The following is a 72,089-nucleotide window of genomic DNA, read 5'->3' as shown; positions in this document are numbered from 1 at the left end:
ATCCACAGGCGAGATTGTTCTCGAAGGAATCAGAAAGAAAAATATGTATGCTGTAGACTGGAGCACAACCAAAGACTCTGTGTGTCTTGTAGCAAACAACTCAAGCAATGTGGGTTGGGAATGGCACAAAAAGTTGAGTCATCTCAATTTCAAAACCATTAACCAGCTCGTGACGAGAAATCTAGTCAAAGGACTACCCAACATCACCTACAGAAAGGATCAGATTTGCGATGCATGTCAAAAGGGAAAACAAGTCAAATCATCCTTCAAGACAAAAACACACGAATCAAGTCAAAGACCTCTTAGTCTACTACATATGGATCTATTTGGTCCTGCGGAGCCAGTAAGTATGAGTGGTAAGAAATATACTCCTGTTGTTGTTGATGATTTTTCCAGGTACACATGGACGATATTTCTCCACAAGAAAAATGAAGTAGAAAAGAAGCTACCAGAACTTCTCAAACAACTTCAAAATGAAAAGGAAGTCAACATTGTCAAAATTTGTACCGATAGAGGAACAGAGTTTGTGAATAGCGCAATTCAAAATTACTGCAATACTCAAGGAATTTTGCATCAACTCTCAGCCGCAAGAACTCCACAACAAAACGGAGTTGCCGAAAGGAGAAATCGAACGCTTAAAGAAGCCGCACGAGTAATGATAGCTGCAGCCGAGCTACCTAAACGCTTTTGGGCCGAAGCAATCAATACTGCTTGCTATACCCAAAATAGAAGTCTAATCTACAAGCTGCACGACAAGACACCTTATGAATTGTGGAAAGGGAGAAAACCTAACCTTAGTTATTTTCATTCATTTGGTTGCAAATGTTTTGTTCTTAATAATGGCAAAATCTATCTAAGAACATTTGATCAACGTGCAGATGAAGCAATATTCTTAGGATATTCTTCCACCAGCAAAGCATTCAGAGTACTAAATAAGTCAACAATGGTGGTTGAAGAATCCATTCATGTCGTGTTTGATGAACTCTCGAAAAGCAAGGAATCACCAACAGTTGGTATCAATGATGAAAATAATACTAATAAAATTTCTGAAGATATTTTGCAGGGAAATAGCAATCTAAACTGCTCCGGAACAGAAACCGATATGGAAGATGATATAAAGGAAGAAGTAAGGGAATGTGTTAGGGTTGGAGTTGGAACTAATAGTGAAGATCAACAAATGGATCAAACCGCAAATCCAAATCCTTCACACGAACCCTCTACTTCTCAAAGCAACTTTCAACCGGATTTGAAGTGGCTAAGAAATCATCCACAAGATCAAATCATTGGAGATATTCATGATGGCGTGAGAACTAGATCCGCATTACAAGAAACCCTATTTTCATGTTTTCTTTCTCAGGTTGAACCGAAGGACATAGATGAAGCTTTAAAAGATCCTAGTTGGATTGAAGCAATGCAAGAAGAGCTAAATCAGTTTGAACGCAATGATGTGTGGGAGCTTATTTCGAGACCATCTAATCACAACGTGATTGGAACAAAATGGGTCTTTAGAAATAAAGCAAATGAAAATGGAATCGTTGTTAGGAATAAAGCAAGGCTAGTCGCAAAGGGCTACTCACAAGAAGAAGGAATAGATTTTGATGAGACATTTGCCCCGGTTGCAAGATTGGAAGCAATAAGAATTTTTCTAGCCTTTGCAGCTTACAAGAATTTTACAGTCTATCAAATAGACGTAAAAAGTGCATTCTTAAATGGCCTACTCGAAGAAGAAGTATATGTAGAGCAACCCCTAGGTTTCGAGGTAAAAGGTAATGTCGATAAGGTCTATAAACTAAAGAAGGCATTATATGGGTTAAAACAAGCACCGAGAGCTTGGTATGACACCCTATCAATGTTTTTAATTAGTTGTGGGTTTACCAAAGGCCTTGTTGACAAAACCTTATTTAAAATTCAAGAAAATGATCATATATTATTAGTACAAATTTATGTTGATGATATTATCTTTGGAAGTACTAATAAATTGTTATGTGAGAAATTTTCTAAGCTCATGCAGAACAAGTTTGAAATGAGCATGATGGGAGAGCTAAACTACTTCCTTGGACTACAAGTAAAACAACTGAAGGAAGGAATACTCATAAATCAGGCCAAATACACCAAAGATCTCATTAAGAGATTCGGTAAAGAAGGAAAGAGTTCAATGAAAATTCCAATGAGCACATTAGTCAAATTAGACAAACACGATGAAGGCAAAGATGTTGACGAGACACAATATCGAGGAATGATTGGATCTTTATTATATCTCACTGCAAGTAGACCCGATATATCTTACTCAGTGGGTGTATGTGCAAGATTCCAATCTAAGCCAAAAGAAAGTCATCTACTTGCCGTCAAGAAGATTATCCGATACCTTAAAGGAACCATTAATGTTGGATTATGGTATCCTAAAGAAGGAAAATTTTGAACTAACCGGTTTTTCAGATGCAGATTTTGCAGGTTGCAAAATTGATAGAAAAAGTACCTCAGGAACGTGCCAGTTCTTAGGGGGGGAGGTTAGTTTCATGGTTTAGCAAGAAGCAAAACTCCATTGCAACAAGCACAGCCGAAGCCGAATATATCGCTGCAGGGAGTTGTTGCGCACAGATTCTATGGATGAAGCAACAATTAAAAGATTATGGAGTCAATTGCAATGAAGTTAGTATTTTCTGTGATAATACTAGTGCAATAGCAATTTCTCAAAACCCAGTACTTCATTCAAGAACAAAGCACATTGATGTCCGACACCATTTTATACGAGATCACGTTGAGAAGAAAGACATCAAAATCGATCACGTACCAACAGAAAATCAACTAGCAGATATTTTGACAAAAGCCTTTGTGCGAATCACGATTTATCACTCTAAGGCATGAGTTGGGCCTGATCGAAATGAGCTAAGTATCACGTTCTCTATCCTTAAGCTCAATTTGTTTAATTTAATTTTGGTTATTGTGTTTATTTTATTTGTCACGTACCTATATGTGTTAATTGCATATTTATTTGCGTTAATTGTGTTTTTGCATGCTATGTGATTTTGTGTTAATTAAAATGCATTTTTTTAAAGTTTTTTTTTTTTTTAAATTAAAAAAAAAAATTCGTATCTTATGACTTAATTCTTAAGGTTATCTTGTGCATAATTTTTTTTAATCAAGCTTGTACGTGTCTAATGTGTGTGAATTTATAAAATTTTTACCCAACTCACTAGCATAGCCATCTGTAAGTCATAGAGTTTTTACCTGGCACATATAAATTTTACCTTGGAAAATGATTTGTCTTGTTTGCATAACACATGGATTTTGTGTCAGTGAATGAAATTTATTGTGCATCTACCCCATTGAATTTGGTTGATCTAATGATTATCTCTGTTTGACAAAATATTTTTGCATGTATCTTTTATGCATGTATCTAATTCATCTGGGATATCTTGAGCTGAACACATTTCTATACCCAATTTTGACCAAATTACCCTCAATTTTTAAGACCCACTAAGCCTATCATTAAGGGTATTTTCGTCCATCTAGTCCTAAAAAGTCTTACTCGCCTCTTCCCCTTCCCAAACACACCCAATTTCAAAACTTTTCTCTTCTCCTCTCTCTTTTACGAGACAACCATAGCCGAACCACCCAAAAACCTCTCATTCTCACTTTACTTTGATACCCACTCCAAAATAACTCCAAAAATGGCTTCCTCAAGTAGAAGAGCATCCAAGAGCACACCACCCACTGCCTCAATCGAGAAAGTCAACACCGGGCACCTACTCGACCCAGCCGATTTCAAGGAAGTTTGCACAAATCCAGTTCTTGCTCAAGAGATTCTGGATGGATTGGAGAAATGTGGTCTACAAAAGGTTTGCATGTTTCGTTTTATGGGTATTTTTGATGATGAAGCATTTGATTTTTTTCAAGCATGCTAAAATGAGAAATAATGTGATTAAATCTTCTGTGAATGGTGTGAGAGTATCTGTTGATCAGAATGATATTAGGGAGTTGTTTGATTTCTCTAAGCATGATATTACTCTGGATAATTATTATTTTGATCAGTTTGAGTTTTGGACAAAGGTTCGAGTTAAGGACAGTTTAGTTGTTCCCAAATATTCTGGAAGGAAGTCCGATTTGTTCAAGTGGGAATTTTGTAAACTGGTTGAAGTACTTGCCAAGTGTGTTTTGTGTAAATTAGGTGGATTTGATAAGTCTACTTTGCAAATAGCCAGTATGATGCATGCTGTGGTACATGGAAAGAAATTGGATTGGAGTAAAGTAATATTCAACCGATTGGTCACAATGGTGGACAAAGAAGACAAGCCAAGTTACGGTCTCATGATTGGTGAACTTTTGAGAAGAAAAGACATCAAAATGAAGGATAGAAAGTCAATTCTTTCTAGCAAGTACCTATTTCGGGTTAATGTTAAAAGAGAAAGGGTAGAAGAAGATGTTCATGAAGAAGATGATGATGTTCCACTAAGCCGTGTCTTTAGAAGGAAAAGAACACCAAGAATTGAGATTAGAGATGAGGATGTGGCTGCTGATGTTGAGACAGTTGTTGTTGAGGAACAAAATGAAGTCTTGGACACTGCCAACACCATCCGGGCAGATGAAAATGAAGAAATTCAAGAAGAAGAAGCAGGGGATGATGCAGGGGATGACCAGGGAGATGACACTGGGGATGACCATATGGCAGATTTGGATTCTCATTTTGTGGCAGAATTGAACACTGACTTTATGGTGGATGATGAACCAGTGTTACCAGCTGACTTAGGGGCAGATCCAGAGGCCAAGGAAGGAGAACAACAAGAAGATGTTGAGATGGAAGAACAAGCAAATGAGGATGAAGTTCAAAAGAATGATGATGAACATGTTGGTGTTGATATTTTGGATGATCATTCGAATGAAAATGAAAGGATCAACAAAAATGATGAAGCTAAAAGTTCTAATGTTGAAGTGATCAAGGCCTTGAAGGAGCTAAAAGAGGCCATTGGAGCACGTGATTCTAACACAACAATTGTTGAATTTTTGAATTCATTTGTTGACAGGTTAACGGTTGCCCTTGAAGAGGAAAGAAGTGCTCAAGCCAACCTTTTAGAGTCTCACCAAGCCGACAATAATATACACAAGATTAGGCATGAAAAGTTGCTTTTCAAAGTGTGCGTGGAAGTTGAGGATCTCCGAAGAACAATTGAAAGGATTGACACTCATGGAGATAAAATCCGAATGATCAAGAAGGAGTTATCCACAATTAAGGATTTTCTCCAAGAAATGGCTAGCACAACTTTGCGTACCGACTCGGTGGTTAAGGAGATAGTGTCCTTATCCAAGAAGGGCACTGACATGGTTAAGTCAATTTTTGATGACACCAAAAAGGGGGAAAGAGAACAACCCTCTCATTTTGGTGGTGGATTTGGACATGGTGGACAAAGCTCGAGCAGTTCGGGCCATGCATACCTTCAGGGGGAAGGAAGTTCACCGAATGAAGATGTCATTGCATCATTTGCCGCACTCGTACCGGATGTGGACGAACTAAAGGAAGGAAGAAGCATTTTCGAATGTGCCAAGTGGTACACAAGAAATGTTTTTCCAACAAGCAAGGGAGATGTACGTGGAGCTTTTTCATGCTATATCAAAGGGCAAGTGAAGCAATTATATTATCATGCTAATTGCAAATGTAACTTCATTAAGCTAAGAGCTAGAGTCAATAGCATGATTGGACCGTGAAAATGTTGATATTTAAATATATTTTGCTAAGTATGTAATATGGCTTGTTGAACTTTGATGCAATTAATCTATCTATTATCTAGTCATATTTTATTTAGCTTTATGTTTTTTAATTTTTAGACACATGTTTAGCTTTGTAAAATGCAATTTGAGGGAAGAAAACAAGTTGACAAAAAGAAATTAAAATCAAACCTCAAAAATTGCAACCTCTTTTACGTGTCTAAAAGTAAAAAGTCCTTAGGTCCAAAAATTGTCAAACTCGTCAATTTGGCTATTCAAAATAAAATAAAAGAAAGAAAAATAAAAGATTATTGTTTTTAACTGGACTAAGCCAAAATGTTCGGGTATAGGTTTTGGCATCATAAAAAAGGGGGAATTTGTTAGGAATAAAATGTAATAGTTTTGATGAGCCAAATTTGTATTTTTAGAAACCCCATATTTTATTTTGAGTCTAGTTGTCTATTAGCCTAAGTCCCAAGTCAAGCCATAAAAGTCTACGAATTCTTAGCAAAATATACTTATCCAGAATGTTACTATTTGAGATTTATTTACCTTGGAAGACACCAAAAGATGAAGTAGTGAAGTGGATAAGGAACAAGGTGACTAAAGTCAGAGGTGATGGGTTCAAGACTCAATTTTTACATTTTTATGTAAGATATAAAGAAGGGGACGACGAAGGGGCTGATGGGGACGACCAAGAGGCAGACTCGGATTATTCTACGAATTAATGTGAAATTCTACTAAAGCCATTCTGGGAATAAAGATTAAATCCAGAAATATTAACCAATGAGTTAATATGGCGTAGTGGTACAAGTTTAGAAGACAAATCTAATTGGGCTCGTGATCAAATCCCATTGGAAGCATATTTTATAAGTATGACACTTGTTGAGTGCATGCTACAATGTGGACACATGTCATACTAAATTGACTACAAGTTTGGAAGCTTGTGGACATGATAAGGAAGATGCACGTGAATTCTTCTACACATCTTCTTTCTCATTTAAATCTCTTGCTATGAATCTCATATCACTTCAGAAGAAGAAATGGACGAAGATATAATTTTTACTCAAACAAGAATCAGCAGAAAATCTTTTGGAAGATTTCATCATTTTGAATCCGTCAAGATAAGGTAATTATTTTTCGGAGAAGTTTTAGCTGATGAGCCGATATGTATGACTTTTGAAGATTTGTCAGGTGAGGATTTTCAAACTCACTGTGGAAGCCCATCTCTTGCATTAAATCACCGCAATGCAAGTTGGCAATAAGTGCAGCTGATCAAGATTAATTGAAGCTACAACGGTAATATAGCTTCTTCAGCTATATATACCAAGAAGACTTGAAGACATGAAGCAGAGAGTGCAATACACGAAAAAGAGAAGGCAAGGCAATACAAAGAAGCAAAAATTCGAAAATATCCAATTTGAGCTTACACGAGAGATTCTTCAAGTCATTAGAAGATAAATTTGTTTTCTCTTAAACTTACCTCTACTGTGTGTAGAAAGAGGGTTGAGTGTAGCTTTGTGCAAGACACTACCCTATTGAGTGTAGCTTTGTGCGAGACACTCGTGAGTGTAGCTTTGTGCGAGACACTCGTGGTGCCAAGTGTAGCTGGGTGCAAAACACTTTGTTGGTGTAGGAGTATAGCTTTGTGCAATATACTCGGGAGTATAGCTTTGTGCGAGATACTCGGGATTGAGTGTAGCTGTGTGCAAAACACTCGGGAAGTGCCTGTGTGCACTTGATTCACTATTTGTATCTGGGTGAACGAGATAGTGAATTTCCTCCTTGGAGTGAAAGGAGAAGAGTGGACTAGGAGGATTACACCACCTCTGAACCACTATAAATTGCCTCTCTCTCATTTACTTACTGCTTTTTTTATTATTGCATGCATACTAACCCATTTACTATTCGTCTTATTCATTTATCTTATTGATTGGGTTATGTGACCTTACAAGTGCATGCAGACACAATTCTATTTGGATTCACTCTTTGATTCACACGTGACATCACACACATATTGAGTGCACCATCTCTTTAAATATTTATTTTGTTGTCTTGCATGTTGAATATTTGACTGACCCATCTTATACTGTGCGAAAATATTCATCTGGGTTTAGTAGTTTTCACGTATGCATGTGAGCATAAATTTGCATACTTATTATTTGAGCCATACCAAGCATATCCATCATATTGCATGTGATATATCTCTTTGATTTTACGTAACACTTGGTTGTTTAAATTATTCCGCTGTGCATCTAAGTTTCATATCTTGTTACTTAGCGTTGAAATTACCAAAGTGTTATTAATTGTGAAAAAAAGTTTAAAAAGTCTATTCACCCCCCCCCCCTCAAGACTTTTTACCACCCTATCGGGACCAACAGTTCTTGATGATCTTGATGATAAGAGGTTCTTAAGGATTATATGGTATTCTTGATGTTCTTGATAATTATATGTTGTTCTTGGTATTCGTATGATGATCTTGAGGTTTACGTGATATACCTACCGAATCTTGATATTAAAAGATGAATTGTGTTCTTGTTGATTTAAAAGGAATTAGAACCCTAGGTTGCACTGTGAAACTCGTGTGGTATTATTCTTGGTGTATTGGGTGGGAACTCACATGTTTGGGTGTTAATTATGTTTAGAAAAGCATGATAGGATATGTGCCGCATGTTTCTTGTTTGTGATCCGTTAATTGTCTATGTATTGTTGTCAATTGCGTTTGAAAGTGTCTAAGCATGGTTTCGGGTTCCACAAAGGTTCCCGGAGCGTTTTTGGTGAAAAAGAGTCAGTGGGGGGTATGTGGGGGTAGGGGACCCGCCACCTACCCGCGGCCAAGATGGGCAGTTTCGGCAGCGGGCAGCTGCCCGCCGGGAACCCACTGCCCGGAATAGTTAACGCCGGCGGGCAGCCGGCGGGTGAACCTTCACCCACCGGCTACCCGCTGGAAACCACCCCAACCCGGGATTTTGGCTTCCCCGTTTGATGTTCCCCCGACCCCCGTGGTGTCCTAACGGACCCCTCCCATCGTGCCTATGTCTAGTTTGATGTTCGGATACCATTCGTAGGTTGAAAGTGTCTTGTATATTGCATGCTAGTTGAATTGGTATCCCGTTGGCGTAGGTATAAGAAGTATGAACCCCTTAGGACTATTCTTAGTTGTGGATGACCACGCATAGGTTTCTTTATACGATTTCTCCCCCTTCCCAATGTGTTAATGGGGGTTGCATGTGCTTGCTATGTGTTATGTGTGCATGATACCCCAATTTGGTTGCGATCAAATTGGCTATACGGGCAGTTGGATGGGTTGAGAACCATACTAACTGTTAACCAGGCCGGTTGCGATCGGTCAGGTATATAAATATTATATAGGGCTGCGGTCCACCGTTTGGTTGCAATCAAACGTTCTACATGAGCTGCGGTTCATTTTCCTGGCTGCGGTCAGATGACATACTCTTGGGCTGCGGTCCACTGTTTGGTTGCGATCAAACTATGATGAGCTGCGGTTCATCGGTCCGTTGCGATCGACCCCTCCGTGTTGCGATACGGGGCAGGGTGCTGCGGGGCCGTGTCAGGGCTATATGCGCTGACCCTCATGTATGGGCATGCGATTGGTCCTGTGGCGCCAACAAAGTGTGCTATGTGATGAGATGAGAAGGATTGAAGTTATGGTAGTTATGGAAACGTGACCATAGGACTCTTGCTAGTAAACTATGCATGCCTAACTGTGATTATTGGTTGTGCTTATCTATAACTGTGCCCTATGTTGAGAATTATATATGCTTGATTATGACTATTGATTGTGTGTACCCTTATTTGTCGAGTCGGTTCCCTGATTTGAAAGCTAGAGTCTCTTAGGATATATCTTCATGCTTCGAAATGACTTTTCGTATATCTATGTATATATCTATATGTATTGTATTTCAACGCGTTGGAGTGGGTTACTAGCATCTCTCGCTGAACAGATATATTTGGCTTTCAGGCACAGAAGAGTAGACACGGGAGCGCGCTAGAATCGTGGAGCATAGAAATAGATAGTTTCCTTTTTGACATGCGTGCCATGATATGCATTCTCTTTATTAAGGATATTAGCTAGTTAGCCTGTGCACCTGAGTTCTCCAGCTCAGGTGTGGGATAGCACCCCGTACTCTTTGTATCGTAATTTGGGATTTAATGAGATTCTACCTTTATTATATAAGTTTTAAAAGTCTTGAAAATTTGGGGTGTTACAAAGAGATCAATCAAAGAGTTTGGAATGCATTTAAGAATTTTCAGCAGCCTCGTACCCCCTTGCGTACGCCCATCCGTCAGCCCATCCAAGATCTCAAAAAAGAAGCAGGTGGCGTACGCCCTGCCGTACGCCCGTACGTATGCCCGTACGCCCTTTCCAGTGAACCAAGATTAAATCGTACTGCCTCAGGGATGGCCATCCCTAAGGCAGTACCTCTGTGCTCTGTAAAATATTTATGCGATTTTCTTGGGTTTTTGAAGGAAGTTATAACCCTAGATAGCTAGAACTCATTTCTCTTCATTTCCTTAGACTTCCTTAGCCTAGACTAGTCTAGTATTACATCTCTAACTCATCTAGCAAGCTTGAAAACGCGGATTGGAGTGGGATTCAACCACAATTTCTTCATCTTCAATAGAGAAGCTTCTTACTCTTCTTTTAAAGCTTTTGTGCAATGTTTATGATATTTTCTTGTGCTTTGTTGTTATTTATGCTTATGGAGTGTGAGTAGTCCGTTTTTGGGCTCGGATTAGGGTGATATTGCCAACCTAGATGCTAAATAGGTGATTATTGCATAAGGGGGAAGATATCTAACCTAGGGTTCATTTGTTTGTGAAGGATTTATGTTGAATCTTGTTAATATTTGGTACGTAACTCTTATTAACTTGCTTTTGGATAGCTTTTCTCCACAATGAAAGTTGGGGGAAGAATTTAAGCCTCTCCTTTCTCTAAACCCATTTTCTTTCTATGAAAATAGGGAAGAATTGGGAGCCTAAAAGCTTATGTGTTTTAAGAGCTAGGATTTGATACACCATGAAAGTGGGGCAATCCTTGCTCTAATCCTTGTTTATTAGCTTATGAAAATGGCTTTAAGCTAGGATTTTTATGTGCTTTGCCCTTGTGTTCCCTTGGTTGATGTTCTCCCCTAATCCCTAAGTTGTTAAAGCATCTAGAAGGCAGCATCCCCTAATTTGAGCCCATCTTTTATCATTGCGTTTACTTGTGTTTAAATTGCATTGTCTTAACTAGATTTTTAGCCTTTAATTATTAACTTTACCCAACCATGAATTTGAATTTGCTTGGATTCTTGTGGGTTCCAATACTTTGGTGCCTAGAATTTTAGTTGTCACTCAAGTACGTGCCATAGTCCCAATCCCTTGCGGAACGACAATTTACACCCGTTACTCACCATCTCTTTCCCGTACATCACTTGTGGGGGCCTGCTCAGAGACTCGAATGGGGACTGGTGCCGCGGTTTTACTCTTAACCTTGGTCGATGCCAAGCCAAGGAAGCAGAAGCTTGGGGGACTCTACAAGGGCTGTGTATGGCAGGGGAATATAATGTCACAAGATTTGTCGTGGAATGTGACTCCAGGAGGATAATAGACTCTACAAGGGCCGTGTATGGCAGGGGAATATAATGTCACAAAAAAAAAAAACAAAAAAAAAAAACAAAAAACACTAGCTAAATATTAAAAAAATAATTTATAAATATTATTTACTCTCTTCATTGATCTCTATGGGCTATGGCTGCAGGAGTGGTCTCGTGTCATGTAAGAAAGGACACAGGGAGTCTTCATTGAAACAGGTCCTACAAACCGTTAACATTCACCTTTCCACACGGTTATAAATTAAGAATATGATAGATATTGCCAATATTCTTTGAAAATGCATGTCCATCCTACTAAATACCACATACAATGTAATGCTGTAGTTTTCATTTATGGACAGGAAATGTGATGAAAAATAAACACGTACGTTGAAATGTCACTTATATAAGATGGTGTGTATGCATATGGTATCATATCCTATCCTATTTATACAAGTGGCGCATAAGCATTATTAGTAGTCATAGTCATCAAAGTAGAGTAACCATTGAGTTTAAAAACCAACGTGTTTCTTGTACATCACATGGTCGGTCCATAAATGAAAACCACAAGTATTGTATATGGTATTTAATCGGTCTGACATGGATCTTCAAAGAATATTAGCAATATTTATCATGTTTTTATAGCCCTGTGGAATGGCGAATATTAATGCCGTGAATGACTCAACTTATTCACAACAAAAATATGTATTGGATGTAACTTACGTAACCCACTACTCCACCTAATAAAATGATTATGCTCATTTGTTGCTTGGCCCACAACTAATAATGCCAATGTCACTTATATAAAGAGGATAGGATATGATATATTATACATACATACCACCCAACAAAAAACAAAAGATCTGATGGCCACTTCTCAAATATTGATGTGTTTTGTTATTCTTTTATTTTCACTTTGTGTGGATACAACATCAGAAAGAACAGAGGGAAGAGCCCTTCTCAAGTGGAAGAACACCTTATCCAATATCCATGTTCTTCATTCATGGTCTATTGTTAATCTTGACAACATTTGCTGGAATTGGACTGGCATCAGCTGCAACAATGTCGGAGATGTTTATAAGATAAAGTTGGTTAACTTCAGCCTCTCAGGTACCCTTGAAAGCTTTGATTTCATTTCATTTCCAAACCTCACCCATTTTAGCCTCCATAATAACAGTTTCACTGGATCAATTCCATATGCCATTGCTAACCTTTCCCAGTTAAATTTCTTGGACCTCAGTTTGAACCGTTTTGTGAATTTTATACCACCAGAGATAGGAAGATTAAGAAATCTTCAGTTCTTGAGCCTTGGATTTAACAATCTTGATGGTATTATTCCTTTCCAAATAAGCCACCTTCGAAACCTTACTTCCCTTTCCTTATCTTTCAATTCTTTGACTGGTGAAATTCCAGAATCAATATTCTCTAGTATCACCAACCTTCAAACTTTTGATTGTAGAGGAAATCTTTTCCATGGCCCAGTTCCAACAAGTTTTATCAAGCTGTCCAAGCTTAAAATACTTGACCTACGTGCAAACAATTTCTATGGCTCAATACCTCCTACATTTGGAAATTTAAGCTCACTAACCAATCTTCATCTCAGCTCCAACATGTTGCAAGGAAATATTCCCGAAGCACTATGCAATCTTCACTCCCTTACCACTCTTTATTTATTTAACAATAATTTTAGTGGCCCGATACCTCAGTGCCTGGGAAATATAACCTCTTTAAGACGTCTTTCTCTCGATTCCAATGAGATGCATGGGAATCTATATAGAACACTGTGCAATTTTCACTCCCTTGAAACTCTTTATATATATAACAGTTGTTTGGGTAATCTAGTTTCACATTGCTTGGGGAATCTAACCTCATTAAGACGTCTTTCTCTCCATTCCAACACGAATCAAGTTAGTATTCCCGACACACTTTGCAATCTTCACTCCCTTGAAACTCTATATTTGTCTTTCAACAGTTTGACAGATCCATTTCCACAGTGTTTGGGGAATATAACTTCATTAAGATATCTTTCTCTCAGTTCTAACAGTGTGCAAGGAAATATTCCAGTAACACTTTGCAATCTTCGCTCCCTTGAGAGTTTACTTTTGTCCTTCAATAATTTGGGAGGGTCAGTTCCACAATGCCTAGGAAACATAAGCTCACTTAGCTCTCTTACTCTAGGCTACAATGCGCTGCAAGGAAAAATTCCCGAAACACTTTGCACTCTTCATTCCCTTGATGTTCTTGATTTATATCTCAATAGTTTGGGTGGTCCAATTCCACAATGCTTGGGAAATATAACCTCACTAAAGTATCTTTCTCTTAGTTCCAACATGCTCCAAAGAAGTATTCCCGATGCCCTATGCAATCTTCATTCCCTTGAGGTTCTCGATTTAACAAACAACAGTTTGGATGGTTCAATTCCACAATGCTTTGGAAAATTGAGAAGTTTGAAAACTTTACTTGTTTCTAAAAATCAGCTTGGAGGAATGCTACTTCCAACTCCAACACTTCCTAGTTTGATTTCTGGGATAGATACAGGGTTGTGTAGTTTGAGTTCCCTACAATTTCTTGATCTGTCAGACAACAATTTGAACGGTCCACTACCTCTATGTTTAGAGAGCTTCAGTAGGGAACTTAAGGTTATAAATTTAGCTAGAAATCAATTTCAAGGAACTATTCCAATAGTATGTAACACAAAGGGAAACAACTTGGAGTATTTCAATTTAAATGACAATCAATTGGAAGGGCCATTGCCTAGAGGCTTGACAAATTGCAGCCATCTTAAACTTCTAGATTTTGGAAACAACAAGTTACAGGATTCATTCCCTTATTGGTTGGATACTCTTCCAGATTTGCGTGTTCTTGTGTTGAGATCTAATCAATTTTATGGTGAAATATGTACTTCTAACAACACACTTCCATTCCCAAAGCTGCATATTTTTGATATCTCACATAATGAGTTTAGTGGTCCTTTGCCAAGATATTATATGGAGAACTTTGAAGCCATGAAGCAAGCAAATGATGATGAAATTTTGTCAACTTATGAAGCCTCAATAAGCCTAGTGTGGAAAGGGGTGGAGCTTCAAGTGGTGCACTATAATATCTGGATAGCCCTTGATTTATCCAATAACAACTTCCACAGCCAGATTCCCAATTCTTTAGGAATGCTACACCTCATCCAGTATCTCAATCTATCCCACAACCAACTTATTGGCTATATTCCATCATCACTAGAAAACCTAACCGTTCTTGAGTCACTTGATTTGTCATCAAACAAACTAGTGGGTGAGATTCCAAGACAACTTCCAAGATCATTGACATTTCTAGCCGTACTGAATGTGTCTTCTAATAATCTTTCTGGACCTATACCCCGAGGCTTGCAGTTTGACACATTTAGCAATGACTCCTATTTGGAAAACAAAGCTCTTTGTGGATTACCACTAATGTTACAATGCCATGGCAAGGGTGAAGAGGAAGCACCGGATGTGAAGGATTCAGAAGAGTTTTGGATTGAATTTGGCTGGCAAAGTGTTGTTGTGGGCTATTGTTGTGGCCTACCCTTTGGTATTGCTATTGGATATGTCATGTTTAAGTATGGAAAACCTCGATGGCTCATAAGGTTACTACTTGGGGAAGATAAAATGGAAGTGTAATAATCAAGAAGCACTGGTCAGTCGAAGCGATTCATCAATCTTGAAGCACTGTAGTTTCTCTTATTATATAGTTGTGATTTTAGTTGATTTTTTTTTTCCTACTGTTTTTATTGTTGTCTTTGCTGTGTGATTGTAGCGTTTTGATTTTTGGATTTTTTTTTCTTCTAATCATGATGGAATTTAATGGTTGTGTGGTTTGTAATTTTCTCAATCTGAATGAAATGCAACAAATCACAAGTAAGAAGCCTGCTTACAAGTTTAGAAATATACTTTTGGATTTGAGTTTAAGAATATAAATAAAAATAGAGGAAATTCTCAAAATGATCATTCGACTATAACCCTTTCTCAAATTGGTCCTATGACTTTTAATTGAACTCAAACTGGTCCTCAAACCATTAGATTTTAAGTCAAGTCGATCTTTCGTTAGTAGGGCGTGAACTTGATATCAAATTAGATGACAAAATAGGAAATTTACATTGTATAATGTTTAGACTACCCACGCCTTTGATTTTTCTTCCAAATTAGCGAACAAATTGTTGAAGCGGTATTTAGGTCTTCAATATAAATATGAATTTTTTTTTTCAAAAAAATATAAAGTAAAATATAGCGAGTCAACTCACTTTCTAAAAAAAATCAAAGTGTCCTTGTATTTAATGACATTTCAACGAATTTTTTGACAAAGGATAAAAAATGATCATGCCACAATAATACTAGGACCAAATGAGAATGTTCTAAAAAAAGACTTAAAGTGGACTATCACATATAGATCTAGGACCAAAAATGGAATTAACTCTTAAAATACACATTAATATGATATTTAAATGGTAAAAACTTATGTGAGACTGTCTTACGAATCCTTATTCGTAAAACGAATCAAGTTAAGATGAAAATGTAATATTTATATTGGAAAATGTAATAGTAATCGTGAATAAAATATTTTTACTTATAAGAGAATGTGTAATATTTTTTAATTTTGATTTAAAAGTATTGTATTTTCTTCGAAATTAAAGTATTACACTTTCTCTTATATATAATAAGTAACAAATTAAACACTTTATTCTTGATTAGTATTACATTTTTCAGTATAAATATTACATATCCATCTTATTTCGATCCGTCTCACAGATAAGGATTCGTGAGACGACCTCACAAGATATTCATTCTATTTAAAAATATCACTCTGATCTAAATTAATTAATATGAAATAAAATATATTTTTTAATGAAATGTATAGCCATGTCGATGTATAAACAAGTCAATCCTTCGTGTTATTTTCTTAACCATTAATTACTCAATTTTGTGATTTTTGTCCAATTCCTGATATTGATATCTTCAATATACTTTGGCTCTGTTTGGCAAACCTAGCTGAAAAGCTATGAGCTAGGAGCTGAAAGCTGAAAAGGAGTTGAAAACTGAAAAGCTATAAGCTCAGAGCTGAAAACTGAAGAGCTATTAAGCTGTTATGATTGAAAGTGTTTGGTAAAATTAGCTTTTTGACAAGCTGATAAATGTAAAAAGACTAAAAATGACATCTTCATAAAATTTAAATTAGTTTGTTTACATATTAAAATTTAACATTTTGTCTTTAAAAAAAATTAATGTTTTGAAATAAAAATATTAGCATAATCATGATCTAGTATCTCATAATAATAATAATAATAATAATAATAATAATAATAATAATAATAATAATAATAATAATAATAATAATAATAATAATAATAATAATAATAATATTTGCGGTGAAAGTTGCGAATAAATTAAAGAAGAAGAGAAAAAGGTTTTAATTGAGAAGGGTAAATTATGTCATTTCTTTAAAATAATAAGGATAAAGATGGAAAAAAAGTTAGGAAGCTAGGAGCTTATTTTGAAACGCTACCTAAAGTAGCGTTCCAAAATAAGCTCTTATTTTAAGCTAGGAGCTTATTTTAGGAACATTACCAAACAGAGCTGATAGCTTATTAGTAGCTTAAAATAAGGTATAAGCTCCTAAATAAGCTCTGCCAAACAGAGCCTTTATATTATTCTTTTTCTTCCCCTGAGTTCATCAACTTTATTCTTCTTTTTTTTTTTTTTTTTTCTTTTTGGGTATTAAAAATATTTTTTGATCAAGAGAAAAGAAATCTGCAAAAATGAACTTTGTTAGTTGGTAATAAAACTTAATTGACTAATTCATATTCTATTGATCTTTTGATTACCCCAAAGTTCATAAATTTTCATTGCTTATTGAATTTACTAATATTTTATATGCACAAAAATATATGCCCAATATTAATATCAAATGTTAATATTTTTTTAAATAATATTATATAATTTTTTTTATTTATAGTCGTAAAATTCATATTATATTAAATAAAATATAGTTGATAATTTGAGTAATAATTATGGTATGAAAACTAAATATAATTATGGTAAAATTTAATTAAAATTAGTGAAATCATACTTATTTCTTATAAGAGCATGTCTACATACATTATTACTGATGGATATATTATACCCACGACCCGACCCGGGGTAGCAACACGGACCCGGAACACCACGTTGGAGCCCAAAAGCACCCGACCCACGGTAGCAACACCGACCCGGAACGTCACGTTGGAGCCCAAAAGCACCCGGCCCACGGCACCATGGAGGTGCCCCGACCCGACCCGAGCTACGTGGGGCTCGGGTCGGATGGCACGATCCTACCCGAGCTCGGCCCATAGCGGGCTCGGGTAGGGTAGCTCGGGACCCGAACCGACCCGGTCCACCCGGGCCCGGTCAAAGTAGTGATCTAACTGCCCACGATTTGGGGGGAGGCGGTTGGGGGGTTTAGCTTGTATAAAAGCCCCCCTCCTTGTCCTAACAAGACACATTCTATCTATTCACTATTTTATACACTTGGTCTTACCAAATCGTTGTAATAGCTAATTCTACGACATTTAATATAATATACGGTCTCACGGCCTTTTACGACATCGTTCTATATTATTTATTTATTATTTATATTACGTTCTTATCCGTATTTATTGATTCGGGTCCACCCCGGGTTAATTAAATCCATAATTGGTGCTCTTGTTGAGAGCTGTTGTACCAGCTCAAGCGTGTTCTATATCCAGTGGTCTACCGCGACCAGCTACTATTGCAAGATCGAGATCCAAATCGCACCACACCAACGGTTTTCGCGGCACCCAGCTCGTCGCAACCGGGAACGGCCCTAACGGGGTACCCAGCCTTCAACCGGCCACCTCTGCCAGGTCGGGGGGAGACATGAGGGATCGCCTCACCAACCACCGCAGCAACGGCGCGCCACCTCCCGCCGCCCACATTCCGCCCCTAAGCCTTGTCCGCGAAGGGGTGGAAGTCTTTGAGCAGGCCTCCACGGCGCTAGCCCGGGTCACGCGGGGCCTCCGAGCAAGTGTGCCTGCCGACCCAGGCGTCAACCAAGGGCTGCCGACACTTACTCCACCTCCTCCCACCCGGGGGCACAGCGGTCCAAGAACCCGGCCACCCCAGGCACCCATCACCCAGGGGGAGGTCAATTCGCCCCGCCAGACGAACACATGGGAAGAGGGGACTCACGGCGTGACCGACGTTATGAGGACGAGGGGAGGAGGTCAAACCAAACCAGGCCCGCCATGGAGAGGTTGGGCAGCCGGGTGCCATCCCGAGAGAGGTTGGGCCCAAGGCCTGCCGCCGACAAGCCTGCACCAGCAGAATCATGCTCCCGCAGGCAAGCACGACGACAATCAGTCACCCGGAGGTCGCCAAGCCACGGACCTCGAACCCAGCCGCGACGAGATGCGGGCTCGCAGAGGTCACCAGGTCGGGAGACCCGAGCCCCACCTCGACGTGAACAGGCCTCCCGGGTCGAACGATCAGGTGAAACGAATGGTATAGCTCCAAGGTCCCATCGGGAAGAGGTCGAGCAGCTGCGGAGGAGGATGGACGAGCTCCAGAAGAAGATCGACGAGAGGGACGGGTCTCCAGAGCCCTAGGATGTGTTGTTCTCCCCGTTTGCAAACACCATCATGGAGGAGCCCTTACCTTGAGATTTTCGCTTTCCCACCATTAAGGCGTACTAGGGGACCACGGACCCACGGGCGCACCTCACCCGGTACCGAGCCGCCATGATGATCACCGGGGCCACCGACGTTATACTGTGCAGGGGTTCTTCGCCACCCTGGATGGGCAGGCGCATGACTAGTTCGGATCACTCCCGGAGGGGTCCATCTTCACCATTGCCGAGCTCACCAGGCAATTCTTGTCCCATTTCGCCACTAGCATGCAGCGAAAGAAGCAAACCGCCGACCTGTGCGATCTGAAGGAGGGGAGCTCGGAGTCATTAGCCGAGTACCTCAACAAGTGGAAGAAGGGGGCCATGGGGGTCGCCAACTTTGATGGAAAGTCGGGCATGCCAATCTTCTGAAACAACTTGAGGTCGGGCGCTTTCCTCCAGGACCTTATCAGGTACCCCCCATGAGCTATACTGACCTGATGGACAGGGCAGCCAGGTACGCTGATGCCGAGGCCGCCGAGAAGAGGAAGAAGGAGCAGGAGGAAGGGAGAGGTCGAAAAGACAAGGCACCCCAGGAGGAGCGCAAGGCGCCACGGCCACATCACTGGATATTGATATGATTGATATTGGGTAGTCTTGTGACCTTAGGATTCGTGCTAGAATCTTTATGTGTATGATAATTATATTGAACGTATCTGTCATTGCTTGATTGAGTCGGTCCTCGGTTTTAAATTAGAGTTTCATAAGTATATATGTATTCCGGCTTCAAAATGATTTTCCTTATATCTACCTATATTGTACTTAACGCGTTGGAGTGGGTTTCCAGCATTATTCGCTGAACAGATATTATTTGGCTTTCAGGCACAGATGAATAGCTCCGAAGCGCGCTAGTTGGACCCATGGACCTAGTTAGATTAGTTCTATTATCGGCCTACGTGCCTTGAAGTTGTATTAGATATTGATTTGAGGATTTCTTATGTTTGGATAGTTTAGCATGTACATCTGAGTTCTCCAGCTCAGATATGGCATAGCACCCCGACTATTATGCTTAGTTTATGCTCTGTTTGGGAATTGATAATAGACTTACCTTTATTCCATAAGCTTTAAAAGTTTTAAAATTTGGGGTGTTACAGTTGGTATCAGAGCCTAAGTTCGACCCTAGGATAAGACTCTTAAGATAAGACTTTAGAACATTAAGCTTGAACTCTAGGTATTTAAGTACATAGGACTCAGGAAACTTAGGATGCGCGGTGAGGCTGTGAGTTATCTATCATTATATGCCTAACTCCCCCTCGCTCTATTATGTGCTTAATTTAAAAATCCCCTACACTTATCGCATCAAGGTAAGGATGCAACCCACTAACTTACAATTACGATCAATATTGGCCCTGTAGACCATCAGAATGGCGCCAATAAGAAGTCAGTCAAGGACCCCTGAACCCTCCGCTCACGAATCCCTAGCCCAGAACCTACAGCAACTGACTCGGGTCGCCCAAACGCTGAGCGACGCTGTCCTCCATAACAATAACCGACCACCACCACCACCAAACGGAAATTCAGATGTTGCTCGCCAAGTCTCGAACCATCGCCCGCCCACCTTCTCAGGAGAAGAGGACCCCACGATCCTCGAAGAATGGATCTGAACCTTCGACAAGATCTTCGGAGTAGTAGAATGCCCAGAGGGACGCCGTGTAGAAATAGCCTCATTCTACTTCGGACACGAAGCCGATCATTGGTGGATCCACGAAGGACCTACTTATAGGCAAGAACCAGGGTTCAACTGGGAGTGCCTAAAAATACGGCTACGGGAACGGTTCTACCCTGCACACATAAGGGCAGCCATGTACGAAGAATTTCTCCACCTAAAATAAGGGATGGCCACGGTCATGGAATATAACAAACGGTTCCTCGAGCTGCTTCGTTTCGCGCCCGAATTAGTTCATACAGAAACGACCAAGATAGAGAAATTTGTGACATGCCTCAACTTCGAAGCCCGAAAGACCCTAATCGTAAGCAAACCCCGAACCCTTAACGAAGCCTACACCAGCGCCACCGACCTCTATCCAGTCCAACTTCTACAACGGGGAGTTCAGGAACAGATCTGTAAGAGGAATGCGGGAATCGGGGCGCCACCTATAAAAAGGGAAAGGAATGACTCTAACATAAGGACGGTTAACCCAACTAACCAAGGATCGTCTGTAAGAAATAACGAAGCCAACACGAGACCGCTCCTCTGTCGAAGATGCAACAAAGATCATAGGGCCAAGGATTGCGTGGGGAACCCCTTGCGGTGCTTCAACTGCGGAGGAGAAGGACACAAGTCCTTCCAGTGCACTCGACTCCCGAGCACAAACCCTACGGTCATAGGCCAACAAGGGAGCACGAATAACCGAGGGAATTACGGGACCCCCGGAAAAGTATTCATCATTAGCCGCACCCAAGCCGACCTTGAAATTGACGCCAACCTCGACGCAGGAAATGTAGCCCTAGGGGACGAAGATCCCGCGAATCAATCGGAGTAAATTCCAGAAGAGAAATTCTGCCTAGGATAAAACTGCGAAGCCCTGTAAACGACCTTTTTTGTAGAATCGCTTATTTAGCTCGGTTATTTAGAAGTTCTCGTACCTTGAATAAAAGACAAAATTAGTTAATTCAATCAGTTTAAATTCCCCCCCCCCCCTCGGCTACCGCCCCTCGGGATAAGTGGAGGACTAAGATCCACACCTCCTATAATCCACGAGTCTTAAACCCAACACACGGTGAAAGCAAAAGTCCGACAAGGGGTTTCGGTCAAGCCACTTACCACATCAAAAGAAAGATAGGAAGCCTAGGCATGGAAGGGATGCACTAAAAAAACTAATGCAATTAGTGAGAATACAACCTTGAACCTTTCACTTACAAGATTAAAGCCTTAACCACTAGGCCATGAGTGTTTCTTGAAACTTTAAGGGAACACTCCCTTCTTAAACCCCTCCAAATCCCTAAAACCCACAAAATCCCCAAATCAAAAACCCTTCTCCTTCTTCTCCCTCTCACATTCTCTCTCTCAACAAAAACCACCGCCGACACCACCCCAAAGACCACAACCTTTGCCGCCGCATCACCACAACCGCCTGGTGACCGCCCGTCCCATACCCGTTGGAGACCTGCTGCCACCGCTCTCCGCCATCAACGAGGCGAGGCAACACTGCCGCCTCGGCCCCCGATGGAACACCGCCCCCCACCGTAACCGGACTGCACGCCAGCACCGACCGGCGCGACCTCCACACCCCGCCGTCGACACCCTGCTGCGCCATTCCCGTCGCCTAGCTCGCCAGGGAGTCCCTCCAAACCAGAATCAACCCCGAGCGATGCCGAAGAAACCCGTCGGTACCTGAGTCCCGGAATGGAACGACGCCAACTACATGGTGATCGGAGGTAAAGAGCTCGAAACCGACCAATTCTCTGGAGTTGGTTGAAATGCTTAAATACCAAGGCCTCTTGGATACCTATCTTGCGATTAAAGGGGATACGTACCCCGAATTGGTGAAGGAGTTTTATTGCCATTTGGTAGCCACCAAACGGGGAGACAAGTTGGAGATCACCTCCAAGGTTCGGGGCAAGGAGATAGTCCTCTCTGAGGGCCGCTTAGTGTGGTTTATTGCCATTTAGTGTGGTTTGTTATGAGTTATGTTAGGATAAGTGTTGTAACACCCCAGATTTTCGAGAACTTTTTAAACTTATATAATAAAGGAAATCTCTTATGAATTCCCAAAACAGAGCATACTAAACATAAGTGTTTGGGGTGTTATGCCACATCTGAGCTGGAGAACTCAGATGCACAGGCTAAACTATCTAATTATCCTCAAATCAATGTCATTACATCATCGTGGCACGCATGCCGAAAGGGAAGTTAACTATCTAAGCCTTGGGTTCTCTAGGGCCCTCTGGAGATACTCATCTGTGCCTGAAAGCCAAATATATCTGTTCAGCGAATGATGATGGTAACCCACTCTAGCGCATTAAAATACAATATAGGTATATATATATATATATATATATATATATATATATATATATATATATATATATATATATATATAGAGAGAGAGAGAGAGAGAGAGAGAGAGAGAGAGGAAAAACCATTTTGAAGCAAGAAGATAAATACTTAGGAGACTCTAGCTTTAAAACCAGGATTAGACTGGACAGATAGGGATAAGCACATTCAACAATGATAATCAATTATATAGAGACAACATCATATATACATGTACCTAAGGTTACATATTACTTTCATGTCATTCACATCATCATCCAATCAAAATCTTTATCACACAAGCACACTTTGGTGGTGCTACGGGACCAATCGCATGCCCATACATGAGGGTTAGTGCATATAGCGCTAACACTGCCCTGCAGCACCTACGTCATACCGCAGCATGAAGGAATTGACCGCAACCAATTTGTATAGACCGTCGATGGATTCAACGGCGGACCACAGTCCTACACACCGCTGACGCGTTCAGTCGGTGGACTGTGATCCTCTTTTGAGGACTACGATCCTACACACCGCTGACGAGCTCAGCTGGTGGATCGTAGCCTATCATAGCCCTACACACCGCTGATGTGCTCAATCGGTGGACTATGATCTTCTTTTGGGGACTACGATCCTACACACCGCTGGCAAGTTCAGTCAGTGGATCGTAGCCGACCATAGCCCTACACACCGCTGATAAGCTCAGTCGGTGGACCATGGCCTTCCTCGTGGCCTGTAGCCCTACACACCGCTGACGCGTTCAGTCGGTGGGATGAGAGTGGAAGCGATTGATTATTGAATAACTGAATCAGGAATACATATATACTCTCAAGAGAGAGACCTAACTAATTGGCTAAAGACTAGGACATTTATTCTTTGCTACACATTATACATCAGAACATATAATTAAATAACATATTCTAACACTCCCCCTCAAGCACAAGGGTGGTGGCATACCACATTGGGCTTGCTACGTAGAGTTCCAAACCGTGCTGCCGGAAGCGGTTTGGTGAAGATGTCCGCAAGCTGGTCTTTAGTTGAGACAAAATGAACCCGAAACTCGCCGGAGGAAACCTTATTCGGACAAAATGATAGTCCACCTCAACATGCTTGATACGAGCGTGGAAGACAGGGTTCGCGGAGAGATACGTGGCTCCAAGATTGTCACACCACAGTGCTGGTGGCGTGGTAGAACACAAACGAAGCTCCCGTAACAAGGAAACTATCCAGGTGACCTCGGCGCAGACATTTGCCAGCCCTTTGTATTCGGCTTCGGTGGACGAACGGGCTACTGTTCGCTGTTTCCTGGAGACCCATGAGACCAGATTTGACCCCAAAAACACAGCATACCCACTGGTAGACTTCCGGTCAACCGGACAACCGGCCCAATCTGAATCCGAGTAAGCATGGATATCAGATGATATAGAAGGCGAGACGCGGAGACCGTAGTCAAGGGTACATTTAATATAGCAAAGCACACGTTTTAGCAGCCCCCAATGTTCGTCTGTGGGTGTATGCATGAACTGGCATAAGCGGTTTACCGCATAGGACATATCCGGCCGAGTGATTGTGAGGTACTGTAGGGCCCCAGCGAGACGACGATACTGAGTCGGATTGTGGAAAGGATCAGTAGACTGACTAACCGGCTGCGTCACCGCGGCTGGAGTGGCTAGAGGCTTGCACTCGGACATGCCAGCTCGCTGCAGAATGTCACGCATGTACCGCCGCTGTGTAAGAAGCATGCCATCCGGAGTGGTAATAGTCTCTATGCCAAGGAAGAAGGCAGGCTTTCCCAGGTCCCTGATTTTGAAAGTCGTTGACAGCTGGTGTAGAAGAGAGTCAATTAAGGCAGTATTATCACCCATCATGATAATGTCGTCGACATAGACGAGTAAGAAAACTCGTGAATCCCCAGACGAGTAGTGAATTAGGGACACATCTGTTTTGGAAGCAATAAACCCTGTCACAAGTAAAAAATCATGTAAACGATTGAACCAGGCCCGCGGCGCCTGTTTCAACCCATAGAGCGAGCGCTGTAAGTGGCAGACATGGTCAGGATGATCCGGATCTTCATAACCTGGAGGCTGTCTCATGTAGACAATCTCTTATAGACGCCCATTTAGGAAGGCGTTGTGGACGTCCAGTTGACGGAGGGTCCACCCGCGTGACACGGCGAAAGAGAGTAACAGCCGTACTGTGGTCGGTTTAACCACCGGACTAAAAGTCTCTAAGAAATCCTCGCCAGCGACCTGGTTAAAGCCCTTGGCTACTAACCTGGCCTTGTAGCGTTCTACTGTCCCATCGGCCTTGCGCTTAGTGCGAAAGACCCACTTACATCCCACAACATTCATATTCGGTGTAGCTGGAACTAGCTGCCAAGTGTTATTATGAAGCAAGGCGTTGAACTCTTGATCCATAGCATCCCACCATTGCGGATGCCCAATAGCCTGCGAGTAGCAGGTCGGATCATCAGTGGTTGCAGTGAGAGCGTGAAACTGCTCTCCGGTGCCTTGTGCCATACGCCGAAGTCGCATAACATGTTCCCGATCACCAGGTTGAGCCCGTTGCCTCCGTTTCCTGGGTGCACGAGCTGGTGCTTGAGGAGGAACGGGAGGCGCTGGGGCGGGGACGTCACAATTGTTGTTAGACAATAAGACAGGACTTGATCCCCAGGGTGGTGCATGTACTTCAGGTACCGGGACATTTTTCTTTAAAAGACCTGTTGCAAAGGGAAAAGTAGTTTTGCCAAAACGGACATGACGACAGATATAGGTTTTCCCGGTGTTGCACATGCAGCGGTAACCCCTAAAAGACGACGGGTAACCTAAGAATACACACGGACTTGACAGGTACTCAATTTTGTGTCGGTTATATGGACGTAAGTGGGGAAAACAAAGACATCCAAACACACGGAGATAAGTGTACGTGAGTGGAGTCTTATATAGGCGGAAAAAGGGTGTATCAAACTTGAGTGAGGCTGACGGAAGGCGATTTATAAGATAAGTCACCGTTTCAAAGGCATGATCCCAATAGCGTTGCGGAACAGACGCTTGGTCCATTAACGCCAAGCCAGTTTCGACTATATGGCGATTTCGACGCTCCACACGGCCATTTTGCTCGTGTGTGTAGGCACACGACTGCCGGTGTACAATACCCAGGGTAGAAAAAACTTTATGTAACTTTGGGTACTCCTCCCCCAAGTCAGACTGGATGGACTTGATAGAACGTGAAAACGTCTGTTCTACCATCGCCCGGAAAAGATCAAAAATTTTATATATGTCTGTTTTCAAACGTAGAGGATAGTACCAACAATAGCGAGTACAATCTTCTACGAAGAGTACAAAGTAGCGGGACCCATCTGCTGAAATGACAGGTGCAAGACCCCATATATCAGTAAAAATAAGGTCGAGTACATTTGAACTTGATGTAACTACCCTATCTAAAGGAAAATGTGCCGATTTTCCAAGTTGGCACGGAGTACATAATTTTGGTGTTACATTTTTATTTGACTCGACTGGACACTCTTTAAGACACGACGCAGAGCTTGGCTGTGAGGGTGACCGAGACGCTGGTGCCAGACCGAAGAAGAGGCACGAGCAGAGACGAACGCATAGTGATTATTCGGTAGCGACAATGAATAGAGACCTCCCGAACTTGGACCTTTAAGGAGCACCGCCTGAGTGATTGAGTCCTTCACAACAAAATAAGAGGGGTGAAATTCGAAATAACAATTGTTGTCCCGGGTAAAACGATTAACAGACAGTAAAGACACTGATAATTCAGGAACGTGTAAAAGATTAGATATTTTTAAGGACTTTTTGACCGTAGGAATTACTGCATGACCCACACGCGAGATCACCAAACCTGTGCCGTTGCCCACTCTTAGAACATCATCGCCGTGGTAGTCCTCAGGATTGATGATTACGCTTGAATCGGGTGTGGCGTGGGTTGACGCCCCGGTGTCCGGCAGCCAATACAGGTAATTCCGGTGTGTCAACTTAAGCGACACGAAGTGATGCGCACTCGTGAGTGTGTTCGGACCGGTGTTGGCAGAGGAAATAGTGATGGCCGTGGGGGTGCGCTCAGAACTTCCGGTCAACATGATCGACGTGAAGAGAGAGAAGGGTGAGAGGGGGATTGTGACTGGCTAACTGATACCAGATGAGAGTGGAAGTGATTGATTATTGAATAACTGAATCAGGAATACAAATATACTCTCAAGAGAGAGACCTAACTAATAGGCTAAAGATTAGGATATTTATTCTATGCTACACATTATACATCAGAACATATAATTAAATAACATATTCTAACAGGTCGACTATAGCACATGAGGCCCACTTGGTGGACTGCAGCCTTACACACCGCTGACGAGCTCAATCGGTGGACTGCAGCATATGTAAACCAACTTGACCGCAGCCAAGAGTCATGCACATATATCACGTAGCAAGCACATGCAATTCACATTAACATATTGGGGAAGGGGAGAAAACGTATAAAGAAACCTATGTGTGGTCATCCACGTACTAGGAAATATCTTAAGGGTTCATGCATCTTTCACCTAGGCCAACGGGGTACCAATTCAACTAGCATGCAATACACAAGACTCTTTTATCCTACGAACGGTACCTGAAACATCAAACTAGACTTAGGCACGATAAACGGAGTCTGTTGGGACACCACGAGGGTCGGGGAACATCAAACGGGGAAGCAGAAATCCCAAGGTGGGAAAAATCCAGCGGGTGGAAGGCCATCCGCCGGCGACGAGTCTCTGGGCAGCGGGTGCCTGGCGGGCAGTCGTCTGCCCGCTGTAGGCGACGTCAATTCGGGTAGCGGGTAGGTGGAGGGTCCCCCTACCCCCCACTGACTCTTTTTCCATACTTGGGTCCCGGGATCTTTTGTGGAACCCGAAACCATGTTTAGACACTTTTAAACGCAAACGACGACACCACGTAGTCAAATAACGGATCAAAACCAAGAATCACATTGAACATATCCTAACATGACTTCTAAACATAATCAACACCCGAACATGCAAATTCCCACCCAAATATATCAAGAATATCACAATACGAATTTCACGATTCGACCTAGGGCTCTAATCATAATTAATCACAAAAATCATACTTTATCTTTAAAATCAAGAACATCAAGATTTATCAAGGATCAACACACAATTATCAAGATCCTTTTATAATCATCAAGATTATCAAGATCAACACATAATATCATCTCATCAACATCAAGATCATATCATAATCATCATAAAAGATTTATCAAGACACAAGCATAAAATAAGGAGCCAAAGAAGAAGATTATAGCAAGGAAAATAGGTTTTGTTGAGACATGGGTTACCTCTTAGCCTTAATCAGAATCTTGGCTACTAAGGTTCTTCTCTAAGATTTTTATCCGATTGATCTCTCTAGGCTTGGTGGTGGGGAATCTCCCGGGAATATTTTCGTGTAATATAACTATGGGTGGTGTGGGTTCTAAATGCTTTCTAATCCTCTATTTATAGAATCAGGAATCTTAATCATAATCTGAATAGTAAAGGCCTACTTTCTTTATTCCCAATAGATTATAGGTCTAGGATTCCTAATTAGAGTCTGACTAGTAAAAGGTTTACTCTCTTTATTCCTAATAGGCTTAAGACTCTAGTTTAGGCAAGGGTCCACAATCCATGGTATACCACATTAATTAATCAAAGGGAACCTAATCAAATTAAGTCCTTTTTAATTATTATTAACAGAATTAATTAAATAAATAATTCGGGATTAAAGGCCGTAACACGTGGTGTTACACCCTCCTCCCCCCCCCCCCCCCCTTACAAGAAGCTTCGTCCCCGAAGCTTAGAAATTATTTTGGGGTAAAGAGCCCGAATTAGTATAATGGTACATAAGGAAAGTATTATACGGGAGATATACACATATATAATTTACTGGGTTTAAGCCTAACTATTGTGCTAGCAAAATGCACCAAATAACAAGGTTACAGATATGCAACTCACATTATGTTAATTTTACGGATGACTGATAACATAACATAGACGGCATGCTCATTGCTTAATTATTTTATAATGATTTAACATATAAGATCATAAGTTGCACCGAACATATAATTATTTATGTACCTAAATGAGAGACAAATGTCATGCGGGTGCAAATTCGGATAGCCACATAGTTATTATAAAGCACATATGCACATATATCAACACAGGCGAACCTTATTTACAAATGGATGCAAATATTTAATATGTAGTGTAGTATACCGTGAGCCAAAATGCCATATATGTAGGATCTATGCCTAATCATTGTGCTAGGTGAACTATACCAAATACTCATAGTTACGAAATAACAAGTCTAACACGTATGATAATTAACTATTATGTTATATGCGAAACCTGCAAGTCGTCATGCCTATATGTATACAGTCGTAGTCATGCTAAATATGCAATTTCTTAGGTCTATAGGGATAGAGTATGAGGGCATGTGAATCTATTTTGAGTCTTAAATACTAACTAGTCCTATGAAATCATAAAGCACATATACGCATTATTTCACATGTTAAATTACTGCATGATGTACTCAACATCGTGGTATAACTAAACATTTGTCATATAAATTCGGGAAGGTCATAAATCATATAACAATTATTCAAATAGAGAAAATCAAATTTTGAGGAAAAGATTGTAAGTAATTAGGAGGAAGGTTCTTGCTTCTTATGGGGTAAATAAATTCTGGGGAGATAATAGGATTAGGATCTTTATTTTGCATATCATGGATAATGGTGGGTGATCACATAACAAGTATTGGCAGTCATATGCAGGTTGCTTGTAATTAATACTATTGTATATATACATAGTGGGATGCCTTATAACATATAGTTTTGCCTATCATGCTTTGTATATATAAATGAATGCGTGTAAGTGTGTGTTTGGATATAAACATGCGAGCTATGCGCATTACATATGAAAATATAAATTTCCACCTATAATTGGAACATGCAATTCGTATACAAATATTCTTTAATAATTACGAGTAAAATGGCATAGGTTCTCAAATACTAAAAGGTTTATCTTGAGAAATCTTGACAGAATTTGATCACACAAGTACTTAGGAAAATTAGTTTTATCTCGGTGGTAAATATATTTTAGGTAGGCAGAAATCTTACCTCTAGAAGCCCAGAATACCTAAACAATTTAGAATTGAAGACCCTTGATTGCTAATTCCTAAATCAATTGATGACCTGATGATGAGGCTAAAGTTTTTAATTATTTAGGGAAGGTAGGAGTGGTAACAGGGAGGTCATGCGAGGGGGAAAAGTAGAATTAGGGCTATCTCAGGATATGTGTATGTATATATATAAGAGTGGTGTAATTTGTACGGAATGATATTATAGGGTTAGGATATGCTAAGTGCAAACTCATGGATGCATATAAGATTATCATAGTTAGGGTACATGTGTATGGTTTGGGGCTAGGGATATTATTGTATATAATATGACGGTAACAATTTATATGAATACGTATGAATAAGGGAGGATGTTCTATAGGCTCACAAGTTATATATATATATATATATATATATATATATATATATATATATATATATATATATATATATATAAGCATATAGGGACGTACCGTATACGATGCAACCATGGAAGATTTAGGATTTAGGCAAGGTGATTAGGGTTAGGGTGTAATAATAATGAAAATAATAATAATAATAATACTAATACTAATAATAATAATAATAATAATAATAATAATAATAATAATAATAATAATAATAATAATAATAATAATAATAATAATAATAATTTGCGTGTAAGTGTAGCATACAAATGTAATTGGGATTTACTACATACTTTAGGAACGTATATATTTATATATATAATAGAAGTTTAGGGGGATATATTTAGAGTAGTAGTGATGTACCTATTCATGTATAAAGGTTTGTTTAGGGGGTCCTTATCTTAGAGGTCAAGGGTTCTAAACAAGCCATTGGAAGCTTGTGGTCTATTATGCAACATGGACCAAGGTCTAGAGGGATAGTTTTAAGATAGTTTGGGGACGCAATATATTTTTCGAAAGATAATTTCTAGATGACCACTTGGTTTAGGTTCCTCGAATTTCTCCCGGTCTCACTCGGATTGTCTTTCGGGTCAAAACTTAATGTGCATGGTACCCGAGGATTTAGATTTCTAGAAATAGAATTAGTCCCTATAGTTTCTATGTAATTTATAAACAAATCAATAGAAAGATAATTCGACTTTTAGTATTAGATTGTTATTTTCATGTTAAACACATAAGAAATATCAAGGAAGACACACAAATGCACAATGGATCAATAAAACGAGAAGTCAAGAAAACATACCGTACCAGTGGGCGCGAGGTGGGCGGTCGACCGCCTGTCAAGTCCCCACTGGATCGTGGCAATGGGCACGTGGTGGGTGGTCGACCTCCTGCCAAGGCCCCACTGGAATGTGACGGTGAAGAAGGAATCACTTCGGGAAAGTCCCGAGAATGCACAGATTTAAGTTCAAACAATTCTATACTCATATGAACAATAAAAAGGGACTTAAATGCATGGAAAATCTTAAGAAATCACATTATTATGACACTAACAAGGAACATGGGAGACATTCAACGAGATATCATAAGGATCACACACCCCATTCTCCCCCTTCTTAACTAAAGCTACGTTCCCACAATTTTCCTCCATGCAGACTTATGTAAGTACTTATCGAGCTATTAGTAAGTTAATTATCAAAGTAATTGGTCAATTATGATTAGGAAAAGTGAGCTATTATATGCCGAATAAAATTACCAATTACAAGTTCCAAAATACTTTATATAACAGATATCCAAATAACGCACGTTTGATCAAATAGTTAAGCAACAATATGCAATTCCTGACTCGGTCTATGAACAAATCAATTAGGACATAATCCAACTTTCATGTTAAAGCAAATAAAGAAGTACGGTATTTAAACAAAATCGACAATTTATCAAGGTTTAGTATGTCAAAGTAAATTGTTAGTAATCAAAGAGTGATATGCAACAAGGCAGGTAATCGTATGCAAGGATGTCACAACTTTTTAGGGCAAGCATAAGGAATGAAGAACAAGTATGTGAGAAAAAAGCGATAAACTCAAAATCTCACCGCGCGTCCTAAGATCCCTATAGCCTAAGTTCTTAAACATATGAAGTTTAAGCTTAACATTCTAAAGTTCAAGCCTAATGTCTTAAAGTCTTATCCTAAAGGCATTGTCTTAGGGTCAAACTTAGGCTCTGATACCATCTGTAACACCCCAGAATTTCGAAAACTTTTTAAACTTATATAATAAAGGTAATCTCTTATGAATTCCCAAAATAGAGCATACTAAACATAAGTGTTTGGGGTGCTATGCCACATCTGAGCTGGAGAACTCAGATGCACAAGCTAAACTATTTAATTATCCTCAAATCAATGTCATTACATCATCGTGGCACGCAGGCCGAAAGGGAAGCTAACTATCTAAGCCTTGGGTTCTCTAGTGCGCTCCGAAGCTACTCATATGTGCCTGAAAGCCAAATATATCTGTTCAGCGAATGATGCTAGTAACACACTCCAACACGTTAAAATACAATATAGGTATATATATATATAGGTATATATATATATATATATATATATATATATATATATATATATATATGTATATATATATATATATATATATATATATATATATATATATATATATATATATATATATATATAGGAAAATCCATTTTGAAGCAGGGAGATAAATACTTAGGAGACTCTAGCTTTAAAACCAGGATTAGACTCGACAGATAGGGATAAGCACATTCAAAAATGATGATCAATTATATAGAGACAACATCATATATACATGTATCTAAGGTCACAGATTACTTTCATGTCATTCACATCATCATCCAATTAATATCTTTATCACACAAGCACACTTTGGTGGTGCCACGGGTCCAATCGCATGTCCATACATGAGGGTTAGCGCATATAGCACTAACACAGCCCCATAGCACCCTACCTCATACCGCAGCAAGAAGGTATTGACTGCAGCCAATTTGTATAGACCGTCTATGGATTCAACGGCGGACAACAATCCTACACATCGCTGACGCGTTCAGTCGGTGGACTGTGATCCTCTTTTGGGGATTACGATCCTACACACCGCTGACGAGCTCAGCCTGTAACACCCCAGATTTTCGAAACTTTTAAAACTCATATAGTAAAGGTAAATTCTCATTAAATCCCAAACAGAGCAGTACTAAACATAAGAATACGAGGTGTTATGACACATCTGAGTTGGAGAACTCAGATGCACAGGATAAACTATCTAATTATCCTTAAACAACATCATTACATCATTATGGCACGCAGGCCGAATATGAAACTATCTATCTAAGCCTTGGGTCCTCTAGCGCGCTCCGGAGCTAATCGTCTGTGCCTGAAAGCCAAATATATCTGTTCAGCGAATAATGTTGGTAACCCACTCTAACGCATTGAAATACCGTATAAGTATATATATATATATATATATATATATATATATATATATATATATATATATATATATATATAGGTATAAGAAAAGTCATTTTGAAGTAGGAAGATATATCCTAGGAAACTCTAGTTTCAAAACCGGAATAGACTCGACAAATAGGGATAAGAACATTCAACAGTTATAGCCAAGCATGTAAAGACACTAGCATATATCCTATGGGATAAGCACATTCAACAGTTGTAACCAAGCATGTAAGGATAGTAGCATATATCCTATGGTCACGGATTCACTTCATCTCATTTATATCATCATTCATCTCATCACACAAGCACACTTTGATGGCGCCGCAGGATCAATCGCATGCCCATACATGAGGGTCAGCGCATATAGCTCTGACACGGCCCCGCAGCACCCTGCCTCGTATCGCAACACGAAGGGGTCGATCGCAACCGACCGATGAACCGCAGCTCATCATAATGTTTGATCGCAACCAAACAGTGGACCGCAGGCCAAGAGTGATCATGTGACCGCAGCCAGGAATATGAACTGCAGCTCATGTAAAACGTTTGATCGCAACCAAAAGATGGGACCGCAGCCCAAGAGTGTAATTCTGACCGCAGCCAGCTTCTGAACCGCAGCTCAGGAATAACCAATTTGATCGCAACCAAATTGGGGTATCATGCACACATAACACATAGCAAGCACATGCAACCCATATTAGCACATTGGGGAAAGGGGAGAAAACATATAATGAAACCTATCCGTGGTCATCCACATACTAGGAATATCCTAAGGGGTTTATACTTCTTTCACCTAGGCCAACAGGATACCAATTCGACTAGCATGCGATATAAATATGTATATATAAGACTCGTTTATCCTACGAACGGTACCCGAAACATCAAACTAGACTTTAGGCACGATAAACAGAGTCCGTTGGGACACCACGAGGGTCGGGAAAACATTAAACGGGGAAGCCGAAGTCCTAAGTTGGGCAAATTCCAGCGGGTAGCCGGTGGGTGGAGGACCACCCGCCGGCGACAAGCCTCCGGGCAGCGGGTGCCCGGTGGGCAGTCGCCTTCCTGCCGGCTGCCCGCTGCCGGCGGCGTCCTTTTCGGGCAGCGGGTAGGTGGCGGGTTCCCCTACCCCCACCTACCCCCCACTGACTCTTTATCAAAATACCCGTCCCGGGATCCTTTGTGAAACCCGAAACCATACTTACACACTTTTAAACGCAATTGATGACACCACTTAGACAATTAACGGATCAAAAGCAAGAATCATATAGCACATATCCTATCATGACTCCTAAGCATAATTAACACCCGAGCATGCGAATTCCCACCCAAATAAATCAAGAATACCACAATATGAATTTCACGATTTATCATATGGTTCTAATCATATTTAAATCATCAAAATCATAGTTCATCTTTTAACATCAAGAAACATCAAGATTTATCAAGAACATCACATAATCATCAAGAACTTCTTATCATCATCAAGATCGTCAAGATCACGCATAAATTCATCTCATCAATCATCAAGATCATATCATCAATATCACAAATGATTTATCAAGACACGAGTATAGAGAAGAAGCCAAAGAAGGAGATTATAGCAAAGAAAATAGGTTTTGTTAAGACATGGGTTACCTCTTAGCCTTAATTAATCATTCCTTGGCTATTAAGGTTCTTCCCTAAGATTTCCATCCGTTTTGATCTCCCTAGGCTTGGTGGTGGGGAGTCCCTTGGGGATCCTTGTGTGGTGATATCTATTGTGGTGTGACTTCTAGGTGTCTCCTATGTCCTTATATATATATTTAGGAGTCCTAATTAGGGTCTGAATGGTATGGGTTTACTAATTCTATTCCTTATAGGACTAAGGACTTGTTTTAGGGATAAGGGTCCATGGTCCATGGTGGACCATATTAATTAATTAAAGAGAATCCTAACCATAATCTGAATAGTAAAGGTATACTTTCTTTATTTCTAATAGGCTTATGACTCTAGTTTAGGCAAGGGTCCACGATCCGTGGTGGACCATATTAATTAATTAAAGGGATTTCTAATCAAATTAAATCCTTTTTAATTATTATTAATGAAATTAATTAAATAATTAATTCAGGATTAAAGGCCGTAACATGGGGTGTTACACTCTCCCCCCCCCCCCCCCTTACAAGAAGCTTCGTCCCCGAAGCTTGGTAATTATTTTGGGGTAAAGAGCCCAAATTAGTATAGTAGTTTATAAGGTAAGTATTATATGGGAAGTATGTACACATACACGTATAGATTCACTGGTTTTGTGACTGACTATTATGCTGACAAAATGCACCAAATAACAAGGTCACGAATATGAACACACAATATGTAAGTTTTACGGGTGACTAATACATAACATAGAAGTTTTACACATGGTCATGATTTTTATTTAATTATTTTATAATGATTTAACATATAGGGTCACAAGTTGTACCGATCGTATAATTATTTATGTACCTAAATGAGAGGAAATACCATGCGGGTGCAGATTCGGATAGCCACATAATTATTATAAAGTATATATGCACATATATCAACACAGGCGAACCTCATTTAAGAGTGGATGTAGACGTTTAATTATGTAGTGTGGTATGTTGTGAGCCTAGATGTCATATATGTAGGATCTATGTCTAATCTTTGTGCTTAGCAGATTATACCAAATATTCATAGTTACGAAACATCAAGCCTAACATGTATGATAGTTAACTATATATGTTATATGTGAAACCTGCAAGTTGGCATGCCTATATGTGTTCAATCGTAATTATGCTAAACATGCAATTTCTTAAGTCTATGGGCATAGAGTGTGAAGGCATGTGGCCCTATTTTAAGTCTTAAATAATAACTAGTCCTGTGGAAATCATAAAGCACACATATTTACTATTTCACATGTTAGTCTAGTGCATGATTAACAATTAAATTCACGTACTTAATATCGTGGCATAACCAAACTTTTGTCATGTAAATTCAGGAAGGTCATAAATCATATGATAATTAGTCAAATAGCGAAAATTAGATTCGGGGGAAAAGATTGTAAGTAATTAGGAGGAAAGGCTCTTGCTTCTTATGGGGTAAATAAATTATGGGGAGACAATAGAATTAGAATCTTTATTTTGTATTCCATGGATAACGGCGGGTGATCACATAACAAGTATTGGCACTTATATGCAGATTGCTTCTAATTAATAATATTGTATATATGCATAGTGGGATGCCTTATAACATACCGTTTTTGTCTAGCATGCGTGTATATGTACATGAGTGTGTGTAAGTGTGTGTACAAGTTAAAGTGCTGCGGTACAAGTTAAAGTGCTGCAGGGCCATGTCAGGGCTATATGCACTGACCCCTTGGTAATGGAACTCAAGGTTCGGGTCATGTGAATGGTCCTGCGGCACCACCATATGTGCATACGTGTCTTATTGTTGATTGTGACTGAATTAGTAACTGGATATTGATACGATTGATATTGGGTAGTCTTGTGACCTTAGGATGCGTGCTAGAATCTTTATGTGTATGATTAATTATATTGAACGTATCTGTCATTGCTTGATTGAGTCGGTCTTCGGTTTTAAATTAGAGTTTCATAAGTACATATGTATTCCGGCTTCAAAATGATTTTCCTTATATCTACCTATATTATTCTTAACGCGTTGGAGTGGGTTACCAGCATTATTCGCTGAACAGATATTATTTGGCTTTCAGGCACAGATGAATAGCTCCGGAGCGCGCTAGTTAGACCCATGAACCTAGTTAGATTAGTTCTATTATCGGTCTGCGTGCCTTGAAGTTGTATTAGATATTGATTTGAGGATTTCTTATGTTTGGATAGTTTAGCCTATACATCTGAGTTCTCCAGCTCAGATGTGGCATAGCACCCCGACTATTATGCTTAGTTTATGCTCTGTTTGGGAATTGATAATAGAATTACCTTTATTCCATAAGCTTTAAAAGTTTTAAAATTTAGGGGTGTTACAATAACCTCACTAAAAGATGTTTCGCTTAGGTACAATATGTTGCTAGGAAATATTCCTAGAACACTTTGTAATCTCCACTCCCTTGAGAATCTAGATTTGTCCTTCAATAGTTTGGGAGGTCCGATTCCACAATGTCTGGGGAATATAACCTCACTAAGACATCTTTTACTTTGGTCTAATGTGATACAAGGAAATATATCTTGGACACTATGCCATCTCCAATACTCTCTTGAATCACTAGATTTATTCGACAATAGTTTGGGAGGTCCCATTCCACAATGTTTGGGGAATATAACGTCAATAAGATATCTTACACTCCGGTCCAACTTCATGGTTGTGCAATTTGAGTTCCCTACAACTTCTTGATTTGTCGGATAACAATCTAAAGGATTCACTACCAATGTGTTTAGGGAGCATCAACATGGAACTTAAGGTTATAAATTTAGCTAAAAATCAATTTTCGGGACCTATTCCCGCATGAGTATGCACAGAGAGTAACAAATTGGAGTATTTTAATTTGAATGGCAATCAATTGGAAGGGCCATTACCCCGAGGCTTGAGAAATTGCAGCTATCTTAAATTTCTACTTCTTGGAAATAACAAGTTCTGTGACTCATTTCCTTATTGGTTAGATACTCTTTTTGATTTACGTGTTCTTGGGATCTAATCAATTTTATGGTGAAATATGCACTTCTAATACTACACATCCATTTCCAAAGGTGAATATATTTGATATCTCAGACAATGAGTTCATTGGTCATTTGCCAAGGTATTACCTGGAGAACTTTGAAGCCATGCAGCGAAATATTGCATTATTACGATGGTTCAGTAAGCCTTGTGTGGAAAGCTGTGGAGGTTGAAGTGGTGCATTTTAATATTTGCACATCTCTTTATTTATCCAATAACTACTTCCACGGGGAGATTCCAAAATCTTTAGGAAATCTCCATTTAATCCGATTTCTCAATCTATCAGGCAATAAGCTCACCGGTTCTATTCCATCATCATTGGGAAATTTAACCATTCTTGAGGTACTTGATCTGTCAAAGAATGAATTAGTGGGTGAGATTCCCGAACAGCTCTCAAAATCCTTGACATTTATTATTGCTATACTGAATCTTTCTTATAATCATCTTTTTGGTAATATACCTCGTGGCCCACAATTATACCCGCGCAGGCTTAGCTCAATGATTCAGTAGGTAGTATTTAGGAGAAGAGATTAAGGTTTGAATGTCTGCGCCGGCAGCGTGGGGATTATATTCAAAGTGAGCAGATCCCCTGTGTACACCATACCAGTATTTAACCCTGTTGCTGAGCCATTGAGTCATCGTGATTTACATTCTCCCAAATGCTTTGTCGAGCCGTGGTGTGGGGACCCTTGGAGTTTCGGATTCAACCTTTCTCGGAGAAGATTAATTCAGGTTGAATTCATACTAATTATCTTGGCTTTTTTAATAAATTTCATAACCCTTTGATTTATGAGAAAGCTTGCTTGCACTATTCAAATGTGTGCTCTAGTTGAAATTCATCATGTGATCCTAGTCAGCAAAATTAAGATCACAAAAAAAATAAAATAACCTAGATTGTTTCTTATTGATGTGCGCCTTATGACTCTAGTCAACAAAGAATAACAAAGTGATTAACAAGACTAGATAGGTTACCTCTTGTTGAAGTCCGCCTCATAGCTCTAGCGAGCCTCTAATGGACCAAGCTGACTAGCTCAAATTAAGAATGCTAATAGACAATACACATAAATAATCAAATATAAAATTTTGTGATTACTAAATTAACTGTATCAATTTGACTAGATTGCCCCACATAGGGTGGGAATAGGCCAGGCCCCTCCCTATGTAGGCCGTAGGGGCCTATGGCCTAGCCTATTTAGGACCTGGGCTGACCTGTTTAATAAAAAGGCCATGTCTAGGCCTATTTAAAAGCCTATTTAGTTAAATAGGCTCAGGCTTATATGTAAAAGCCTGGCCTACGAGCCTGCAGACCTGGCATGTTTATATATATATACTAGTTTTTTTACGCGCATTGCGCGATTGGGATAATGCCCAATGTTTTTTTTTTATATAAGTACTTTAAAGTATATTAAGGCAGGATTATATTGAAATTGTTCATGCATAGATAATTGAAGGTTGAATTTGCGTATTTAAATAGGTAATTCTTAGACCTGGCATGTTTATATATATATACTAGTTTTTTTACGCGCATTGCGCGATTGGGATAATGCCCAATGTTTTTTTTTTATATAAGTACTTTAAAGTATATTAAGGCAGGATTATATTGAAATTGTTCATGCATAGATAATTGAAGGTTGAATTTGCGTATTTAAATAGGTAATTCTTCTCCCGAAGGTTGAGTTCCCAACCCCAAGGGACCCCCCACACTCCGACCCGACAGAGCATTGTGGGAAGTTGTAAATCACGGTGACTCAATGGTTCAGCAGACAGGGCCAAATGCTGATACGCACAAGGAATCTGCCCACTTTGGACATAATTCCCGCACTGCCGCCGCCGAGATTCAAACCTTGGTCTCTTCTCCCAAATATTACCCACTAAACCATTGAGCTAAGCCCGTACGGGTTAAATAGGTAATTCTAAATTTACAAATGCATGATAATATAGTCAAGATTGATTATAATTGTCAATAAAATAATTTTATAAGTATGGTTGAAATCAAATACGGGACATAAGGGAGAACAAATAAAAATTAGGGCATAAAATATTAAATATATACTAATATTGTTTGAGGAGATTCTGACATTAGGATTTGTGGTTAAGTTCTATTAAGACTTTAATATTAGAATTAGATTAATGGTGTAGTTATAATTCTATATTAGACTTTAATATTAGAATTAGACTAACGGTGAATTAACGGAAAAGTTAAATGGATAATCATATAATTAAGGATAAATTAGAAAATCTTAAAAGAAAAAAATTAAAACCTGAACAATATGAACCAGTCATTTGATTTAATAATTTGGCGGTCATTTTTTCTACCCAATGTTAATAATTAAATAAATTCGCTGGCCAAATCCGCTAATGCTAACCGCTAACTGCTGATTGTCAAACAAGGAAATTGCGAGGTAGTTCTCACTTCAATTTGTTGTGTGATTTGAATACTCTCTTTGTCACAAAATCTCTCAAGTAGTTAATATGATTGGCTTTATTAATTATATTTTTTTTTAATTTTTTCATGGTATTAATAAAATACTTGGTAAATAAATATATAGCATTATTTTGTATTATAACTTTGATATTTAATTAGAAAAATAGTGCACAAAAATGATAATAGACAATGTAGTGAATATAATCAATTGATGAATTTGAATGTAAAAATTTTTACATTTGAGAAAAATAAAGACAATATAACTAATGAAAATATTTCTTTTAATTAATTTATTGATAATTAATAATTTTTTTTTCACTGAATAAAGACATTGTAAGGATAATGTAGCGAATATAATCAATTAATAAATTTGAATATAAAGAATTTTTATATTAAAGAAAAATAAAGACAATATAACTAATAAAATTATTTATCTTATTTAATTTATTGATAATGAATAATTTTTTTTTTTAATAAAGGCATTGTGGACACATAATTCTAAATTAAAGAAATGCATATGTATTATTTTTTGTTGTAACTACAAAATTATTATATATATAATTTAATAAGAGTAAAATAGAGTACTAATTATGTCAACTTTGATTTGTATGAGGTTCGAACCTAAGACCTTTTTTTTTATTGAAATCAATGAGTAAGTTAACGGTAAACTGACGACAATTCTTAAAATTTTAACGGAATTAGTAACGGTGTGTGGGTATTTTAGAAAATTTTAATGTAAAATTTAAATCTGATCAATCTTTTAATCAATCTGAGCCATTCATTTGATTAAAATCTGTGACCGCCATTTTTTCTACCCATTATAGGCCTAACTCTCTTGGGCTCTTATTAGTATATATATATAGTAGATAGTAGATATAGTAATATCCCTAATTTCCTAATCCTATTATGCTATTCGAAATCAGAAGTTCAGAGAACTCTCGTAACCTTAGTCCCTAGTCGCCGTCCCAGTAAATCCCTATTCCTAATACGCTAACTTCCACAGTTCCACCACGGTGGCCCTACCGGCGACCTTGCAACGATACTGCGAGGTGGAGAGGCTGCGACCTTGCGACGATACGGCGAGGTGAAGTGGCGGCGACCTTGAGACGATACGGCGAGGTGGAGAGGCGGCGATCTTGCGACAATAAGGCGAGGTGGAGAGGCGGCGACCTAGCGATGATGCGGTGAGGTGGAAAGGCAGCGACCTTGCAACGGCGAAGCAGCTTAACGGTGAGGTTAGTTCTGACTCCGGTGAAAGCGGTGAGGTTAGTTCTGGCGAGGCTGCTATTTTTGTACTGCAATATGGGATTTTCTACTGTTGACTTGTTTAGTGTTAATTGTTCTACAGTTGACTGTTCATTGTGTTCATTGTTCTACTCTTGATTGTTCATTGTTCAATATGCTATTTTTTTACTGTTCATATTCACTTCCTGAGTTCCTGATTCGGTGATTTTATAATTCTATTGCTGGCTTGCTGCTCTACTTAGGTCTTAGGCTACTTTTGTAAGTTTGTTGGTTGTTGTTGCTATTTTTTAGTCTTTAAGTAACAAGAGATTAAAATTTAAGAGCTTACCTTTTGTAAGTTTGATGGTTGTTATTGTCGCTTTTTACAGCAACCTGTGTTATCAATTGTTTTTGTTAATTTTAAATTTTTTATTCAATGTTTGGTTACATACTTTAATTCAGTGTTCTTTATCTTAAACTAGATATAATAGGTCGTGTTGTTGAGATTTCTTCACCGGTGGAGAATCTAATTGCCGGAAAACAATCCCAGCTTATGATTTTTTTAATAGAGGACACATAGTAAGTTCTAACCTAAAACCATTCCACTTCTATTTACTAATATAAAATTCGTAATTCAATTATCACTGCTGGAAATTTCGCTATTTCCGACCAAAAATAATGTTGGTTGGTAATTTGTAAAAAATCACAACTCTTCGTCGCAAATAAAAATGGACGGAAATGTTGGACGGAATTTCAGTCCAACACGAGTGTGTTGGACGAAAATTCCGACCAACACGAAACATTGGACGGAAATTTCGTCCAATGCACAACTACTGGACGGAAAATTGAATTGACCGATAGGTGAAATACAAAATGATAAATATTATAAAAAAGTGTCAAATTGGCCCCATAAGTCAAGTGGATAGTGCAATTGGGTCCCCTAACTGAAAAAGGCTCCATTCAAGCCCCCTAAATTGATAAAAATGTTCAATTAAGTCCAAGTTGACTTGTTTATCAGGTTAAATGCATACGGTGTTGACACGTGTCCTTATTTTATTATTTTATTAAAAGTATTATTTATTATAAATTAATTAAAATAATAATAATAATAATAATAATAATAATAATACTTAAAATTTTAACAAAAAAAAAGAAAAGAAAAAAACAGCCACCGTCTATCCGCGGAAGACAGCCTGGCTGTCTTCCTTCTTCAAGGACAGCCATGACCGACGAAGGAAGACGGGGACGAGGGCTACGACCTTCGCCGTCGCCCTCGTTCCAAACGGAGGGGACTGGAACGACGAGTCCCCTCCGTTTGGAACGAGGGCGGCGACTAAGGCCGTAGCCCTGGTCCAGATCTAGAAGACGGGCATGGACGTCTTCCTTCGTCGGCTATGGCTGTCTTCCTTAGGCCCGGCCACAGCTTTTTTTAAAAAAAAAAATTAATTTTAATTATTATTATTTTAATTTTATTTAATTTATAATAAATAATATATTTAATAAAAATAATAAAATAAGGACACGTGTCAACACCGTATGCATTTAATCTGATAAACAAGTCAACTTGGACTTAATTGAACAATTTTATCGATTTAGGAGACTTGAATGGAGTTTTTTTCACTTAGAGGACCCAATTGCATTATCCACTTGACTTAGGGGCCAATTTGACACTCTTTCCGAAATATTACGAAATACCGTCTAACATTGTTGTTGGTCGGAAATTTGAAATATTTAAATCTCCACCTACTCTAGAAAATAAAGGCAAGGCTTCTACTCAACCTTAAAAAAGGTTTCCTGCTCTTCTTCACTCTCAGCCATATCCCTCTGCTTAACCTCAAAAATGGTTTCCCGCTGCTCAGCCTCCGGTCAAAAAAGGCTTCCAGCTTGCTCAGCCTTCTGCCGTCACGGAGCTGTTCCTGCTGCTACAAAAAGGCTTATCGTTGTTCAGTTCTTCCCGTCAAAGTCGTTCTGGAGACAGCCGCCTCTTCACGTCAAAGTCGTTGCCCAGCATCTCGGTCGCTGTCTCCGTCTCTTCTGGGCTACAGGTTAGTTCATTACTCAAATCTTAAACCCTCATCCCTAAATTCCTAATTCCAATATCCCTAAAGCATACGGAGTAATTTGATTTAAATCCCAAATCCGTATGTTTCCGTTTAATGTGATTTTATTGTTGAATTTTCCATATTTTATTGTAATAATATAAATTCCTAATTTTATTGTTGAATTTATTAAACCTTAAGTCCATGTGGCTGCAAGATTCATAAGTTTGACCCAAATGTACATATGTATCTTATGATGTTCTAAATTTCCAGTTTCCACCAGTGCAAAAATGGTTTTCTCTTTTATTTTGTTTGCTCAAATAGTATTGATCTGCATCATTTCCTTTAGACGTTGTATGAAATTGTAATTCTCCCTTTATGCACTGGAAACTATATTAAGTTCTGGGTTTTAGCCCCAAATCTGTATGTGAGCCTAATAATGCTTGAAAAGAAAAGCACTTTGAAACTCAAATTTATAAGCGCATGTAACGAAGTACTAATATCACTAGTTATAATGATTATAGGACATGAAAAAAAGAGAGTGTAAATTATTGGAGCAGTTAGTTTATGTTATTTATGTATGGTACCAATGCTTGTCCACCGGAGTTTCTCGCAGCCTCCGCGTCGTCGTCATCTCCGACAGTTAACCCGCTCCACGCCACCTAGATTCAGCAAGATCAGTCGATCTTGAGTATGCTGATTTCGTCATTAGCTGAAAAAGTGTTGTACTTAGCTATCGGCCATTCCACCTCCAAAGGCGTGTGGGTGGCGACAGAAACAGCCCTCGGCTCCACCTCTCGTTCCCGTACGTTGAGTCTTCTCACTCAATTGCAGAGCATTCAACAGGGAGATTCCTTGCTGTCTGACTACCTGGGATGTGCGCAAATCCTGGTGGAGCAACTAGCGCAAGCCGGCCGTCCAATCGGACTCGACGAGCAGAACCTGCACATCTCAGAGGTCTAAGACCGGAATACCGGTCATTGGTGGCGTCTCTCACCACCAAATCTGCCCCGCTAACTATTCCAAAGGTTGCAGATCTTCTCAACACTCATCGTTACCTATTCCCCGAAGATACCATGTCGCATGTTTAGCCTCCGCATGCTTCACCTCCGTCCGTAGCCATGGTCGCGCACCAATCCTCGTCGAACTCCAGGGGATACTCCGACGGCGCCGTGGGCGTGGACGTAACCATCGGGGCCAGCGTGGGCGAGGCCAACGTGGGCGCGGTGGTATTCACTGTCAGATATGTGATATCCCTGGTCACACGGCTCTCACCTGCTACAAGAGATTTGAAGACTTTGGCGGTCAACGACTTCCCTCTTCGCAGCAACCAGTTCGGGTTGCGAATGTGCCTCAAGCGCATGTGGCGTATCAACCACCTCAAAATGATCTCATCTCTGCGCCTTTTTCAAATGTCTGACTGCTGGACACTGGTGCCAATGCCCATGCAACTCCCCACGTTGACGGCTTACGAGGTGTGGAGCCATACTCGGGAGGTGAGACTCTGCAAGTCGGCGATGGTTCAGGTTTGGTCATACAAAACACTAGTTCTATTTCTCTTAATTCAAAGTCTCGGTCTCTGTTTCTAAAGCAAATATTGCATGTTCCACAATTGCGTGCATCTACTCTTTTTGTACAAAAATTTACCCAAGATAATGACGTTTTTTTTTAGTTTCACCCGACTTACTTTGTTATGAAGGACCGTACCTCCCAGCAAACTCTTCTTAGAGGTCCTAGCACGCAAGGGATGTACTCGTTGAATCTGTCCAAACCAGTTGCATTCCTATTAGTCAAAGCACCTCCAGAAATATGGCATGAGCATCTTGGACATCCACACTCCTGTGTTTTAAAACAAATTTTGTTTACATGGTCCAGTAGTAGGGTCATTTAATTCTTTAAATAAACTATGTACCGCGTGTCAGATGGGAAAGTCTGCGCGCTTCTCGTTGTCACAAATTGAACGATCGAGTAAATTTGTCCTAGATTTAGTTTTTTTAGATATTTGGGGTCCCTCTCCTGATCCGTCAATTGATGGGCATAAATATTTTGTGCTTTTCGTTGACGATTTTTCCATGTTTATGTGGATTTACCCCAAGAAGCTCAAGTCAAATCTTTATTCCATATTTGCTAGGTTCCGTGCGCTGGTGGAAAAGCAGTTTTCCACTTCGATTAAGAGTGTTCAGACAGACATGGGGGGTGAGTATCTCAAATTTGGTTCGATTTTTGCCTCTGCAGGTATACAACACAGAATATCCTACCCACACACACACGAACAAAATGGTCGTATAGAGCGCCGAAATCGACACGTTGTTGAAACAGGCCTTACCCTGTTAGCCCGTGGTCAAGTTCCCCAAAAATACTGGTTCTATGCTTTTGAGTCAGCCGTTCATCTTATAAATCGCATGCCTAACTCCATTTCTGATGGTACAAGTCCGTATTTTAAAGTCTATAATCAACAGCCTTCCTATATATTGTTGCGTGTGTTTGGTTGTGAGTGCTTCCCCTATTTACGCCCTTACAATACTCACAAAATGGACTACCGATCCATACCATGTGTTTTCCTCGGATATCCGGATTCTGTTTGTGGATACAGGTGTCTGGATCGGACCTCGGGGCGGATATATATTACACGCCATGTCCGCTTTAATGAAACAGTGTTCCCCTTTGCAAAGGCCCTCCCGGCCACCACAGCTGACCAGCCAGATACTCAACCTTGGGCATGTGTTCAAATTCGACAACAATTGCATCAGCCCTCATCTCACCGTACGGGCCATGCAACCGGCGGTCAACAAGGTCACCACGCTGTCCCAACGTCGTCTTCCACAGTAGGTGCGGCTTCGTCATCCTTTCAGCCATCCACCTCTTCCGCGTCGACAACTTGCCGCCGACGTCAACCATGCCCGACAGTCCGCAGGCATGTTTGCACCTGCGTACTACCACTGATGCGCAACGGCGACGACCGACGGCCTTGGTCGCGTCAGTCGACGATGATGAGCCCACGTGCCATTCGCAAGCCGTCAGGCTCCCACATTGGCATGATGCTATGACTGTGGAATTCAACGCATTAATCCACAACCACACTTGGCGTCTGGTACCTCCCCGCCCTTGGATGAACATCATAGGAAGTAAGTGGGTTTTCCGCATCAAAAGGAACTCCAATGGCGCTATTGAACGTTATAAAGCCCGCTTGGTTACCAAGGGGTTCAATCAAATTCCAGGCCGGGACTACATCGAGACATATAGTCCCGTGCTCAAGCCAACAACTATTCGAATCCTGCTAACTTTGCGGTTTCCAACCAGTGGACTGTGCGCCAACTTGATGTCCATAACGCATTCTTAAATGGCTATGTCACTGGGGATATCTACATGAGGCAGCCTCTCGGCTTTGTTAACCCAAGCTGTCCGGATCATGTGTGTAAGCTGCAACGGTCGTTGTATTGCTTAAAACAGGCCCCGCGGGCCTGGTTCACAAGGTTGCACGACTACCTAGTTCAGATTGGGTTTCGCCCGTCCAAAACAGACATCTCTTTATTTATTTTTTATTTAGGTCAAACTCGTGTCTATCTACTTGTGTATGTAGATGATATCCTCCTGATGGGAAACGACGCAGACATGATACAGAATGTACTCTCGAAGCTCTCAACTGTATTTTGGATCTGTGATCTCGGCAAGCCGAGGTTCTTTCTAGGGATTGAAGTCGTCAATATGGCCGGTGGTATACTACTTTCCCAGAAAAGATATATGACCGAGCTCCTTCGAAAAGCGGGTATGGATTCATGCAAACCTTTGGCAACGCCTATTGCTGTGACGAGTCAGTTCGGGCCCACAACTACAACCACTCTAGAGGACCCAACTTCGTACCGTCAGCTTGTGGGTTCGTTAATGTACCTGTTAATCACAAGGCCAGACCTATCCTTTGTTGTCAACAGACTGTGTCGGTTCATGCACACCCTGACGCACAATCACTAGGCAGCATTGAAGAGGGTGCATCGGTATGTCAAAGGCACTCTCGACCTTGGTCTTCGTCTTGCCCCCTCGACCACTCCAGTGATACACGCCTTCTCAGATTCGGGCTGGGCAGGTTGCTCCATAGACCGGCGCTCAACAGGTGGTTACGTAGTTTTCCTAGGGTCCAATCTACTGTCTTGGGTTTCAAGGAAGCAACGCACGGTCGCTCGATCCTCTACCGAAGCTGAGTACAAAGCCCTGGCCGACGTCGCTGATGCGTAGTATATTTGCAAACAAATAATTCTTGGAGTACGAGTTATCGATCCACAGGGAAGTGGTTGTATCAAGCACTAGTTACTAACTTATTCATTAGAGCTAATCCTAACAATTACTTAGATGATTGATTGGCATAAAATAAATAAAATAAAACAGAGGTTCAGGATTTTGAAAACAATAAGAGGGAAGATAAGAGTCATGGGATTCAAGTATTTAATCACATAGTGCCAATTAACATTTGTAATATTTAGTTTGGAATTAAGATTTGTGTGGGAATGCAAGGCGGAATCGAATTACTCCCGTAATCTCTATTCCTAGTGAATTTCCACTCCCGTGGCTTAAACACCCAATAAGATCGAAGATCAACATTCAAATATTCCTAATTACTACCATCTCCCGATGCGCAACAATCTAGAATAAACTTCCCCTAATAAGTTTCCCTTTCCCAAGGTCCAACCATTAGGTGCAATTGTGTGTGCCCTAATTTATGCCCCAACTCCCATTGGTGACACAAACATGGTTATAAAGCTAGTAACTATGGCCATTAATTACAAGCATCAAACAATATTATCACGAATGCAACACAAGTATTAAACCCAAATAATAATATATTAAAGAAACTAAGAGCTCAGGCACATAGGTTCATAAACACTTTTACCCAAGAATCTCTAAAGAATTTAGCCAAGCATGACTAAATTATACATAGCAAATATAAATAAAGAATTACAAATCATCAAAAGGGTACAAGAATTACCCAGACGATTTTCCCAAATCTCCCTAGTCTTCTTCTTGCTTTCCAAGACAACTTGTGGCTCTTGATTTCTCTCTTTCTTGTCTCCAAGAATCTCTGAATTCTAAACTATGAATTGTAAATTATCTATTATAATTATTTACTCTAAACTAAACTACTTTTTTAGGGTTGAGGAAGGTGGGATTTTATAGTAGGTACAAAGCTGGGACGAAATAAGAATTTTCCTAAATTAAATAAGAAATTACCCTAATAAATCTTTCTTTCTTTCGGAATTTGGAAACTTATTGAAATCAACTCCTTTTTGTGATTTGGAATGTTGTTGCATTCATTTTATTTTGGTTTGGAAAATTGAGGCTTTGGAAATTGAAATCCTTTGAAATAAGCACCTAATTATTAGGTAGGCAACCCCTCTTTACTTGTGCTGCGCCTTAATTAAATCTTTGCCGCGTCGAGACCTCCTGGTCTCGACCGGAACACTTTCTGGAAATTTTGGAAGGCTCGACGCGTCGAAAATACTGTGTATGTGTCTTTCGGTCCATTTTGACTTCAAATTTGTTCTAGGACTTCCCTTGCTTATATCTTTGACCTAAAATGGTTCAAAAACACTAACAAACACCGTAAAACATTCAAAACAAGTGTGAACCATATCCTAATGAGAATAGCAAGGAAAACATGTATTAAATAAGCAAGATTAAAGAACTTAATTACCGAGATGATTCAAAATAACTATAAAAATAAGCACAAATGTGATAACATCAGTCGCTGCAGAAGTAACATGGATACAGTCGCTGTTACGTGAGCTCGGCCTGTTGCCGAAAACAGTTCATGTTGTAACACCCCAGATTTTCGAAATTTTTAAAACTTATATAATAAAGGTAACTTCTCATTAAATCCCAAAACAGAGCATTACTAAACATAAGTGTTCGGGATGCTATGTCATATCTGAGCTGGAGAACTCAGATGCACAGGCTATACTAACTAAATATCCTCAAAGCAATGTCAATACATCATCATGGCACGCAGGCCGAAAGGAAAACTAACTATCTATGCTTCAGATCTCTAGCGCGATCCGGGGTCTACTCATCTGTGCCTGAAAGCCAAATATATCTGTTCAGCGAATAATGCTGGTAACCCACTCTAACACGTTAAAATACAATATAGGTAAATATATATACATAGATATAGGAAAAACCAATTTGAAACAGGAAGATATATACTTAGGAGACTCTAGCTTTAAAACCAGGATTAGACTCGACAGATAGGGATAAGCATATTCAACAATGATAATCAACTATATAGAGACAACATCATATACTTTTATGTCACAATTTACTTTTATGTCATTCACATCATCATAAAAGATTTATCAAGACACAAGCATAGAGAAGGAGCCAAAGGAGAAGATTATAGCAAAGAAAATAGGTTTTGTTGAGACATGGGTTACCTCTTAGCCTTAATTAGATTCCTTAGTTATTAAGGTTCTTTCTCTAAGATCTCTTCTTCTTGATTTCTCCTACGTTGGTGATAAGAGAATTCTTGGGAATTCTTGTGTGGTCATATCTATTGTGGTGTGACTTCTAGATGCCTCTTATGTCCCTATTTATATATCTAAGAGTCCTAATTAGGGTCTGAATGGTATGGGTTTGCTAGTTCTATTTCTTATAGGACTAGGGGGTTGGTTTTAGGGATAAGGGTCCAGGAACTATGGTGGACCCTCCCTAGTTAATTAATGGATTTTAATTCTCTTTTTAGGGTAAGTAATTAAATAATTAGTTTGGGTTAGAGGCCATAACACGGGGTGTTACACCTGTACTTTGGTGTGATAACTTAGGAGCCACCTACTTGTGCTCAAATCCAGTTTTTCACGCTAGGACGAAACACGTGGAAGTGGACTATCATTTTGTCCGGGACAAAGTGGCTTCCGTGCACTCAAGGTTAACTTCGTTTCTACACACGATCAGCTGGCTGAAATCTTTACTAAGCCGTTGTCCGCTGCACGTTTTGTTACGATCCGGTGCAAGCTAGGCGTCATACCTTGTCCCCCGCCAGCTTGAGGGGGTGTATTGGAGCAGTTAGTTTATGTTATTTATTTTGTATTATGTTTATAAGTGAGTTTGTTTAAGGTTGTTAGGGTCTTGAGCTTTGGTCAGTACTATTCCACCTTATGTGGTGCTTGAACCTGCTATATAAATATATATATATATATATATATATATATATATATATATATATATATCTGTAATCTTCCGTTGCATAACATAGATATACAATCAAGAATTCTTTCACTTCATTTAAATCACATAATTGAAGACTATATGTGGAATTAGTATTCCATTTACATTTTTGAGAAAGAGTTGCGCCTTGAATCTATGCACATTCTGCTTGTAATCCTGCATTGTCAATTTCAATTGTTACGTACTTTACTGGTTCAAAATTTTTTCTAAGCTGCTTATGATTTTCTTCTTCTATAGTAATATCTACCTATATTTAGTTTGATGTTAGCTCAATTCCCTTCCCCTAAGGTGATAGGGTGAAATTCAGGAGAATGATAGCCTTGGGAGGAAAGATGTTTTCCAAGTAGAAGTAGACTGAGCATTCCTGCTTTGCTGTTGTTGTGAACAAGAGTACTTTCTAATGCGTAATGACATTGCCTTGATTTTTTACTTGAGCTCGATCTTCAGTTTATCTTATAATTCTGAATATGCATACAGTTTACAGATGTTAGTTCAGAGGCTTTACTTAAGTTGGTATTTTGCATATGCACTTTTGCAAGTCCATTATAATGTCAGTCTGATGAGTTTATTTATTTATTTTCACCTTTTTCTACGTTCCAGAATACCATGGTAGTTTGCCACTTAATTTCCTGTTTAACAAAGGTTGAAGAATGCCATGATAGTTTGCCACTTTCCTGTTTTCTTGTTCTCTTAAATCATGGAGCATGATCTTCAAATGCATCATTGATGGTAGAAATTCTACAAATGAGGGAAGAAAACAAAATGATGAAACACAAGCCCCTCTTGATGAAGATTACGTATTTTATGTTTTTATGACTTCTTTTGTGTATGGTAATAGTGGATTGCTTAAATGTTTATGAAGATTACGTATTTTTTGTTTTGATGACTTCTTTTGTGTATGATAATAGTGCATTGCCTAAATGTTTATGAACACAATACTGTCTTTTTGTTGTAAATAATCTTGAAATTTAAATATATTTTCATTTTGAATTTAGATTGTGTACATTACTTTGTTGATGATATAGAATTTACTGACAACAAGTAAAACAAAATTATAGCAAGATCAAAATAATAAAAATAATTTATATAAATATAGATTTTCTTACCAACTGTTGGTCACAATTTTCGAACAACCGTTGGAAGGATTTTCGGATATTAAAGTGTATGAGTTTTCCGACCAATGGTTAGTTGGCATTTCCGTCCAACGGGTCAAAGTTGGACGGAAATTTCCATTCTAAAAATGGTGGGTTAACATCCGGAACTTCCGTCCAACTTTGACCCATTGGACGGAATTTCCGTCCAACACCTGATGTTGGACGGTATTACCAGTGTTCATTTTTCTGAGTTCACATTTTGATCGGAATGTTGGACGGAAACCCGTTTTCCAACCAATAACTACCATTTTCAAGTTGGACGGAAATAGCGAGATTCCCAGCAGTGTATAATTATATTTATTTAAGTATTATTATGTAATTAATGTTCAATCTCGACCTATTAGGGACAGGCTACTGAAGTGCACAATCTGGGACGATCATGTGGAAGTGGAAGCAATGATCCCGGCCATATTTTAATTCAACCAAAGAAAAGCCCCTAATTGTCTTGATACAATTGTGTAGGTCTAAAACTGTCAACTGTGTTGTTGGAAATTTTATTATAAAATATGAACTTGATTTTGTTATTTATGAATTATTATTATTCATTGATTGTAATTTAATAATATGATTATTGGTTGATTCTAATTTAATAATATGATATTTTTGACAGGCATAAACTAAGGCTTTAAAATGTAGGCTTTAAAAATGTAGGCCTTAAATAGGCTCTTTGAGCCTATTTAAATAGGCTCAAAGCCTATTTATGACCTACTTTGAAGCCTTTTTAAAAGTCTACTAGTATTTCACCTGTGCGATGCACGGACATAAATTTGGAAATATTGCATTTATGTTAATAAATTGAGAGTAATTTTATTTATTATTATAGTGGCTATATGCCCTATTTTTCGAAATTTGCAGCATTTCTAAATTTAAAAAAATTGTTACATATATACAAAACAATAATAACATTATGATATGACATTGAATATCGGTAAAAAATTACAAATTATTGAAAATTTCAAACCCACATTAGAGTCTCCACATATTAAGATTTTCAGCCCATCTGGCCATCTGGATTACTAACCCGAGATGCTGCTACATACAACTGTCCATGGTTAAATACGGGTTTCTTTAATCAGGGCCGGATTTTAGGCTGTGCAAGCTGGGCTACCGCACAGGGCCCCCAATTTTAGAGGGGCCCCAAATTTTAGAGGTCCAATATTTAATATTTACCTAGCTTGTTTAGAAATAAAAATTAAAAGTTTACAACTAATTTAAAAAGGTTCTATGAAGAGATGGTAGAAATGTATATATATTGTATTTTAACTTGGAGGTCAAAGGTTCGAAACTTCCATATGTTACTTTTAAAAATTCAGATTTTGGAGGGCCTCAGTTATTTACCAGAACAGGGCCACACAAACCTAAAATCCGGCCCTGTCTTTAATAGTAGTCCGACATTAGATAAAGTTTGTCATTGACTCTTCTTTATTGTCATAGCATATGACAACATTATTGGAAATGGCTTCCTCTGAAATTTAAACGGTAGTCTTGGGTCAGAAGGAGTCAATCTCAATCGTGGTATTAGTACCCTGGTGCCTACATTGTTGCCACAAAGAATTTGAGCTTCAATCACATGGTTTCCTAATTGTGTAATGATCAACCTTGTACCATTGCACAATCCCAAGGAGTGGTTTTCATACGGCATTTGAGTGCTTAACGGGGTGTTGAATTCTGGTATTGAAATGTCCTGATCTCTAAAGTTGATATGATTCTCTTTATCCAAATGATTTTGCAGATTGCTAGATTGTTTTTGAAAACATTCATCTTCTGTCATATTAAATACGCAATTAACACTGAGTTTACTTAAATAAATCAATATATATATATATATATATATATATATATATATATATATATATATATATATATATTATAAACATTTATTTATGTACCTAAACTTTTTAAATTTGGCTTTTTTTTTAATTATTTATGTCAAAATGTAGTTTTCATCTGTAAAAAACTTAATCTGGACACCTTTTGAAGGATTAAAAAAATGGCTTTGGTATTTTCTACATTTTTTAAACCAATTGAATATTGAACTTTGATTGTTACCATGTCATAGAATTTTATGGTTTTTAGTTATTTCCAAATTCCAATGCCAAAATTGTGTTATGTGTAAGGCAGTTTTTGAGTCTTAAGAACACATAGTTATCTCAAATGACTATTATACTGATTGTTTTTGCACTTTACTAACCATTGTGAAATTTTTATGAGAAGCCATAGTAAGATGGATCAAGACAAAGTCCCATTGATGGGTAATTTTATGCCAATCAGTTATAAAATTTTTGCATATAGCTGAATTGAAGTAATTTAAGTCATTTTTAATAATATTGTTCTATTTATTTTTGTTATTTAAAAACTGTTATTTTTGTTATTTAATAACTATATTTATTTTGTATGAGAAAATTATGACTATTAATAGACAGAATAAAGTCAATAAACATAATAATCAACTCTATTATTCAGCATGTTTATTTAACCTTCAAAAACAGTGATTATTCACATTGCCAATATTGCGCAGCTTGATACTAAAACCCTCCTGCAATAATCTCTCTCTGTTTTCTTCATTCACCGGCATTCCGCCCTCATCCGACTCTCGACCTCGGCCCTCGGCTACTCCGGTTCTTCGCCCTCATCCGACTCTCGACCCTTTTGTTTAAATTAAAAAAAAATTCCCAGAAAATTTGACCCTGGTTAGGAAGAAAATGCTGGTGAAAATTTGATTACGAAGAACTGATCGCTGTTGCTAGGTATTAAGAGAAAAAGAGGTAAACATATTTGCTATGGACTCTTTTGAACAATATTAGTAGAAGCATAAACTACAGATAAGAGAAAAAGAGGTAAACATATTTGCTATGGACTCTTTTGAACAATATTAGTAGACGCAAAAACTACAGATCAGACATTTTGAGTATATAGAAAGTAGCATGTACATGCTATGAGAAAATCTAAATTCCATCAAAGACCTAGTATTTTAGTCAAATACACCAAGTTGAAAATCTAAATTCCATCAATGACCTAGTATTTGTCACTACACCAAGTTGAAAATCTAAATTCCATCAAAGACCTAGTATTTGTCACTACACCAAGTTTTTTTTTCTACCTTGTGCAATACAATCTCATAGAAAACTAAAATGAATATCTGACTTAGATTATTTTTCTTTCCTCTTGCCTCCTATTGTAGTGGTTCCTTTCAATTTTCTTCATGAATGTTAAATATAATGATTTACTTTTGCTTCTAAATCTGACCATACTCTTTGATGATTTCAGGTCTCAATGGAGTTTGAAACCTTCATCAAAAGTGTTTCTAACAGTACTGTATATGCTCTTGAAACCTTTAAAGAAGGTTTCCTATCAGTTTTGCCTCTCTGAGTCCACTTTTTCGCCATAACAAATTAGAAACACAATAAAAAGTTATCAAAATATCATTTGCATAAATATAAAAACTAATGGACGAAAATTGTCCGACGGGGTAAATATTATATTAATAATAAAAAAAAGTGTTGTTTTACAATTTTTTTTTTTAAAAAAAAGATAATATTATTGAAAGAAAGAATAGATTACAAATTATTTAAAACCTCTATGTAGACTTACATTAGTAGTAGAGAAATAATTACTTTGTGATTCGTGTAATTTAAGACTAAATCTCTACATAATCTCAAGTCATACCTTATATGATTATTGACATTGTTTATTTACACATAATATGGCTCCAATTGGGTACATAATGTATCGAGTGGTTGGTTATTAATTTATAAAGAAAAATAATCAAATGGTAGAATTACATATTAGTATAAATTTATGTAAAAGTATAAATTTATGTAACCAAAGCCAATTCATTAATATAAATTTAACTAACCCAACCCCACAACACAAGTGTAAAGAGAAAAGAGAATATCAATCAAAGTTTATTCGACAATTTTGATGCTTCTTTAAATAGAGTTTATTTCATTTGTATAAATTCTCCCAAATTTGGTGTATTTATAATATTTATAAAAAAATAATATTTATAATATTTATAATAGAGTTTTCAAAAATAATATTTATAATATTTTTTGTGTATGACTTTAACTAACTAAAGGCAAATGATGATATTACATTCTAGGAAAGAATGATATTACATTTTAGGCCATTATATAAAACTAAATAGTACCTATGCTTTTACCAATGCATAAGTTTAGTGTGCTAATTTCACACATGCAATTGTTTCAAAGTAAGGTAATATCAACAACGTCTTTCCCTCATTTTTCTGGTAACTCCATAGCTTCCATCCAACAACCAACAATGTCCTGCTCTAGTTTGCTCCGTAGCAATTCTACTGCTCTCTCCAATGACAAAGCCAAAATGCTAATTATTTAACTGTAAAGCCAAGAAATTACAAAAAAAAAAAAAAAAAAAAAAAACTAATGAAATATTGCATACACCACTCTTGAAATAGGAATGAAGAACACTACATTTTTTTAAAACAAACACCCACCATATACAGCCACCCAGCCACTCAGCAACTCTTTGCTGCAAAGTATGCCCATATAAGCTGCCTGCATGCTTTTCCAAACCTCAACAAACAGCTCACCTTAAAAAATAGATAAGCATGCTTTACCAAAAGTTGTGGCTTTATTTTATATATATATATATATATATATATATATATATATATATATATATATATATAAAATATACACATAGTATGAATATATATAACTATAAAAATATGCAATGATATGATGTGTGTGTACGTGTAACCTATCTAAGAAGCATAATGAATATATATTATAAAATAAAATATAAAAATAGAGTATGAAGGATCTGGAAGCTTATCCCCCACCTTGTCGCAGTCTCGCCCATCACGCCTCAATCCTCTTCTACTCATTTCTTATCTTCATTCTTGCTCTTTCTCTGTCTCTCTCTATCTCTCTCTATCTCTCAGATGGTTGAGTATTGCTTAGCCACTCTCAATACATCAGAAATTTGACAATCATACTACTGTAAATCTAAGCTAACAGTGAAGACGAAGGCTGGGACCATCATCGCTGTAAGTATAATCTATCTATCAAATGTATTTAATTCGTTTAATTTAGCCAAAAAAATTGTAGATTTATCTGTATGAATTTTTTGAACTCAAAGTCTGAGAAGGCATTATCTATGAATATCTTAAACGATCTTGAGCAATAGGTTCACTTAATCGTCTGTCTAAGATTTTTTTTTTTACTTTAAATTGTGAAATGCATGCGTTGGTAGCCTATTTTATTTCACGACAGCGTACTTATTCTATGATTATTTTTCTTGATTATTGTAGATCGATGAGTTTTTTCTTTCTTCTCTTTACCACAAATGCTTCTTAACTGTTTTCTTCCTGTTTTGTTTTGACATTTTGCAGAATGAGAAGCTTAAAAAAGGCGTTTGAAGAAAGATTGTTCAAATAAGTAGATTTCGTATATAGTAATGTCTACTGAATACTGAATAAAGAAGTAAAATTGTATTTACCTTTGTTTTCATCCTAAGATTTCCGCTTACTTTGTCAATTTCTTCATCTCTTGAACTGTTGAAGTAGAATTTGAGCTGATTATTGCTTCTATTTGATTAGAACTGTCTGAATGGTTGTTCTCTTTATAGCTGACATTGAGAATTGCTATTATTGATTATTCATCGGAATTCTAACAGGCTCATGACTATTTATGACAAAACCTTTTGCTTTTTACTTTGGAAATTGTAAGGCTGAAACTTTTTATTTATGATAACTTACTTTGGAAATTGTAAGGCTGAAACTTTTTATTTATGATAACTTACTTTTCTTGAAACACTAAATTAGATTTGAAAATTGAAATTTAAATAATTATTTTGTTGTCAAGCAAATCAGGAAAAAAGCCACGAAATAAATGAAAAAAAAAAAAAACTGAAGTTTAACATCCTAATGTTCAAAACTACGTAGTTTTATATGGGCGGGAAAATGCAACAATTTGATTGGCCATGGCTATATGGCTTTAATATATAAAATAAAATGAATGATTTATTAAACATGCTTTAAAAAGATTCCAGGCTAGACAAAACTAAATGTAGGCATAGGCTTGAGCCTAAAAAAATCCTACAAATGGACTTAGGTCCAGACTTTAGATTTTCCTAACAGGTCAAGCCTAATTTTTTAAAGCCTGACTCGATCTGGTCTATTTCTACCCTTAGCCCCACATATATTCATAGTTCACCAGTATAATTAGTTGGTGACTTTTCCACATATATTCATAGTTCACCAGTATAATTAGTTGGTGACTTTTCCTAGGTATTTTATCATCACCACATCGACAGACGACACTCTTATTGACACAGGCTTCTGTACGTTCATCATAAATTGCCTTATTAATATCATTGTTCCCTTTATTTGATTCATACTGCTTTTATTGCTGAGATTCCATCATTATTTCATGTACCATGGTCCACACATTTGTGTGAAACATAAATAAAAGATACTGTTAGTCCCGAAAGGGTGGCGAGAAGTCTAGAGGGGGGGTGAATAGACTTCTCTAACTTTTTAACTTCTTTAGCAACAACACTTTGGTAATTTCAACTCTAAGTAACAAGCATAAACAAGTGTAACAACTTAGAGTGTGCACAACGGAAAATGTAACGGCAAAGTGTTAAGCTTTAATTGTGTAGTGCTCAAAGAGAGATTCTATACATGCATCACGTTAGAAACACTTGATATAGATTAAGGATGATGTACGTAAAATTTCACTTGCATGCAAACGAGGGAACTATCAAACCCAGACAGATAAAGATGCGCGATAAATCGTAACGGGTTAGTTCACGGTTGATATAAGCATGCACGAAATTAAGTGAGCAGTAAGTAAATAGAGAGAGAGAGATTTATAGTGGTTCAGAGGTGGTGTGATCCTCCTAGTCCACTCTTCTCCTTTCACTCCAATGAGGAAATTTACTATTCTTCGTTCACCCAGATACAATAGTGGATAAGTGCCCAGCGACACTTCTCCGAGTGCTTCGCACAAAGCTACACTCCACCAAGGTTTGCCGCAAGATCCTCTTGTTACTCCGCCTTCCCGAGTACTTCGCACCAAGCTGTACTCCTACACCACGAGAACTACGCACTAAGCTACGCTCTCACCGGGTTTTCACAAGCTCCCCTTGTTACTTTACCCTTTACAACCGAGTGCTACGCACAAAGCTACACTCTAACTGGGTTTTTCACTCTCTCCAGTCACTCTACCCCTTTTCTACACTCAGTAGAAGATTTACAATAGAGATAAAATTTTTCTCTCACTCAGACTTGAATTTAATCGTGTATAGCTCAATATATCACTTGATGATTGATTGGATAATTTTCTTTGTTGTTCAAGTGTTTTCTGAATCTCTGTTTGTCTTCAAGTCTGCTTGGGCATTTTATAGCCAATGAAAGATATTTGCCCGTTGATCAACTTTCGATCTCGATCGTCCATTTTGAATTGTAGTTGATCAAATAATTTTGCCAACTTGGTCTGCAAAATCATTTCGCCGTCTATCAGAAGATTTTGAGTAATCTTGTCGTTGCTCTCCTTTAATCTGACAAAGTTTTTCTTTGGGGTAGCCTCCAAATTTGAACTTCTCTGGCATGACTTTTGTTGAATTATTGATCTGATGTGCCAAGTTGATCAAACAATTTATCTGCTGATTCTTGCTTGAGTATTAAAAAGATTTCCAGAAACAGCTTAAAGAATGTTTCTGTCTAACTATTTTGTCACGATGATGTCATAGCTCCTTTGATGATGTCATGTCCCAATAGTATATCATGTCACGATGATGTCATAGCTCCTTTGATGATGTCATGTCCCAATAGTATATCATGTTCCACCTTATATCATGAACTAGTCTCATGTTAGGCTACTTTCATGATCTTCATATCATGTGTTTATAAAATTACTTTGGGTGGGAGTTGAACTATAGATCATTTGGTTTGCTTTGCCAAGCTTCTTCCATCTCAAATAGGTAACCAATTGATACATCTTAAGACTTAAATTCTTTTGTCTTATCTCTTCACGTGGGTTTCACAAGCCATACCACACTGTGATGTCATCATCCAATAGTAGTGACGTCATCATCCGATATATCTTACTATCATGTTATAAAAATGTTTCTTCATGATAGTTCTACCCAATATCACCTCCTGATATCTTCTTTGTGATATTACTTCCCGATATCAATACTTCATGATAGCATTTCTTCTTTACACAAAAAACGCTTAACTGTGGATCATCTCGCATCAAGCATGCTTCAATAAGTCTTCTACCATCTTGTCCATCTCAACCTTTGATGACTTGATGCTTAATAAATATCTTAAGCTATGATCCCGCTTTTGTAACACCCCCATTTCTTAAACTACATAAACTGTCGAAAATACGTACAATTTTTTTCTTTGTTGAAAACATATATAATTGCGGAAGCAAAATAAAACCAAAAGAAACGGAGAGTGCTACCGCCACGTACAGGAATTTCTGTTATACCCAAACGCTAAGGCTAAAAACAGCTAACTAAAATAACTCAAGGTATGAACTAGTACATGAACAACTAACAATTCAACTGTCTAACTAATAAATGATATCTCTAGGTGGTTCGCTCATTCTCATGCCCAATGCTCATGCAAGAGTTCCTGCAAAAACAATTAAAGAATAGAAAACAAAGAAACACACAAATTCAGCATTAAGCTTGTAAGATCTACTTCACCCCGTAAAATGTTTTGCACATAACATGCAACACATAGGAGCAGATAGTTTGCATCTAGAATGACCCCTTAAACATTTTTATTCTCATCAACAAACCAATAATCTTTAACTTTAACCATTTGAAATACATATTGAGGAAATCACACATCCAAATACAAAAATATCCATAAAAACTTCTAGCAAAACGACTAAGGCATTGCCTATCCATAATCCAAAAATCATTCAACCATTATTCTTTCCTCAAGATTCCCATATAACCTTTATCAACATTTCCATACACCCATAACCTCAAAACATTTCATAACATCCTCATTACTCAATTCCTTAAATCATAATCATAATGTAATCACCAAAATAATTTCCAATAATAACCAAATAAAGTTTCCATTTAAACTCTCAAAATAATAACCAAAGAGATCATTTCAATCTCTCAACATAACCTCAAAATAGTATTACCAAAGAGAGAATTTCAATCTCTCAATTTATCTCTTTCCAGAAGAACATCTTCCAATAATACATTTAAATTTCTCAAAATCAATCACACTTGATATATATAAATTGCCAAGAAGAAATGGGTACCAAATGGAGGATTTTCAAATTCTCAAAAAAATGATTTTCATAAACAGGGAGTTTTCACGGCTCCCTAGTGAGTCAGATTTTACATCACTGCTCACCCCTCAAAACAACAGGGAAGTTAATATAAAACCCCCAAGTGAGTCAGTATATCTCAACTGCTCACTCCACAAAACAGAGAGTTTTTAGGCTCCCTAGCTAGTGAGTCGGTATATTCCAACCGCTCACTTCACAAAAACACCAGATGACACCACTTTCCATTGACAAAATATATATATCTAAAACCTCAAAAGTTCACCACTTAAAGCAAAATCTTTCCACCCAAATAATACTTTCAACTTTACACCTGAATCTATAACATTTGTACCAATATTTCCAAACATCCTATTAACCTCGTAGATATAACACAGATTAGCGTATTCCACACCTAATTATTATGAACACAACTCTCCATATTTATAAGAATGATAACAGTAATTATATTTCACAAGCAAGCAACTTCTCAATATATCAAATAAGAAACTGACAAAAACTTTTAGAAACTATGACCTGAATTGCAGAATTTACTGAGAAAAATCGGTAAGGTATTTTCATATGAAATTTTTCAGATAAGTAGTAAAAATAGTCTAGTCTACACACAAAAAGTTTCGGCCAATCCAAGGCCTACAAGTATTTTTCCCGAAATTCTTCTCAACACAGCGCCAGACTGTAATTTAATATGCAGAAGACTGCCTAAACTTTACGAAATTATTCTGGAAGAATCTAAACATATTTTTAACCAAAACTTTTACAAACATCAAATATAACAAGTCTAGGTTATCCATAAAAATTTCAAGCAAAAAGAAGTTTAGGAAGCAATTTTCACGAATTTTTCTTTCCAGCTGCGCCAGTCAGAATTTTCTCAGGCAATGATCAAGTTGTGTAAAATTTTTCCTTTTTAACCACCACAAAATCAACATATCACATGTGTAGGTATTTCAAAACATCTAAACTCATATATCTACTCACATAACATAATCAAATAACTTACAACACTAAATATCATCAATTTTTCAAAATCACGAATCACATAAACAATTAGAAAAATCAATTTTTGATTTGGGGTAAAAGGATTTTAGTGAACATAAATCTTACCTCGAACCAGAATCAACAAAATCCTTGAATGAAATCCTACGACGAACAGAGTCAGATGATAACAGAAGAAGACCGGTGACAAAGCCAGCGATGACAAAAAAAAGACAGCTATGTGTATTTTTCTCTTTAATTTTGTGTTCGGTGATATTGGGAAAAAGGAAAACGATGAGAGTAACGACTAATGATTATGATGAAGGGGAGGATTTAATGAATCAGCTACTGATGAGGATGGGAACAATTAGACTCCTACCTAAATACTTAACTAATAGCTTATATTATAAATAATAATTCTAGTTGTAGGGAACTAAAATACTTAAAAGCTTAATATAATAAGGTTTAGTAATAATATAGATATTAAGTTATATACGACCTAAAATATGTAACATGCATATATATTAAGACTTCAGCTATACGGAGCTAACATATACATATACACTAAAACTTTAAGTTTATCTAATATATAAACTTGCATTACGACTTAATAACTCTAGTTTTAGGATTTAAATTAAGCGTTATACCATATTAGTAATATGATCTTAAGAAATAGTAATAGTCACAAAATAATACATAATAGTAGACTAGTTTCAAATAGTTTTGGATCTCATAAAATAATATAGTTTTGGTTAAAATAATATCTATGTCAAAATAATACGTATAATATAACTGGGTATTACAGCTTTCATTTATTCTTCCTTCAAAGCTGCTTTCACGTAGACTTCATGGTAGTGGTGCACTTTACTTTGTGAACCAGAACTAACTCAAATAAAATAAAATTGGGGTCTACAAAATACATTTAATTGGCTCATCAAAACTTATACAATATATTCCTAACAGATACATTTTTAATATATACTAAAAGTACATTATTTGTATACATAAAGTACATTATTTGAAAGTACATTATTTTTTTATATATATTATTAAAAGAATAAGGGTCAAATAGGCCACTTAATTGCACACCAAAATTTAATTAGACCATCGAACAAAAAAACAGTGGAATTGGGCTCCTGAACAACACAAAATCATGCAATTAGACCCAAAATGACTTGTTTTACCTTAAATATGTTAACGTGGCGATTACCAATTTTTAAAAAAATATTTTAACATAATTTTAAATCAAATGATTAATTTAATTTAATTAAAAAAAAAAAAAAACAAACCGGTCGGAGATGAATCGTCTTCGGCCGACTTCGTCTCCATGGCCAGGGAGACGAAGACCTTCGTCTCCTGGCCATGGAGACGAAGGTCCCTTTGTGTCCATGGCCGGAGACCACCGGCCATGGAGGAGATTTCACGAAATGAAGAAAAAGGGTGAGAAAAACAGAAATATTTCATTCAACTTCCATCAAGGTTACAAATAAGATATATATACACAACTGCTACTAACTACTAACAGAAAGGTGGTGGTTGCTAAGGCTGTTAGGTTAGTTACAAGAAGTAATGTCCATGTTGTTGCCTAGTGTATGAGTTGATATCCCCCCGCAAGCTGGAACGAATATGCAATGAAGATTCAGCTTGGAGATTAAATCACAGAAGATGCTGGGAGCTTTAGGTTTTGTAAAGACATCTGCCAACTGGTTATGAGTGGAGACATGCGGCAGTTTTATGGTTCCATTTTGAAGTTTTTCCCTCACAAGGTGACAATCGATCTCTATATGTTTGGTTCTCTCATGGAAAACCGGATTTTCAGCAATAGCAATAGCTGATTTGCTGTCACAATAAACCAAAGCTGGAGGGTTGTTGTTTATTCCCAAGTCTTGCAGTAGATAGAGAAGCCATTGTATCTCACATGTGGCTGTGGCTAGGGCTCTGTACTCTCCCTCTGAGGAACTTCTTGATATGGTCACCTGCTTCTTGGACTTCCATGAGACTAAAGAAGAGCCAAGAAAGATGCAGAAGCCTGTGATAGATCTCCTTGTGTCTGGGCATGCAGCCTAATTAGAATCAGTAAAGCCCTTAATGTGCAAGGAAGAACTGGCTGAGAAGAACAATCCTTGAGCTGGAGCTGCTTTGATGTACCTTAGTATTCTATAGGCTGCTTGCATGTAAATGTCAGTAGGGGACTCTAGGAACTGAGATAGCTGCTGAGTGGCATAGCTTATATCAGGCCTTGAGATGGTTAAATATAGCAACTTGCCTACAAGTCTTCTGAATTATTGAGTGGCATCTTCAAGTGTGTTGCCATTACTCTTGCTGAATTTTATAGATGTGACCATAAGAGTCTTGGCAGGTTTACTATCCAGAAAGCCTGTCTCTTCTAGCAGTTCCAAGGCATACTTTCTTTGGGACATGGAGATGCCTTTGTTGCTCCTTGCCACTTTCAATCCCAGAAAAAATTTTAGAGGACCAAGGTCCTTAATGTGGAAAACACTGTCAAGATGCCCTTTGATTTGTTGAATTTTGCCCAGATTAGGACTTGCTACTACAACATCATCAACATATACTAATAAGGCTACAAAGTCTTCTCCTTGACCTCTGGTGAACAAAGAAGAATCAGAAATAGCTTGTTTGAAACCCATGTTTAGTAGCTCATGAGTTAATTTTATGTTCCATTATCTACTAGCCTATTTAAGACCATATAAGGACTTCACTAATCTGCATACCTGTCCAGGTTTTGAAGAGTTAAAACCAGGAGGCAACCTCATGTATACTTCTTCATTCAAGTCACCATGCAAGAAGGCATTATTTACATCCAATTGATGAAGGTTCCAGCCTTTGACAGCAGCAATAGCCAAGAGCATTCTGATGGTGGTTATCCTGGCCACTGGACTAAAGCTGTCCAAGTAATCCAGTCCAGGTGTTTGAGTATATCCCTTGGCAACCATCCTAGCTTTGTATCTCTCAATTGTTCCATCAGCTTTCAATTTGGTTTTGTAAACCCATCTACAACCAATTGGGACTTTACCAGGTGGGAGGTATGTTAGTTCCCAAGTATGGTTATCTTGCAGTGCTTTTATCTCATCTTCCATAGCTTTCTTCCAACAACCCTGCTGTATTGCCTCATTGTAGGTCTTTGGTTCTTTAGCTTCCATAATGTTTACTGCAAAGGCTTTATATCATTGTGATAGGCTATCATAAGATATGGCCTTTGAAATATGATGAGGAGAGGTTTTCTTTGCAGTGACACTTTGGCATGTGTAGTCACTTAGGTAGGCAGGTGTAGTTCTTGTTCTTGCTGATCTCCTTGGTTGTGTTATATGTATAGGACCTGGAGCTGTAGGATTCTCCATCTGATCTGGTTGTACAGTTTGAACTTCAGGCTCAGCATTGATTAGTAAAGAATATTGATCCTCAGTATCCATATGAGGTGAGGCCTCTGAGGGTAAGATCAGCCCTGCTGGCTCAACACTTGAATTCTGGTAGGGAAAAGAGTTCTCATAGAAGCTGACATCCCTAGACAATAAAATCTCCTTGGTATGCAAATCAAACAACTTATATCCTTTGATTCCATTGGCAAAACCTAGAAAAATGCATTTCCCTAGCTCTTTGTTCAAACTTATGTCTTTGGCAGCTAGGCACAAGAGCAAAAGCTAGGCAACCAAAGACTTTGAGATGTTAATACTGTGGAACTTTATTAAACAAGACCTGGTATGGAATCTTGTCAATTAAGGCCACTGATGGAAACCTATTAATCAGATAGACAACATGCATAATGCAATCTCCCCAGAAAGACTCAGGTAGGTTAGATTGAAATCTAAGAGCCCTTGCTACTGACAGAATGTGGCCATGTTTCCTTTCAACAACACTGTTTTGTTGAGGAGTATAGACACAAGATTTTTTATGTACGATCCCCCTCCTTTGATAGAATTCTTCCATTAGAAACTCTTTGCCATTATCAGTCCTTAAACATTTTGTAGATTTGCCAAATTGTGTGTTAACCAGCTCATAGAAGTACTGTATAAGTTGTCTAACTTCATTCTTTCCTCTCATTAGATAAATCTAAGTAGCTCTACTGTGATCATCAACCAAAGTTAGGAAATAATGATGACCATAGATAGTGGGAGTGTGATAAGGTCCCCATATATCAGCATGCACTAGATCAAAACAGTTATTTGTGGTAGATAGACTATGCTGAAAAGGTAACCTTTTCTGTTTTGCAAAATGACAATTCTCACAAACAGTTGGCTTGTCATTACAGATCTTATTATATACATTATGCAAAAATCTAATTTTCCTTTCAGAGGCATGCCCTAGTCTTGCATGCCAAAAACTACACAGATTTACAACAGTTTTGGACTGAACAGGAACAGGAAACACAAGCTGATATAGGCCTTTCCTTAGCTCAGCTAGACCAATCATCTTCCCATGGTGTTGACGCTGTATAACACACTGATTAGAGTGGAACAACACTCTGCAATTTGAACCTCTTATCAATTCTCCCAAGGATATCAAGTTATAGTGAAAGTTGGGCACACACAAGACATTCATCAAGATCAATTCAGCAGAGAGTTGGATAGTCCCAACATGGGATACTTGAGTATTTTGTCCATTTGGTAAGTCAACATGCACACCCTCAGTTCTCTTAGGGTTCTGCAATAGATCAATATTGCACACAACATGATGTGTGGCTCCACTATCAAGAAACCAACATAGTTGATTCACTGCTAACTTGTTGCTACACAATTTACCTTCCATTCTTGCATCTGGGATGAAGTTGGCTGCTATAGCATTGACATGAGGGGTAGGTGTACCACTTAGAGGGGAACTACTGACTCTTTCATGCTGCATAAATTCCAAGAATCTCCTATAATCTTCATGATTAAAGACAGTACTATTATCTTAATTTTCAGGTTCTTGCAGAGAGGCCTGTACTTGATTTGTTGATGCCATACCCTTGTTTCTTGGCTTCCAACTAGGGGGATACCCATGCTTCTTGTAGCATTTCTCAATGGTATGCCCTGTATAACCACAGAAATTACACACTGGCTTCTGTTTTTGGTTGGAGAAAGACCTTCTGTTGTTCCCTTCAATCCTGGTGAAGAAAGCACTAGCACCTGTTGTGCCATCTGTTGGGGAGCTTGAGTCAAAATTGACTTGCCTCTCCTGTTGTGAGACCATGGAGAAAGCCTCACCAACATCAGGCAATGGCTTCATCAACATGATCTGTCTCTTGGTGTTTGAGAAGCCATCATTACGACCAATCAGAAAGGCTGAGAGCATGTCATTCTCTAGGTGAGATATGACTTTCTCAGAAAGATTTCTACCACATGCACAAGTTGGTGAGCACTCACAGGCAGGTACTGGCCTCAAAATGAGTTACTCGTCCCACAATAATTTCAGTTGAGTGAATTATTCGTTCACAGACAATGTACCTTGTTTGGTTTGATATATTTCAACTTGGATCTCGGCAATACGAAACACATCCTGTTGACTAAATCTCTTCTTCACATCTTTCCAAACCCCTTCTGCTGTGTTGATCCATAGAACACTTCTGCCAATCGTAGGGGAGAGGGCCCTAAGGATCCATGAGACAACCATGGTGTTGCACTGAACCCAGTAGAAGAATCTAGGATCGTTCTGAGTGAGAACTGGTTGCGATCCATCCACGATCACCATCTTGTTTTTGGATCTCAAAGTCATTTCCATGGCTCTCGCCCATGGATGGTAGTTCGATCGTCCTTCGAGTTGAGTTGTGACCAGCTGCAGGGAGGGACTCTCATTTGGATGAAGGAACAGAGGGTCGGTGCGATCTCTAGGATCAAAGGCGATCGGATTTGCAACAGGAACTGCTGTTGGAGTTGGAGCTAGGATGTTGTTCATTGGAGGTACTCCCTGGTTGGAGGTCGTTGCTTGCTGCACCATGTTAACACTGGGTGTTCGCCAAGCCATGATTATGGCTCTGATACCATTTCACGAAATGAAGAAGAAGGGTGAGAAAAACATAAAGATTTCATTCAACTTCCATCAAGGTTACAAAGAAGCTATATATACACAACTGCTACTAACTACTAACAGAAAGGTGGTGGTTGCTAAGGCTGTTAGGTTAGTTATAAGAAGTACTGTCCAAGTTGTTTCCTAGTGTATGAGTTGATAGGAGACGAAGAGACCTTCGTTTCCTGGCTGTGGAGACGAAGATCATCGTCTCCATGGCTGGAGACGAGGGTCTTCGTTTCCGGCCGATTTATTTTTAATTTTAATTAATTATTTTATTTAAAATTATTTTAAAATATTATTATTAAAATTGGTAACCGTCACGTCAGCATATTTCAGGTAAAACAAGTCATTTTGGATTTAATTGCATTATTTTGTATTGTTCAGGGACCTAATTGCATTGTTTTTTAGTTTGATGACCTAACTGCATTTTGGTGTGCAGTTGAGTGGCTTGACCCTTATTCCATTATTTAATAATGTACATTCAGTATACAAATAATATACTTTTAGTATATATATTAAATTGTATATTGAATTCATGATCCACACAGCTATGTAGATCATGGCCCACAATAATTTGTAGTTGTGATTGCTATAATATGAGATGGAGCCTTAATTTTATTGAAGGAAAAAGTGTCAAATTAGCCCTCTAAGTCAAGTGGATAGTGCAATTGGATCCCCTAAGTAAAAAAAAGCTTCATTCAAGTCCCCTAAACCGGTAAAATAGTTCAATTAAGTCCAAATTGACTTGTTTATCAGGTTAAATCTATGTAGTGTTGACACGTGTCCTTTTATTTTATTTTTTAAAATAAATGTTTTTTAATTAATTTTTTTGAAAACAAATTTTTTTTTATTTATTAAAAATTAAAAATATTATTTATTATAAATAAATTAATTAAAAAAAAACACGTTACGCTTCACAATCCCCAACACCCTCCGCCCCACGCCGCTCCACACCTCCAAGCTCCCCCTCCGGCCAACAAATCGCCGGAAAACACTCACCGGGTTCATCCTAAGCCTGAAACCTTTGGCTCTCTCCATGCCCACACAACACTATGTACTATGTAGTAAACTCGGAGGTTTCTAGAAGGATGAGAGAGAGATGGCGAGTGTGCCGGCAGGGCACTTGGCGGTGTACGTGGGGGAAGCGGAGGGCGCCAGTGTAGGGTGGTGGTGCCGGTGTTCTACTTCAACCACCCTCTGTTCGCGAATCTGCCCAGGGAGGCTAAGATGGTTTACGGGTTCGACCACCCCGGCGGGATCCAGATTCCCTGTAGGATATCGGAGTTTGAGAACGTGAAATCAAGAATTGCCGCCACCGCCGACGGTGATGCCCGCCGCGGCCGCCGGAGCTGGAGTTTCTGAATCGTCGATGGTTAACCGGTTCTGGTTTGATGGCCTAGACAAATTGTAGCAGTCATGCAGACTCCTTTTTCTTTTCTGTGTAGAAAAATTACAAAAATGCATGTCTTAATCCAGTTAAAAACTGTTCTGTAATCATCATAAATGGTGACAATCAGATTCAAAGAATCTGTTTCTTAAAAATATTTTTTTAATTAATTTATTAATTTATAATAAATAATATTTTTAATTTTTAATAAATAAAAAACATTTGTTTTAAAAAAAATAAAATAAAAAGGACACGTGTCAACACCACATAGATTTAACCTGATAAACAAGTCAATTTGGACTTAAATTGAACTATTTTACTGGTTTAAGAGACTTGAATGAAGCTTCTTTTACTTAGGAGACCCAATTACACTATCCACTTGACTTAGGGGGTCAATTTGACACTTTTCCCTTTATTGAAAAGAATTCTTTTCATTTTCATTTGTTGTAGTTACATGCATGTGAACGTTTTTTTTTTTTTTTTTTTTTTAAAGAAAACATGCATGTGTACGTTCATTATGTCATTTTCAAATTATGTCCGTAAATATTATTTTGATATATTTAATGCTTTCTATGAAATTAAATATCATGTAAAAACAACTATAATAAAGCTCATATTTTGTAGTTCAAAACCATACCAGATTAAATATATTGGTGCTTTCGTACTTCTCCAAACTGGAAATATAACACATTCTAATAGAATCATATTTTGTAATTTTTTTCAGTACACCGTGTATTGAATATTTTTAGCCTCATTTTATGTAATATATCCTCAGCTCGTCTATTTCTTTGCCGTGTAAAAGAAAGAATTTCAAAGCATACAAGTCTTTTTGTTGTCAAGAATTGACGACCTAGTCACTGACAACATTTATTACACGGTAAAGTTTTTGACGCCATTCAAACCCTATAAACAAGTAAGTCCTCTAAAAATAAAATTAACTGGAAAATCATGAATTTTTGTAAATTATTGACATTTAAGAAAAAAAAATTGAGAGAATTTAATGAGAAGAAAATTGAGATAGATTTTATGCGCTCCATAATTCCACAATCATCATCTTGGTTGAGTCGATCGGTCAGTTATAGACAATCTTAACTAGTTTATCTCCTTAAAATTTTTTACCAATTGTTATACTACAGACCAAGATCTACATTGGATTTTAGTATAGAAATTATGTGTCTGAACATATAATAAATTATGTGTCTATTACAATTAATATATTATATATATGCAGTTAACATATTAATTATGTGTTTGCCGTTAGTATATTATGTGTCTGTAGTTAATATTTTATATGTATCTTCAATTTATTTACATACACATAATTTGTTAACTGCATGCACATTATATGTTACCTGAAGATACATAATCTGATTCTTTTTGGATCATGGTCTACAATGCATACCGTCATTTACGGACTAAAATCACAAAGCAAATTTTACTCAGAAATCACATTCATCAAATGGTAGTTATGTGCTTTGTCACACATTAAAGTGTGGAAAGAAAAAGGAAAAGACCTCATATGGTCTGTGTTCAAACTTCAAATTTCTAAATTTATTCTCTGGCGTCTACTCGGGTCAAAGAAAAGTATGGAAAGATCAGAGAAAGGGAGAGTATATACCTGCATTGATTCTAGAGAATTTGATTTCAAGAAAATTGCAATAATAGATAGATAGATTCTCATAATTTTAGTTGGAGTCTATCAGTTATGAACAATTTATGTTAATTTATCTATTTACGATCCTTTGTTAGTTAAGGTCATAATAAAATCGACCACTTCAGCTGACTTCCAAATAACGGCTGTGCCGTAAATCAAAGTATAAAAAGAAAAAAGGAAAAGACCTTGTATTGTTTGTGTTCAAACTTCAAAATTTATTCTCTAACTTCTTATTCTCGGGTCAAAGAAAATTATAGAAAGAGAAAAGGACAGATTATAAAGTACCTATATTAATTAGAGATGTTCGTCTCTAGTGGATGAATACCTTGTAGAAAGCATGTGGGTTCCATTCACGACCAGGTCAAGTGTATTTGTCTTCATATTTATTAACCCCCTACTTACTCATCAACTTCAAATTTGTGCCAGCTAGAGACACTTATATAAATAGGCTATATATATAGTATTTAAACCATGCACCCAACAAAGAACTAGAAAATAAACATAGTAAGTGAT

The 72,089-nt window shown here is 38.1% G+C and overlaps 1 protein-coding gene and 2 long non-coding RNA genes across 3 annotated transcripts; 2 read left to right on the top strand and 1 right to left on the bottom strand.

The window, feature by feature from the left end:
• Positions 1-12,151: 12,151 nt before the first annotated feature.
• On the top strand, positions 12,152-26,125 carry LOC109179822 (probable leucine-rich repeat receptor-like protein kinase At1g35710). The gene is made up of 2 exons (XM_019329301.1): positions 12,152-14,799; positions 26,092-26,125. Exons 1-2 carry the CDS (start codon positions 12,164-12,166, stop codon positions 26,123-26,125), a joined length of 2,670 nt encoding a protein of 889 aa, XP_019184846.1. The 5' UTR covers positions 12,152-12,163.
• A 30,230-nt stretch (positions 26,126-56,355) lies between these two features.
• On the bottom strand, positions 56,356-57,119 carry LOC109179791. The gene is made up of 3 exons (XR_002053974.1): positions 57,075-57,119; positions 56,727-56,822; positions 56,356-56,608 (listed from the first exon to the last, which is right to left on the bottom strand). It is a non-coding gene; the product is annotated as an uncharacterized LOC109179791 (long non-coding RNA).
• LOC109179792 lies at positions 57,091-57,820 on the top strand. Its single transcript, XR_002053975.1, has 2 exons — positions 57,091-57,281; positions 57,627-57,820. It is a non-coding gene; the product is annotated as an uncharacterized LOC109179792 (long non-coding RNA).
• The last annotated feature ends 14,269 nt before the right edge of the window (positions 57,821-72,089 follow it).

The sequence above is a fragment of the Ipomoea nil genome, unplaced genomic scaffold, assembly GCF_001879475.1.
Source record: "Ipomoea nil cultivar Tokyo-kokei standard unplaced genomic scaffold, Asagao_1.1 scaffold0980, whole genome shotgun sequence".
NCBI classification, from domain to species: Eukaryota; Viridiplantae; Streptophyta; class Magnoliopsida; order Solanales; family Convolvulaceae; genus Ipomoea; species Ipomoea nil.
The sequence above is the reverse complement of the archived record's forward strand: the minus strand, read 5'-3'. Positions and strand labels throughout refer to the sequence as shown.

Coding starts and splice junctions, on each gene's coding strand:
- LOC109179822 (XM_019329301.1), top strand. CDS start 12,164: ATGGCCACTTCTCAAATATTGATGTGTTTTGTTATTCTTTTATTTTCA. Junction 14,800..26,091: donor GATGTGAAGGATTCAGAAGA/GTTTTGGATTGA, acceptor TCGTGTGTGTAG/GCACACGACTGCCGGTGTAC.